A 72,089-nucleotide genomic window follows, 5' to 3' on the forward strand; every position below is an offset into this window, starting at 1 on the left:
AAGTACATCACAGAATATACTGTACAATGAATTGACTGTATATTTTGTGGGCGAAACACAGCAGCTCAGTGCGCATAGCAGTGTCCCACAAACAGTCGTGGTTTGAAGTGACCAATTCATTATTATTAATTTTTTTGAAGGAAATATTTCCCAGAATCCGCCAATTGGCTAACTACTGGGTTCCTATTTACTGCTAGGTAAACAGGCGTGTGGAGTAAGGAAACTTGCCCAACATTTTGCCCTGCCGGGAATTGAACCAAGATCTCTTGCTTACGAGGCGAGTGGTCTAACCACTGAGCTACCGGATTTCACAGGACATATGTTTAGAATTGCAAAGGGCAATGTCAGGATGGACGGCAGGAAGCTTTCTTTACTCAACAGGTAATTAACAATTGGAACAGGTTGCCAGGGAAGGTGGTTGAGACCAGACACTGGACTCATTTAAAAAGCAGGTGATGCATGTGATGGGAGGACAGTAGGATGAGTGTTCTGGAGGATGAGATCAGATGGGCTAAGTCATCCAAACCAATCTTATGATCTCTAACTGAAATTACACCTCGTGTCAGCCTGTAATACAACATTTAATATTGTGCAGAGTCGTGGAGAAGCCTTAGGTTGATCTTAATTTGGAAGCCGTTTTTTCACAGTTCTTAAAAAGATCTGGGTTGAAAATTAAGGTCGAATTTAAGAATTATCCACAAATATGAGTGCTATAGAGGACCTGCAGGCTAAGACTGGGTAAAATTCCGTGCCTCTTACATTTAACTTTCTCTACAATTCTTTCAGGGGAGAAAATACAGTAGAGTAACATTTAATTGTTTGTTTATGAGTTAACTACAACAATCCCCACAATTATTTTAATGAGGTGAAAATTTTGACGTTTTATGTTTTAATTGTCACATGGCAATTAGTTATTCTGGATGGGAGGATTATCACCCCTGCACTCCTCCCCCCCAACACTGCAGCACAATGGTTGGGCAGGAAGCCAACCTGTGGAATCATGAGTATCATCTTAACTCAAACAAATAGCAGAGTTAACCTGGCACTGCAACCCCAGTGACTGTAATGCCATATTTGAGCTAAGAGGTATAACAATCCCAATACATTTGTTTAGGAAGCCATCCATTAGATTGCAAAGTTCACCTCCAAATACAGTCATTAGGTTTACAGAAGAAATTGTGAAGTGTTTGAGATGTCCTCCCAGTGTGAAAGGTACTATATCAAATGCAAGAATAAAAATAAATAATAATCCTTGCATTTGGTACAGTACCTTACTACGTCGCTGAGATGTCTCAAAGTGATTCACAAGTGGATTGACTTTATATTTTGTAGGCTAAACGTGGCATCCAGCTTGCTCACAGCAATATATCACAAACAGCCATGGAGTGAGTGGTCAATTTTATTTGGAGGAATATTTGCCAGGATAACGGAAGAAACTCCCTTCTCTTCCTGAACAGTGCCAAGGGATCTTTAACATCCACTTCAACAGGCAGACAGGACCTCGGTTTAACATCTTATACAAAGTTGAATTATTGTTTATTATTATCGCTTAAAACTCACCAGTCTGATAAACATTAACATCACTTACTTGCTGAGCGTGGGCTGAATCTGCCCCACAATATAAATGGAGTGGGTTCTACAGCACTGGGAGCTCAATGTGCTTGCAGTAAGCTGTAATGTATAACGAGCATTAAACTGAAGATGTTGTTAAACCCAAATATTTAAAACAACTTCAAATACAAGATCATTTGATATTAAACACTTGTATTATTGTGGAGTCCTGTAGCTCAGTGCTAGAGCGCTCGCCTCATAAGCAAGAGACCTGGGTTCGATTCCTGGCAGGGGGAAATGTTGGTCAAGTTTCCTTACTCTACACGCCTGTGTTTACCAAGCAGAAAGTGGGAACCCGGTTGTTAGGCAATTGGTGGATCGCTTTTCCGGGGGTAATAATTCCTTAAAAAAAATGTTGGTCACTTCAATCCACGACTGTTTGTGGGATACTGCTGTGTGCAATTGGCTGCCGCATTTCACCCACAAAATATATAGTCAATTCACTGTACAGTATATTCTGTGAAGCACTTTGAGACGTCTCAAAGATGTGATAAGGCACTATATCAAATGCAAAGATTATTATTATTGCTGAAATCCTGTAGATGGCACTCAATAAGTGATTCAACATTCAATGAATGCAGTGTTATTGGATAATAAGCTACCTCAGGTATGTTTTAAGATAAATATTAATTTATGTTGATGAACTGTGTCTATTGTAACAATATTGTCATTGTTGCACGCGTCCCACTTAACCACTTAGTCAAGCGCGTTGGGATGCTACCCTGAGTGAAGGGTGCTATATAAATGCAAATCTTATTATAACATCACTAAAGACAGTTCTTACTTTACCATATAGTATATAATCAAAGTAATTTCTCTTGGTGTTTGACCAGTAATAATGATTCGATGGATTCATAATACAATGGATCAGCAACATTGGTCATGATAACATTCTCAACTGTCCTAACCCGCTGGAAAAGATTAGCTTGTTGTGTAAATGGATCACAGTGGAGAGATACTGAGATATGCAGTTGGAGAAATTCTCAGATTCAATCTGCAGTTTGTCTTGTCATTAGATTTATATTTACCTTGCGTTCCTATTAAATGATAATTAAATAAAACAATTAATTTCCAAGGATTTACAAAGATTTAAAAACAGTGTTCCGTGGAAACTGGCCGATGAAAACAGGTCACTCGGCCCAACCAGTCTGTGCCCATTTTTATACTCCACCTGAGTCTTTACCCATTCCTTACTCCGTTCCACACCCTTCTTTTCCCCTCTTCCTTATGTGAAGGTCCAGTTTCCACTAAGTAATGCTGCTTTTGATGTGCCATGGTCAGCATTGATGCCAGGTTAAAATGAAACTCATGAGGAAACACATCTGGATTTTATATCACAGGTGAGGTATAACCACAGTAAGTGAAGTTAGTCCACACCATTCACTAAATCGAGCTCATTCATTCAATTGCAGAGAGCTGTTCTGATTCTTTCTCCAGTATGAGTAAATTTGTCATTGTGTGCTTATAATAACTCTCGTAAAATGTTCTGTTTATAATATAACTAATATTTTACTGCAGTTATTCATGAGCTCAGAATGACAAATTTACCCAAACAAAAGAGCCAGTACACAGACAAGTTAACTGCACGTAGAAAAAGATAGCAGGATGACTCCAATATTTACTTACCTTGTTTATTTGTAAAATTATTCTAAATAAAATAAAAATTCAAATAGTAATTATGCAGATGTACAGGAGATTGACCTTGATATTGCTCTTAATATGGATGCCCATGAACCAGTGTTGGTTCACGGTTTTGACATTCGGCTGCTAGTTAGAATGATTACCCCCTCTTGTCTCCCAACCCCAGCTCGGGTGTCAAGCCAGGACTGTCAAGAGCCTTGGGACATTCTCCTGACATGAAAGGCATTATATAGATGTACATTTGGATTGTGTTCTATTATTAAAATTAACAAAAAAAGATTAATTTTTATAAACCTTTGATTCCAGAAATCAATTGAGCAACTGGTTTCTTGGACATTGACACTGAGATCAGTGTCTGAGACTCACAGGTAATTCCTATTTGATAACTGTAGAAATGTCTATGTGTAAACTACATGGTGTAACTAATAGACCCCATAGTGATACATTGCGAAGATCAGAACATTTCTTGACAAACAAAATCATATGTGTGCAGGACAAAGATTTGTGAATCAAGAAGAGAATCCCCCAAGCCTCACAGAGGCCTGGCTGTGATGCCCCCATGGGTGAATTGCCTACCGAGGGCTGATACCCACTGTCCGGCTCACACATAAAGAATGAACATTTGAGCGAGGGAGGGGAGTTCCACCAGCAGTATGGCGTTCATGGACAGAGCGTGTAGGTCAGTACTTTCAGGAGAAGAGAGGTGTAACAGTTCAAAGACAAAATAACAGAATCATCATCAAATTCAGAGACAGCAAAATTCATAGTAAAATGCTGTTCAAAATGTAATTTTGTAATATTTGGTACATTCACCACATGTTTCGGTTCAGGCTGAAAATATATTCTCATCTGAAAATTGCAACAGAGAAAGGTAGTATTACAGTTATAATATTATTGAACTAATTTTATTCTGCAGGAGAAACATTATACCCTTGTGAATGGGAACAGACACTTGGTCTCCTTCACTTACAGCTAACAAATTCCAGATGTATGATGGGTTCCATATGTCAACTGGTAAACTGAACCTAAATAAATGTGTCTAAGCTGAAAGGGCAGTTAATATTATCATCAGATATCAATTTTGTTAGAGATGCATAAACCTGCTGGTGCAAGAAGCTATGCAACCTATCCAGGATGTTTAACTTTATAGCACCCCTTGTCCTTTTGTGTTAATGGTGTAACTATCTCCTGTTGCAGGTTTTCACTAGCATAGATGGCGAAATCTGCTGGAACAAGTCCTAGTGTATTTTTACTGCACTTAAAAAAAAGTAATGCACAAAATAATTCAGAAACGTGAACATTCTACTTTATTGGATTCATCATCTCATAAATGTGTCAGCCTGGCTCGGTTGGTAACACTCTCACCTCTGATTCAGATGATGATGCTGACACTCCATTGCAACGCTGGGAGTGTGCTGCAAGGTTGGAGTTACCGTCCTTCGCATGAGACAAGAAAAACGAGGTTCCGTCTGCCTGTCCAGGTGGACGTTAAAGCTCTCATAGCACTTTTTGAAAAGAGAAGGAAGTTTATCCTGGTGTCCTGCCAACAATCCCCAATTAAAATTGCTCACCTTCGCCATGACTGCTTGTGGGATATTGCTGCACGCAAACCAGCTGCCACATTCGTCCACAAAGTACACAATCCCATCACTTTACAGTATCCTCTGAAGCTCTTTGAAACATCTCAATTGATGTGATAAGGGGCTATATCAAATGCAAGGATTATTATACATTAGAAATTGCTTTTAGCATTAAAGCTCTTTTTATAGGTAATGGGATCACATTCAGAAGTGGCAAGGACATGATGGAAACCATTGTAACAAATGCATTAAATTGTTTGCAGCTTTCTTCTTTGCGATTTACTTCATAGATGTTTGTAATGTGTGCAAGTATGCTACTGTGTTCACTAAAGTAAATCCTGTCAAGCACTTTGACATGCTGTTGACATGAAAGGCTATGTTAAAAGCCTGAGTACTATGGCAGCAAGTATACATAGTAAAAAGCAGAGCAATGATACTGCAAGATCACAAGATTGGTTTGGATAAAGAAGGCCCTTTGGCCCCATCTGATCTCATCCTTCCAAAACATACATCCTACCCACCCACTCAACTCCAACATAGCGTCAAGTTGTTTCTTAAATTAGTCAAATGCCCTTCCTAGCGATCTGTTCCATTTGTTAATTGCCCTCTGAGTATTGCCCGTGTCTGTGGAAAAAAACATAGCAGTGCAAGTGCGTCAATTTCTCATGGTCTTTGCAATCTTAAAATATAAGATCATGTAGAGTTTTGGAAAATTCCTAAATTCAGACTTTATTTGGAACCCACTTTTGTGGTGGTGCTAAACTAGCTTCCAGGTGGCTTCAGCAATTTTTATTTCTGATGGTAATAACTGTACATTTCAGCATCCTAACAATAATAGCAAGAAATATTTAGAAAGGTGCTAACAGGACAAACAACATAGGGGTTCATGATGCAATATTTGCAATGTGGAAATTGAGTAAAGTATTGGAGGGCCCCTGCCATGACCCACTTTGCCTAAGTAGGAGTGCAGATAACTGGGGCAAGACGTGTTTGTAAACCAAGCACAACATGATAAAAGGGTTACCTCGAAGTTCAAGCGATTGCAATTGATATAAGATCAGAAACTCTTCACGTAGCAACTAAAGCTGAATTTGAAGCCTCTTCGACCTAATTTGGTGAGGTGCCATTTGCCTGTTAAATTTAGATATCTAAGTCAATCTGAGATCCTTAAATGTAAAATTTCTTTGACGTTAACTGGTTCTGGTTCAGTCCCACTGTCTTATATTCCTGCTTTTTATTTATGTGAGTTGAAGACATAAGCATCCCAATGTTAATACTTGATTTTCCATTTCACAATTTGCTTTTGACTTATTGTGGTAACCTCCTTACTGCGGAGCAGTTCTGCTTTCTTCAGTCTCTGTACAATATCTCGTATTGTTTTTACATAGCACCCACTATTGTTAAAATAGCAAGGTATGTTCCATTGAAAACGCATGACAGACTTTGGGCTTCTTTCACTACAGTAAGGTTGGGAATGTTTGGCTCGCACTGAATTCTGCCAGGAGTAAATAGTAACCAGGCAGGATCAAAACACACTGCATTAACTTTTGCTGGTTCCTGTTTTACATGTGGAAACTTTGTAAATCTTTTGCACAGTAAATTTTGAAAACGCATATTTGTTTCACAGCAACTACACTAAGCTTATGTACTTAACTTCACTCTTAACTTCCTGCATTTATTGTTGCTCTGGTCAATTGTTATATTTATTTGCTACTCACAATTCTCTGTTCCATTTACTCACTTTTAATCTCACACTAGATCACAGAAGATTTTGAAACATGTCTTCGAATCCATTGCTGAGGTCATTTATATTTGTGTTCCCTTTATTTTCATTTTGTGTCAGCCTGGCTCAGTAGAGCTTTCGTCTCTGATTCAGAAGGTTGTGGGTCCATGGCCCAGGTTGGAATTTGAAACCCATATTGAAACGGGGTGTGCTTCACTTCGGAGATGCCTTCTTCCGCTGAGATGTTAAACCAAGGACATTAAAGATTCCATTTTTCGTTAAGGGAAGGGATTTTTTTAATCAGTTTCCTGGCCAACAATCCCCCAAATAAAATTGGTCACTCAGTTCATGGCTGTTTGTAGCACATTGTTGTATGCAAATCAGATGCTTGTTGCACCCACAAAATATACAGTCACTGCACTTTACAGTATATCCTGTGAAGCACTTTAAGATGACTCGGTGACTTGATAAGGCATTATATTAAATGCCAGCATTATTATTATTATTGCTGATTGGTATAAGATTTCATTCAGATAGTGCAGTCTATCTCTAGTTACTACCTTTCATATTTGAAGATAATCCTTATCCACACCTTACCCATTCTCTTTTTTTGTCTTTCAGACAGTTGGATTCTTCACTTATTTTCTCAACACTGTGTCCTACCCACATTATTCTCTTGTGCCTGACCTTATGTGCTGACCAGTAAATCTGAATTATACTGCATTTGTGCCCTGAGAACATCAGACACATTTTTCATTTCTCAACATTTGTGAACTATACCAGTAATAAATTTGTTCCAAAAAATACTTTATTTAAACATGTGGTGTAAATAAAATATGTCATGGCCAGCAGGGGAATGTAATAAATAACCCAGCCCATGAGATTGACTGGAACACCAGCCATGACTTCACCCTTCTTGAATTGTACAGGCAGCCTCTCTAATGTATATATTTATCATATCTCATTGACCAAATATGGAGAGGATATTTACTAAGAACAAAGAAGGTTCAGGGGTGACCTGATAGAGGTCTTAAGAGCAAAAGAATTTGCTAGGCGAAAGAAGACCAAGGTCCATCCAGTTTGCCTTCCCCCTTCCTGGAAGTCGCATGACACGTCGTGTCCCAAACTATATACTGTATCCTGAGATATTATTTCCTAACAAAAATCTATCTAATTTTTCCTACATGCTCCCGCTTGGTGACGTCATCCGCAGACATGGGGTCAATTTCCACATGTATGCGAATGACACTCAACTCTACCTATCTGCCTCCACCCTGAACTCCAGGACTACTGGCGTCCTGACTGACTGCCTGTCCGACATTGTCCTGGACGAGGGCCAACTTTCTCTAACTCAACATCAGCAAGACCGAGGCCCTCCTGATTGGCTCGCCAGCGCCTCCCCACCTCAGACGCTGGCAGCGTCAGCTTCCACGGCTGCACACTTAACCTCACTAAGTCAATCAGGAACCCGGGTGTCTTGTTTGACCCTGAATTGTCCTTTCTCCCCCACATCTACGCCATGACCGGCACTGCCTACCACCACCTCCACAACGTTGCCAGACTCCACCAGTGCCTCACCCCTCAGGCTGCCGAAACCTTCACACACGCATTTGTCACCTCAAGGCTTAATTACGGGAACTCCTCCTCATTGGCCTTCCCAACTCTTCCCTTCACAAGCTGCAGATCATCCAAAACTCTGCAGCTCATGTACTCTCCCGCACCAGGCTCCGTGACCCCATCACTCCCACCCTCGCCCGACTCCACTGGCTCCCCATCCCCCAAAGGATCGAGTTCAAGATCCTCGTCCTCACCTTTAAGGCCATCCATGGCCTTGCCCCCTCCTACCTCGCTGACCTGCTGACTCCCTACCAACCTGCCCGCTCCCTCCGTTCAGCGGCCTGCTCCATGTCTCCCGCCTGACCATCGGTGGCCGGGCTTTCAACTTCTCTGCCCCACGGTCAGGAACTCCATCCCACGGCCCCTTCGTATCGCTTTCTCCCTTGCCTCCTTCAAGACCGGTCTCAAGATCCTTCTCTTCGACCGTGTCTTTGGTCGCCCTCCCACCTCTCTGCCTTCCCTCACCCCTACACCACCCCTCCCCCATGCTAGGGTCCCGACATCTGACTGTTCAGCGCTTTGGGACGTCCTCCCGACATGAAAGGCGGTCTATAAATGTCATTTTGTTGTTGTTATTGTTCTTAACTGAATCAACACTTTCTGCTTCCACCATCTTCCTAGAGAGCCTGTTCCATACATTTATTACTCGCTCACTGAAGTAGTGTATCCGCAGATTTGTTCCGAATTTAGCCTCCTACATTCTCAAGTCTCTGGTTCTCCTGTTCTGGACCAGATAAAACAGCTTAGCAGGTCTTCATTATCTAGTTCCTTTAGAATCTTAAAGACCTTAATCGTATCGCCCCTCAACCTTCTCTTCTCCAGTGTGAACAGGCTCAGTTTACCCAATCACTCGTAGTCCAGCACTCAATCATTTTGGTTGCCCGCCTCTATCCTCTCAATCGCTGCAATATCTCTTTTATATTGCGGCAACCTTTACAATTCTCAGGGGTTTTAACAGAGTCAATAGGGAGAAATTATGTCCACTGTTTGGTGGGTCAGTCACCAGAGGACATCAATTTAAGATAGTTAGTAAATGACCAAGTGAGGAAACTAGGAGGATTTTTTTTCATGCACAGAGTAGTTGGGATATGGAATGCCTTTACTGGGAGTGATAGTTGAGGCAAAATTCGTATCACAAGGGAGCTAAAAAGGATTAAATGGGAATGAAAGGATTACTCTTAAAAGAGTACAGACACGATGAGCCAAATGGCTTTCTTCTGTGAATTTCTATGGTTCTAAGACAACATTTTGTTTTGGTGATGGAGGAGGATGTAAGAGAATTTTCTACTTTATATAATAAAGACAATAGATAGGGCATATTGTTAATATCTGTGCTGATGTGTGAGAAAATGTAAGATGTTCAAAGTATTAATCTGAGCAAAACTATTTTTTGTTTGTTTTTGTAATGCTTAAAACAGGCACATGATGGTTATGAGTAATAATAATAAGCCTTTGATAGAGCACCTTTCACTTCATTAAGATGTCTCAAAAGATTTACTGTGAAATAAAATGACTGTGTTTGTAGGCGAAAATGTGGCAGCCCAATGTCCCACAAACAGCCATGTAAAGCAGCAAAGTAATTTATTTCCTATATTTCCAGTAACTTACATATTACTTGCATCCTAGAAAATGTGTATGTAGGGCAAGACATTCTATCTGGTTCTAGACCTTGACTATTTTCTTAACATGTTGAACTGTGCAAATTTTGGCCAATTCTTAAATTCAGTCTTTACTTGGGAGTTGGTTTTCCATAACTCTTAAAAGAACCTGCAGAAAAAAAACTCAAAATGTGCATGCTATGAAATGGTAAGAAAATAGTCTAGTCTAGATGTGCAGAACTCGGTGGAATTTCTGGCCCATTGGCGGGAAATGTTCACACATAACCTGTGCATAACTTTGAAACATCTTGTATAAAAAAAGACACAAATGCATACACAAACACAAAGCAGAAATAAATGTCAATCATTCATTATACAAATCTAAACCATTAGTATTCCAAAACAAAATGAGATTAAAATCAAAACAGATTAAAATCATTCAAAGCTAATCAGAGGTATGCTCGGGAGCCTGTCAGATCTAAAATTTTAGTTGTACAACATATTCCCAGCAGATGTTTTCAACTTGATTACAAAAAAAGGAATAAATTGATCAATTCCAGTCATATTGGCTGTGCATTATACACACCATCAATCATGCATAGCAGCAGTGTTGTGAAAACAGAAGGTGACTCATCATTTCCTATGCACACTGCGTTGGATTGTCTGGCTCATAAATAAGGCTTTCTTTGAAAAAATTGTCATTATCTGTGCCCCAGAACACTGAAACAAACAACAACAACAATAACAAAATTACATTTATAGAGCACCTTTCACGTCAGGAGGATGTCCCAAGGCACTGACACATACAAATTAATTGGGATCCAGAAAAATGCTGATACTTTCTTATTACTTGATGTTCATAATTGTACTCCTATTCCACTACTGTTAGGCATTGACATTGTCCTGTAGCCATTGCGCTATTGTGGCCTTGTTGTTTTTTAACCAGTTGATATTTGTCTCTACAGTTTCAAGTGCCTGTTTACGGGGTACCTTTCCTGCTCCAGCATCCGGGTACTTGTAAAATAATTCGTTCATCTGGAAAGGGATAACAGTAGATATATTGGAGTAATGAGGCAAGCAAGGTTAAATAATGGTAATCTACCAACAAAAAAGTTTTGGAGGGAATTCTGGTGCATACCTGCCATAATTGGAGTTCAGTGTTATATGAAGTTGTTATTCTTGGAATTAGTCTTCCCAGGTTTCTATCATTGATGGTGAATCTGAAAATTAAACAGAATGTAATTTTAGTAACAACAATTTGCATTTATATAGTGCCTTTAATGTTGGGAGGCTATCTCGAAATGCTTCACACAACTGACTGGGAGCCTAAGATGGGGGTGAGGGGAGTTAAGGAGTTGGGGTGGGGGTGGGCAAGAGATGAAAGGTGGAAAGGGAGGGTACAAGGTGGAGGGGCTCTTGGTTGGAGTTATAGGGAGCAGGGAGAGAATGGGCTGAAAGCTCATTCACTAACAGTGGGGCGGGTCAGGCCAGGATATGAAGCAGGCCTGTGATCATTGAACAAATGGAGTGACCAGGATGATAGATGTCAGTTAAAGAAATACACCAGGATGCAATCAGGATATACCGATGATAGCCTTACCTGAAGACTTGACTGTAATTGGCTGCTTATAATTAAAAACAATACAAAGTTATCAGCCTGATCAGGGCCATAATTGTCACCTCATTTCCTATTAATAGCACTGAAAGATCATGTAACTTTCCTGACTATTGATTCCAGCAAATCCTTCATCCTACACTTCCAGATGTTTATATCCAGCAACACCATTGGGCCAGTCCCAGTTACATAGAGGAATAAAGATCCCACTGCTCTGCCCAAACAATCAGGTCCTTCGGATGAGATGTTAAACCGAGGTCCTGTCTGCCTGTTCAGGTGCACGTTAAAAAATCCCATGGCACGATTTGAAAAGAGAAGCAAGTTTCTCTCTCTCTCTGTCCTGGCCAATAAATCCCCCCAAATAAAAGTTAAAAATTAGTCACTCACTCCATGGCGGTGTGTGAGACACTGCCATGTGCAATTGGCTGCCGCGTTTCGCCCACAATATATACAGTCACTCCACTTTACAATATATTCTGTGAAGCGCTTTGGGAACATCTCAACAACGTGATAATATGATAAATCAAATGCGAGGATTATTATTATAACAATCAGGTGGGTCCAATTTCTATTTCGTAATGAGATTCTTTAATAGGGAATCAGTGTTACCAAATGGGGACTCATTCCAGTAACTGAAATTACAGCACACTGACGGCAGGAATTCTGCTTCAATGCAATATATTTATAGAGGAGAATTCATAAGGAACAACAGGAATTATAATCTGATTCCTGATTAAGGAAGATTTCTGTTTTGAAACAACAGAAATTAGACCCAAATATATTTTAGTTCCTTCACTGGAGTGATCATTTCAACATTATGAGGAATCCCATAGCTCAGTGGTTAGAGCACTCACCTCGCAAGCGAGAGGACTTGGGTTCAATTCCAGACAGGGCGAAATGTTGTTCCTTACTCAACATGCCTCTGTTTACCTAGCAGTAAGTAGGAACCTGGTTATTATTAATTGGTGGATCATTTTTCCGGGGGAAGTAATCCCTTCAAAAAACAATAAGGTTACTCAATCCACGATTGTTTGTGGGATACTTCTGTGTGCAATTGGCTGCCGCGTTTCACCCATAAAATATCCTATCAATTCACTTTACAGTATATTCTGAGACGTCTCAAAGACGTGATAAAGTGCTATATCAAATGCAAGGATTAGAATATATTATACACTTTACAGGACTTAACTCGGGAGTTTTGGTTAGTCTTGGTTTTCAAATACCATCTCTCCCTCCAACTTCCTTTGCTGTCAAAGTCTATCCAATTCCATACTACCTGTTTTCACTGCCTCCCTGAGCAAACTGTTCCACATGTTAACCCCCTTCTTCATAAAGTAGTTAAATCTAAATTGTCCATCCAACTTTCTCTTTTTTAGTTTAAGACAATGAACCCATTGTTATGGACCTCAGATTCGGGCTGACATTGATAGATGGTAAAACCATTTATATCTTTGTGAAATTACCTTTCCACCAAGTATTCCCAGTTCATTCGTGCCCAATCAAAGGCCATTGTTTTCCCGTACTTGTTGAGTGAAATGTAACGGAGAACAGTGAACACGTCTTGACTTTTAATGAGACTTTCATTCTTGATATAGTTTAAGTATCTGCATGACAGAAAAAAACATGAACATTTTAACAAGTAAAGCAAACAGAATTATTTTTTTCCCCAGTGAGTTATTCTCGATAAAGAAATTCATAATGTATTCTAGAAGCCTCATACATGTGATCAAAATTAATGGTATAAATATATTAACATATTGCTATTCCTTGTTTAAGGTATGTTGTTCAAATATGTGTCTCAAACAAACCCTCCTCTGCCAATTTCTAAAGCACGCAGATTTGGTTGAAACTGCTTGGATTTGTTATATTGAATTTCTGTTCTGTAGGCCTGTTATTTTCAACATGTGAGCAGATTTTCAGTGTGAGCAGCCACACAAGAGTATTGCTGTGGGTAAAACATGTTTCACATTTCTATGGATGTGATGTATGAATGAATGTGAGGCGGGGGAGTGGGGGCGGGAAGCGGGAGAAGTTATCAACTGAATTCAATCCTGTTCTGAACTGTTGTCCAGACACTGTACATTCCAACAGGGAATGGGAGTCTTGTCCAGTTTTACTTTCCTAGTTTGAGTGCACTGAAGTACTCTGAAGTACACAGAAGGCATGCCAGCCTGGCTCAGTGATAGCATGCTCGTTTCTGAATCACAAATTTGTTGGTTCGTAACAAATATACAATCATTCCACTGTAAATCCTGTGAAGCACTATGGGTCATCCTCCCGACAAAACACGCTATACCAATTATTATCATTATTAGATACAGCTCTCCTGTTTTCTGCCTGAAATCAGCTATCTCAGCATAGGCCAGACATCAAACCTGGGACTTACCCAGAACATGCCAATTAATAGAAGGCCATCAAGGAATCCTGATTACAATCTTTATTTGTAAAGCTAGGTACAGCCCTTGAATCAGTGCCAGTGCAGTATTTAATTCAAGTTTATTTATGAGTTGGAAGAAAAACCGTAAATAGAAGGTTGTGCAGTAGAGCAACAGAGAGGACAGTGATTCTCTATAAAGTATGCAATATTGTAACTACCTCCCCAACAGCTGGATATTCTCCACCGAAGCCAGGCCATACATTAGTTTGTCTTTCTCCTGAGCAAGTGGTGTCTCCTGGTAACGTTTAAACATATATTCCCATGAAGATACATTTCCTGAGGTCTGCATCCCATATCGGTACACAAGTAAACGTAAATTTGGTTCGACCCTGAAATGGAAACAGACATTCTACCATTACAGCAGCAACAATAATGTGCACTTACATAGCAGGTTGCACATTACACCATTCACCTACAAAATATGCAGTCAATACACTTTACAATAAATCATGTGACTCTCTTTGAGACATTCTCCTAACGTGGAAGGCCCTTTATCAAATGCAAGGATTATTATTAAGATATGATAAACATTTTTGCAAAGGCAATGGGGGAATCATTAATGTCAATGGTCTTTTCATTTTTAATTTACTCAAGTCTGGGTGACACTAATACAAAAGGTTGAATGGCTTGCTACTGTGTTGTAGATTTCTGTGGTTTCCTAACAGCTAGTGTTAACACTGAAGAAAATCTATTCACCTGGCCCCTGTTAACCATCTGTTAAACAATTGAGAGGCATTGCTTAGTGCTTCCTCATCTCCCATTTGACACGCAAGTCCCAAAACATCTGTCCTCAATAACCTAGGAACAAAACAAAAGTATATTTTTACAATGAGTTACATGAAGTAACAGAAGCCTCATATCATAATTGTCTGACAATGAAGAATTTAAAACCTCTCCAAGTGTTCCCCTTCATCTTTCCAGCCAAGACTATGGACGATAGGTTTAACCTGATTCTTCCAGTATTCCTACAATACAAGAGTTAATTCATACAATCAACAAAATGTTACAGCACAAATAGACACCATGTGGCCCATTGCATCTATGATGGTTCACCTCAATGTTGAGAAAAAAGTGCAAATACTTTGAACTTTGTTTTACCTGGAACATAGGGTAAAGAGTATTATCGTCCTTGAGCATGTTTTCAATATACAATGAGGATTTCACCGCTGTTACCCAGGGTAAATATTCAGTTTCATTCTTCAGATACTTGGTCAGATTTAAAGGCACAAAGTAGTTCAGGAGAGATGCTCTGTAACGGCAGTAAAAGTTAACGGAAGTACCATTTTGATAATGAAGGTGACCTATTTAGTCTAAGGAACAGCAAACATCCTTCAAAGGATGTTAAAGCCAACATTATTGGTTTGTGCAAGCTTTATACGGTTCCTACTCATAACAGTTATGCCTGCATCATACAGCCAATTAACATACATAAAATCATACTGAAGTATGTTAAATTAAAAGAAAATACATTCCATTTTCCTACATCCTTTCTCATTATACTATTGCCATAATTAGTATGTAAGTCAATTGTAGCTCCCCTGCCTCAGAACGATTACAACTGAACACAACATGAATAAGTCCTGGGACTATTCTGGTCTGCACATCTCATTACTACATCATGCTATGGATTTCACACTGAAACATTTGTGGAACTTGACCGAGAGGTATTATTAGGGTGCATTTTATTGATACTGGGCCTTCTATAACGACTACAATGAGACTCCCTCTGTACATATGGTTCATATTCACTAGAAAGTGTGGTTTGTCTGCCCTTTGCTCATATTGTATAGGACTTGTATAGTAGTAGAGAATAAAGATTGTCTTCCTATCAGTCTGGGGTGGATTTAAACCCAAGTCCTAGTGTGAAAGTACAATGTTCCAACACTATACCACAAGCCTTCCAACCTTTCCTCCCCCCAAATTGTCCACTAAATGCTTTCTAGTTTAAAAAGTAAAGCGTTGTGTTGCTCAGGCTTACCTTCCAAGTGAAAATCCGTCATCAATAAGTCCTGTCCGATCAGCGACTGAAAAGACCTAAACACATAAGGAGGTGTCAGTCAGTTGCAAATAGCTAGTGTTAAAATAAATGGTTATGGTTCCTGTTGCTTTAAACTCACTTTGAAACCTCAAGTGAAGAAAAGAAGATCTGTCCTACAATGACAACAACTTCACCAGTTACCCCTTTTACATAGAGTAACATTGTGAAGCCATTTTCGGAGACGGGAATAATTACAATGGTTTGTTACCATGTGACCCAATGGTTTGGGTCTGAAATGCTGTACACTGTCCAGCGCCTTGGGATGTCCTCCTGACGTGAAAGGCGCTATACAAATGTAATCTTGTTGCTGTTTTAAAGGAGCAACATGGGGAGAGGAGAAAGTTGACTGAGGGTGTAATCCAAAAGGTGGGTTTTCAGAAGGGTTTTAAAAACCTTGAGTGTAAGGTGACAAGATTTTGGGAAGGAGTTCCAGAGAGCAGGGAGATAGTGTTTGAAAGCTCAGCTGCTAAGGTAGCAGAGCTTAGAGTGTATAGCAGGCTTGAGTTTGTGATCTTACCTCATGCTTCTTTATGATCTGTTCTATGATTTTATCCCAGGTTGGTTCTTCATAGTTTGCCCTGTAGAACCCCACATGGTTTGTATTTATTTTCAGTAACCCATCAGTAGTTGAGTTATAAGGCAAATCAATACCTACATATAGAACACGTAAGAACATTTAATAGGGACACAATTCACACCGGCATGAGGTACACTGCATCGGTTCTTTTATGCTATACACCATTTATTATTTAATGTACAGTATTATAATATAATAATAATCCTTGCATTTAATATGAGACAGCTCAAAACGCTTCACAGAATATACATTATTGACTGTATATTTTGTGGGCAAAATGCGGCAGCCAAACAATCAATCGTGGACTGAGTGACCAAATTATTATTATTATAATGTTTTTCTTGAAGGAATTGATTACCCCCAGAAAACGATCCGCCAATCGACTAACAACCAGGTTCCTACTTACTGCTAGGTAAACAGAGACGTGTGGAATAAGGAAACTTGCCCAACGTTTCGCCCTGCCCGGGAATCAAAGCCAGGTCCTCTCTCTTGTGAGGCGAGTGCTCTAACCACTAAGCTACAGCACTTCAGTATACAATATTGTGAGACATAATTAAAATCCTAGAATGTTTTTTTAAATCTTACTACTTCCCTACCATAAAAGCTATTTTTCTGATCTGAGCACTCCCTAATATTGGGATTTATCAAGACAGTATTTAACAAGTGGAATGGTTAACTAGGTATCGTTGTTGATATCAGGATGCTGGACTCATTTATTAGTGCTGTGAAGAGAGGAGAGTAGGTAGGGTATTCTGGAAGGATAAGATCAAATGGGCCAAAGGCTACCCTGCATGGAATCATAGAATCACATAACACAGAAGGAGGCCATTCGGCCCATCGTATCTGTGCCTGCTCTTTGAAAAGAGCTACCTAAATCAATCCCACTCCCATACACTCTCCCCATAGCCCCGCAAGCTTGCTCTCCCCAGATAATTATCTACTTCTCTCTTAAAAGTTGTTATTGAATCGGCTTCCACCACCCTTTCAGGCAATGCATTCCAGATCCGAACAACTCGCTGTGTGAAAATATTACTCCTCACCTGTTTCTTTTAACAACTATTTTAAATCGGTGCCCTCAGTGGAAATAGTTTCTCCTTGTTCAGCCGATCGAATCCCTTCATAATTTTGAAAACTTCTAATAAGTCTGTAACTGGAGGGCGCTATGTAAGTGCAAGTTATTGTTGTTCTTCATTTGAACCCTCCCAGTGACCCTGGGTAATTTTATGAAAGGTGCAACCTGTGATGTGTTAATGATCACTCTAATATTTGGCCAGTTAATAACTAAAGGCAACGTTTCGTCTGTGGAAGTGACCTTACCCCACGTCATTCTGTCACATTGTCTGGGCCACAAGCCAGTTATAACACACACTGGATTTCTGGTTAGCAAGGGCAGGATTGGAGTGCTAGTAAACTAGCAGGATATCATCTTAACTCAATGAATAAATCAGAATTATAAGATCACAAGAATGATCTGGATGAAGAAGGCCCTCCAGCACATCCAGTCTCTACCACCTTTCCTGACTACTATACCAATTGTTGATAATGCACTCCGTAAAGAAAAACTTACTGGTATCTGTCCTGAAACTCCCCTTTACAACTATAAACCTATGTCCTCTACAATAGTCTGTTTCTTCTTTAAAAATGTTTGAATAAGTAGATTATGAAAAATAGCATTTCAAGAAAAAAATAAATAAAAACTGTCAATTTATAAAGCACCAATACAAATCTGTTACTAAATGCAAATGAGTCACACTTGATAATTTCATATCTTTGAAATCTCTCCACGATGTGATAAGGTGCTGTATCAAATTATATTATTATAAGGATTATTATTATAAACTTATGATTTCATGCATACCTGTTGGTTTTGTCAAATTGAGAAAATCTGTCCCATTCTTTCCTGTTAGTGTATACCACTGGAGAGGAATATTCCACAAATAGCTGTAATTGAAAGATTAGTATAAATAGTCAGTATGTTATGAGATTTGTCAGACTTCTTTGCAAATATTTAATGCAAAAAGAAAGATAATTTGGAACTTCATCATTTGTGATCTTGGGTAATCTTGAGAAATTTGCTGCCTCTGTTGTATTAATGATCACAAAATTGAACAATGTGGGCAGTCAATAACTAAAGGCAAGCTTAGCTCAGTTGGCAGCAATCTCGCCTCCGAGTTAGAAGCTTGTGGGTTTAACAACAAATTACATTTGTATAGTGCCTTTCACATCAGGAGGACACCCCTTTAAGCCCCATTTGTGACTTGGAACTCATGTTCCAATATAGTTCTGAGGATGTGTTGCATTGTTGGAGGAGCCATCCTTTGAATGAGCCGTTAAACTGAGGTCCTATCTGCCTGTTTGAGTGGACATTACAGATCCTGTTAGGGGGGATTCCTGTGCATAAATGGTCTGCCACGTTGGCCCACAAAATACACAGTCACTCCACTTAATGGTACATCCTATGAAGTGCTTTGAGACGGCCTCCTGATGTGAAAGGCACCGTACCAAGTACAAGGGGTGTCATCTATTAAGTGTAAAATATATAATATTTTATATATAATTTTTATTTATCTTTAAGTATTTTTGTTTAGCCTACCCTCCCTCCCGTCCACCCTTCCTGATCCCAACCAGCAGCTTGGGTATGGATCCCTGACTGTCAGGCGCCTTGGAACTTTCTCCTGACGTGAAAGGTGCTATACAAATGTAATGTTGTTGTCGTCTAACCTATATGATATAGGACTCTGTAATATCTATATTTATAGTGATAGAATCAGCACTCTCTCCCTGGAGGTATTTATATGAATTACTTCAAGCCCTTTGGGACATCCTCCCGACATGAAAGGCGCTCTACAGATGTAATTTTGTTGTTGTTGTTGCTGTTCAAATTAATTATATATTGGCTACAATATCTTACTTGAAAGGTGAAGGAGGTTCTTCTGGATTAGAGCTGGGGTCTAAAATGAAGCGTGATTGTATGATTGTTGATTCCTTTTGAACTTGCAGCACTGGATACCCCATTTGGTTAGTCCAGGTATCCATCACTTCTTTTACTTGTTTACCACTGACCTAGACGAGGAACGGAAACAAAAGACGTGTAAGGAGAGTAGATCGTCTGGGAAGCTCCCTCGCAGAACATTCATTATCAAAATGTAAAATGTCACCAATGCAAACAACAACTTGCATTTATTTAGCAACCTTCATGCGGGATCTTGGAGCGCTTGCAATAACTCAAAAATTTGGTCTTACCTCAGCTTGGGCTTTCCAGAAGTCATCTGTTTTGGCATTCTTAAATTGGTTATCCTTCAGATATTTCTGAAGATAGAATTAAATATTTCAATATGTTTTGCCTTAACAGTTCATACATAAACATATTTGTTGATAAGCTTACACTATTGTTTTCCTTCTACTTTCTTTGTCGTCTCATGACTATGAACCTGAACCTGAAGACAGGTGGGTAAACAGCTACCAGAATTCTGCCACCATCACTTCAAGGTGAACATCAGATATTCTCTCAATCCCTGCAGGGGATTATCTGGCATCACTTGTTGTCCTGAGTGTGCCTGAGATTGGGAGCTCACCATATGGAGAAAGCAAAGGAATTGACCATTGAATCGTACCACTTTGTAAAACCACATATTGGAGCTCTAGGAGTCCATGCTGCCATACTATCCTCCTTTACTATGAGCAGAGCAACCTCACCTGACATCCCCGCTGAAACAATTCTGGAGTCATCCAATCCCTCAGCATACGTAGAATTGATGCTCCCTGGATAAAAAAATGTGCTGTGAACACATCTATCTACAGCAATCCGCTTATTATAACAGACAGTATTATTGCACTTAATAAACACATGAACACTCAGGTCTACCTGGCAGGTCCCTAAGTTTGGTAAATACCACACAATGCTCTTTTCTTTTCAAATCATTCAATGTCTTCTTCCTTCCAAAATAGGTTTAGCTCTATGGCAGATCAAATATTAAAACGATTAGGAGTTGGTCCAATAAATACAAGTTACACTACAAAACAGTGTTGATTCAAACCAAAAAGGTAACTGAAAGAGAGATAGAGGGCAATACCACTTAACTGGAAAGAGTGCACTCACCCGGTGTTAGTTATTGAACAATCAATAACTAATAATAACTAATAATCCTTACATTTAATATAGCACCTTACATATCAGTACACTTCACAGGATTTATTATAAAGTGTAGTGACTGTATTTTGTATCAAGTTTTTTTTGTATCTGTTTTTTTTAAAAGTTAGTCATATATTAATAATCCTTGCCTTTGATGATAATAATCCTTGTATTATTATAGTGCCCGTCACATCAGGATGACGTCTTAAAATATGTCACAGGATTTACTGTAAAGTGTAATGGCTGTATATTTTGTAGGTGAATGCAGCATCCAATTTGCACATAGCACAAACAGCCAGGAGGGGAACAACCAATTTTATCTGGGGTCTGTTGGCCAGGACAACAGGAGAAACTCCCTTCTCTTCACTAAGAGAGCCAATATAGCCAATCTGACACCTAACACAATAAATGCTAAACAAAGTTGCAAATTCTACCCCTCTCTGAAATATCCTCTTCACAACTATTTTCTGTGGTTCACAAATATAACACCATAGAGAAGGTGTAATGTTAACTCAATCATAATTAGTAAAACCAGTTCTTACCTTGCTATATGAGATGCCATCAAACACAGAAGTAATTTCCGCTGGTGTTGACACATTAACAATTATTGGATGGGAAGATAACAAAGCGTCATCAACCATGACGGACAAGACATCATCTATAAGAATCTGATCCAGCTGTAAACAAAACCACCAGAGGTTTCACTGAGAATTGAGGGACAGAGAGTTAGAACAATTTTCTATCTCTGGGATTTAGTCTTTAATTCTACCCAGTCTGATTCTTTGTTAGGCGTATGGGGACTATGAGGAATAAGCTTTAGCATTCTTAACCCAGTTCCTGGTGAGCTTGGGGTCAACAGTGCCAATTTAACAACAATTTAGCACAATTTGCCAATCTAATTTGAAGAGAGGACACTGTTGACAGCTTTTGTCCAAACCAGCTCCATCCATTCCTCAGTGTTGAACTTGCTCACCTTAACAAACAGAAAAATCTACAAACAACTTCAAGTTGCAAAGAGAAACTTCTTCCAGTTACCATGAGTACATAATGCCAACCCATGGGAACGCCACTCCGACACAATGTACTTCTGGAGCAGAGTTTCCACAGATCAATATTACATATTTCCAAGTTCCTCTTTGAGACTGAGAATCAATATTAAGCAACCCTACCAGAAATGGCTGCAATTTAGTTCCAATGTTCTTGTTAAGTGCTTTTCAGGAAGAGTTCTCAAGTCAATTTCAGTAGGCACCTTGTTAGCTATTTCATGCTATTGGCTCTCATTCCATTATTCCTGCTTCCTCCCTTGCTGCTTTGCACACCATTTGCGGCTCTCTTTCAATTTACAGACAAGACCATGAGCCATACATATGTCTGTAATTGCCATTAATACAGATGCTTAATTGACCAGCAAGAAAAGCAGTCAAAGTGGAGTGAGCATTGCAATAACAAGATCCCAGAGATAGTCCATTCAAACAGCTTGGTTTAGCTGCACACCACACATTCAGTTAATTTTTGCTGGATTATCTTTTAACAAATTGTTCACACCCACAATAAATTAAAGTAATCCCTGTCATTTATCTTTAAGGGATTTCATTCTGTCAATCTTTCTCCTCTTTGGAAGACATATTGGTAATTCAACTGACATACAGTTTGACAGGCATCACTGGCCCTCTGGTATGTCACCTAAATGATCGTTACCCGTGAGCTTTGACAGTGAATGCTAGGAGTCTAGTTGACCACAGAATCCATTAAAGCCAAGCTCAGCCCTGTTCTCATTCAATATCTGTACACACGCACACCTCCAGAGATCTGTGGATATCTCTGAGTAGTGTAACTGAAGGGTGCTGAGACCTTGTCACTTTGCACACCATTTGCTGCCCTCTTTCGACTCATGGACAAGACCATGTGCCATACTTGTCTGTGAGTGCCATTAATTCAATTATTTAACTGTAGCATCCAACTGCTGCCCCGACTGAGATTCTCCAACTCAGGACATACCAGAATAGCATCTTTTCACTTTGTATGTGCCAGTGCTAATTTTATCCACCAGACCATCGGATGATCTATTTTGATATTCTGTTTGGTGTATTTTCTATTTTGATATTTTATTTGGTGTATTTTCGTTTTCCTAAAAACTTTTCGCACTTAAAAGAAGTGGAGAGGAAGATCTGAACAGTATGAAATACAGGAGTTAACTTACCATTTCCCATTCAGATTCAGCTGCATTTACACCAATGTATTCAAAGAAACTGGCGAATCCCTCGTTCAGCCATAAATCATCCCACCAATTCATGGTCACAATGTTTCCAAACCACTAAAAGTATAAACAGACATTTAATTGTATTGGTTGCTCTGTGGTAGAATTCTTGCTTGCCAAGCACATACAAGCACATGTATGTGATTCTATGAAAAGGAAAAATATAAAAGAATATTTGGGGATAATAATAGTAATCTTTGGATTTGGTATTACGCTATTCACATCATAGTGGTAAGTTCTTTTAACAACTGCAGTAAACCAAAAGTTAAAACTGATTTCAATAATTTGGCATTGTGGAGTCCTGTAGCTCAGTGGTTAGAGCACTCGCCTTGCAAACGAGACACCTGGGTTCAATTCCAGGCAGGGCGAAACCTTGGGCAAGTTTCCTTACTCCACACGCCTAATAATAATCCCTCCAAAACAAAACAATAATAAATTGGTCATTTTCAATTCATGACTGATGTGCGCAATTGGCTGCCGCGTTTCGCCCACAAATATACAGTCAATTCATTTTACAGCATAGTCTATGAGACGTTTTGAGACGTCTAGAAGACGTGAAAAGCGCAATATCAAATGCAGGATTATTATTATTATATGGAAAATTCTCCAAAATGCCTCATAAATAGAATAAATATAGCACTTTGTCACATCATCAAAATGTTTCAAAGTGTGTCACAGGTTCTTAATGTGAAAGCACATTCTGAGCAGCCCACAAATAATATCCGCAAAGGAATTTTTTATGACCAAAAATTCCTTCTGAAGCAGATCTCATTGGGAGTTTCTGTCTGAAGCATCTTTGGTGAGACATCAGTGAAACTCATGTTTTGATGAGCACTTTTCAGCCCCATTATTACTGCCCCAGCAATTGGCCTGTCATGTAACTTGGAAGCTGAGTATTCCTGTGATTTAATCTTTTGTGCTGTTACTATACCTGGTGAACAAGTTCATGAGCAACAACTGAAGCCACACGCTGCTTATTAGTGGAAGAAGATTCTGCGGGATCATATAGCAGGTTGGTTTCCCTGTAGGTGATCAGTCCCCAGTTTTCCATTGCACCAGTACCAAAGTCTGGTATGGCAATCATATCTGTAATGCAGAGAACATCATAAAAAATATCAAGAAATCGGAGTTCAGATGGCAGAACTGTGTTCATTATGATCATCCTACAATTTATGAAAGATATAACATTTACTGTAATACCATTCAGGGAGGATTAGGCACTGTCATAAACAAACTCTCACACTAGCACGGATCAATAACTTCAATCCTGTTAGAAAGCAATAGTTTGGGTCCATAAAATTAGACATTGATTAATAATAGTAATAATCTTTGCATTTAGTATAGTGCTTTATCATGCAATAACAACAACAAAATTACATTTATAGAGCGCCTTTCACGTCGCGAGGACGTCCCAAAGCACTGAACAGTCAGGTGTCAGGGCCCGAGCATGGGGGAGGGATGGTGTACAGGTGAGGGAAGGCAGAGAGGTGGGAAGGAGACCAAAGGTTCAGTCGAAGAGAAGGGACTTGAGACCGGCCTTGAAGGAGATAAGGGAGGAAGTGAGGCGAAGGGACCGTGGGATGGAGTTCCAGAGTGTGGGGGCAGAGAGGCTGAAAGCACGGGCACCGATGGTAGGGTGGGTCAGGCGGGAGACCTGGAGCAGGCCGGAGCCCAATAAACGGAGAGAGCGGGCAGGTTGGTAGGGAGTCAGCAGGTCAGAGAGATAGGAAGGATGCAGGAAGGATGTATCAAAGAGCTTCACATTATGTACATTTGCGCACATATGTGGGAAGCTGGCCAGTCAGTGTATCACACTGTTGATACAGTGCGGGTTGACAACCTACCCTCATTATAACAAATCACATTATATCAGGGTCTGATGAGATGTTAAACCGTACACGTAATGTTAAAGATCTCTTCACACTATTCAAAACAAGAAGAGAATTTCTCCCCGCTATGTTGCCAATAATGCCCAGATAGAATTGGTTACTCGCTTCACTGTGGGAAACCATACAATGTAATATATTGGACATCCAAAAGGCATTTGACAAAGCACCACATGAAAGACTCATTCACAAACTGTGGTCACTCAGTTTCAAGGGCAAAACATGGACATGGATTCAGAATTGACTAAAACGGAAAGAAGCAGAGGCATTTGTTATGGGAGCTCGTTCAAAATGGGAAGAGATGCGGATGATCTGTAGCCTATGGAGGGAGGAGTTGGGGAGGCTGACAAGCAAGGAGTTTGAATGGTCAAGCCTCAATGTTATGAATGCATGCATGAGGGTTTCAGCAACCTGCGGTGTGAGATAGTGGCGGAGTCAGGCGATGTTGCAAAGGTAGATGAAGGCAGAGCGGGTCATGGCACAGATGTGGGGTAGAAAGGATAGTTGAGGGTCAAACAAGACACCAAGGTTCCAGACTGGCTTAGCAAGGTGGAGTGTACATCCATGGATGGTGATGCTGTCAGCGCCTGAGTTGTGGAGGCGCTGACAGGAGCCAATTCAGAAGAACTCGGTTTCGTCGACGTTCAACTGAAGAAAGTTAGCTCTCATCCAGGACTTGATGTCTGACAAACATTCTGTCAGGGCATCAATGGTCCTGGAGTCAAGGGTGGAGGCAGAGATATAGAGTTTGGTGTCATCCGCATACATATGCAAGTTGACCCCATGTCTGCAGATGATGTCACCAAGAGGGAGCATATAGATGTTGAAGAGGAGGGGACCAAGGACAAAGCCCTGAGGAACACTGCACGAGACAGTGCGGGGCTGGAGGAGATACCGTTTGTGGAGGTGAGTGGAGGCGGTGTGAGAGGTACAATCTGAACCAAATGATCCAAATGAATTACCCTGGTATTCCAAGCAGCAAGGACTGAAATGCAACAATTGTGGTGAATGCGGGTGTCAACAGTAAAAATGCTGGCAGATGCAGGACATTTCCATCTTGTCAAAGTACTAGGAGGGGTCAGATTCACTCCCTAACCTGTGAATAACTGACAAAGGGTCAGATCATGCCGTTGAGGTTATGTGTTGCATAAAATGCCGCCGGTGTTAATCATCACGTCACATACCGCAGTTTTCACGCCATAATTGTATTAAGACAAGTCAATGAATGGCAAACAACATACCTAATTTGGGAAGGGAATAATTTATGGCGAAATACTCCTCAAAGAAGTCAAATATGATTTTTGTAACATTCGCTGCATACACTGCCGTGTGTTTCTGTTGAGGTTGGACGTAAATTCTCAGCTAAGAAATGCAAGATAAAGAGAAAAGTAAGGTAAGTTAAGGTAGACAACATTATCGAATTCATTTTACTCTGTATGTAAAAGCATTGTAGAATTATATCCTTTTTTGGTGGTTCCTTTAGTTTGCAACAGTTAAATCCCAAGTGAATGCGGAACTCCATGATTGTTTTTTTGTTATGAAAATTGTGCTCATCGGGGATGTGGAACAACTTCCTATTTTGGCAACCAGTAACAATCTCAAAGAATCCCAGGTCAGGTACAGCATTACTGTATGAAAGTAGCTCCCTCTACCCAGCAATGTGCATTGGCTCCAAATTCAGTGGAGTACCCATTCCCTCAATACACTGCACTCGGGTATACAAGCCAGTGTAAGACCTATTTTGAGAGAAATTATCAATTTAGTGTTGGATTATGGCAGTTTGTGCTATGAGCCTCATTCAATTAAAAGCTGGGCTGAGACTGTCATTTCACATTGGAGCATCCAATCCCATTAGTGTGACCTGGATTCAAATCTAGAAGCCCAAAAAGGAAGAGCCTAATCCACTGTGCTGACCTGTTACCCTTCAAGTTCCATCTGTTTCAGTGTAGGTATGGCTATAATGCCTCTGATGGTCTCCACATCCCTTCTCTCTCTTTCCCCCCACCCCCCCTTTCCCCCCCATCTGTTTCTCCCCCCCATCTGTGTCATCACCCCACCCCCGTCTGTCGTCGTCGTCCCCCACTCTCCATCTGTCCCCTGTCCCCCCGTCTATCCCCCGCCCCCTCGACTGTGTGTCCCCCGCATCTGTCCCCCATCTGTGTCATCCTCCAATCCCCCCCACCGGTCTGTTGTCCCCCTCCCGTCTGTCGTCCCCTTCCCCCCGTCTGTTGTCCCCCCATCCCCTCCCTCCACCGCCTGTCCCTCCCTGTCTTCCTTATTTAATAAATATATATTTAAAAATATACAATCAATATAATTTACAGTATATCCTGTGAAGTGCTTTGAGATGTCTCAATAACATGATAAGGCGCTATATCAAATGCAAGGAATAATATTATCATTATTTAGTTACATTATAGATGCATATTAAGGACCATTGCCCATGATATTCATTCTTTGTTTTCTATGCCTACAGATATAACACTAAGAACAGTATGTGTCGCTCATGGAGTGTGCAAACAATACCATACAATATACATTGATGCAGTAAAACTCACATAAAGTCATATCAGTCAGGACCACAATATTTAATATGACTTACGCAAAGTCCCAATTGCAGACACGCTGTATAAATCATATAAAGTCCAATTTAATCAATAATCTACACTGCGCATACTTAATTCAAAGCAGCCAGTCCTTTGTCACTGCCAGCCGGTAAGTAAAGATAATAATAATAAACCTTGCATTTGATATAGCATCTTATCACGTCATTGAGACATCTCAAAGGGCTTTACAGAAAATACTGTAAAGTGAATAGACTTTGTGGGCGAAACTCGGCAGTCAATTGCGCACAGCAGTGTCCCACAAACAGTCATGAGGATGTTATGTCGGGAAGACATCCCAAAGCACTTAAGCTCAGAATGGGTCATTTGATATTGGAACATACATAACACATTGGTCCAGCAATCTTCAACGGCTTACTGATACTGTTGATATTTTCAAAGAACTTACAGGGATTCCTCGTTTTGAATTGCTTTCTATAAAGTCAAACTGATGAACAGCAAAACAGACTAAGTAGGTGCTCATTGGTACAGATTTTTGAAATATCGTTTTTTTCTGTCCATTGCCCAAGTCTTCAGTATGCTGAAAGGCAAAATGAAATTTTATTACAAGTACGACCCATAGCTCTCTTTGGAACTCATTTCAGAAATGATCCAATGTAAAACTAAGCTAAATTTGTATCCTAGTTCAGCTCTTGTTCTTTGCTGAGTGAAGTAAGTGACAGTGGGGTGCTATGATAGACTTTAGCACCAGTGGGCTAGGGAAAGGAAGAATCAGTCATTGGTGAATAGCCCTTAAGTGTTCACTCTGTGAATTCACGGATGAACAATGAGTACTTGGGTGAAGTATAGTAGGACAAGCAAAAGCATATGGAACTCCATCCAGTAGGTTTCAGCACTCTCAACAGAGAAAGAGTTCCTCAAAAACAAAACTGAGCTTCTCACCATTTACGATTCTAAAGGCATATTAATTTTAAAGGTATATTAATTTTATTTTTTTCAATGTTCACCTCTGGTGGCATGTTTGAAAGAACGTTATACAGCTCGCTGTATATTAACGAGATGGTGTATGTTGCCTTCTTATTGGGTTCATCAAAACAGGGGAAAGATTTCCGTGCATCAGTTGGTTCGTGATCCGTAGCTGCAATGAACCTGTTAGGAAACGAAAAGATCAATATAGGTATTTCACAATAATGAGAAAAATGAAACACGACTACTGTATAAATATGGTCAGTAATTCAAAAAGCATTTCTGATGTGACCGACATCATTGCTCCTAGATACAGTAATAGGAAGGCAGCACCAAATGGAATGCCAAATCTTCCTCCTTGGGGAATTTCTAATAATCTGTTCTGTGAAAAAAATTGGTCAGTCGGGAGCCTGAAACAAATGAAAACCCATCACCGTGCTTAAGAGCGGCTAAACCAAACTGAGAATTCCATGCATACCACATACACATGGGAATTCCACAGATAGATTGTTGGAATGATATGCACACTCTCTTCCTGGAGGGATGCATCCTGTTTACCTAATTCCAGAAAGTATTGGGCGCAGGTTGGCAAGAGCCAAGGCTTGGGTACCCCCAAAGTGTGCTCTGGGGTAATCCTGGAGTCTAACTAGCTAAAACCACATAGCTTGCCATTGATATCACATCTGGCAAGCTTTCCTGCTGCGCATCGAGCTAGAACCACCCTACCCATTAGGGCTTTGGCTTGCAGGATTAACAGGAGCTGAGTGGGATGACTCCCTGCCCCAGTGACTAGTCTACCCTTCCAGGTCCTGCCAATGTGCCAGACTGGCTGTGCTACCATCAACAGTGCTCTGCAATACTGCAGATCCACCTGGCTCAGAAACCAGGCCCCTGAGACCACCACAAACCGCCACTCAATTCTGACATTCCGTTGTCAAGCAAGTCACCTTGAAGCCAGCTTAGCTCCCCTCCCAGGAGGATCATCCTGCCCATGCTATGATCCGTTCTACCTTCGCCACCTCCACAACATCGCACTGGCTCAACCACTGCCTCTCCTCTTAGGCCACTAAGACTCTCATCCACACATCTGTCACATCTAGGCTTGACTATGCCAACTCCCTGCTTGTTGACCTTCCCAACTCTTCCTTCCACAGTTGCAGATCATTCAGAACTCTGCAGATTGTGTCCTTTCCCGCACAAGGCTCTGTGACCCTATCATCCCCACCCTCACCCAGCTCCACTGGCTCCCCATCCCCCAGAGGATAGAGTTCAAAATCTTTGGCCTCGCATACAAAGCTCTCCAGAGCCTTGGTCTGTCCTACCTCTGACATGCTAATATTATATCGAACTATCCTCTCCCTCCGCTGACCTGCTCCACATCCCCCGTCCAGCCTGGACCACCTTAACATCAGCGGTCAGGCCTTCAGCCTCTCTGCCCCTAACCCTCGCTTTGCTCCCTCCCTTGTCTGCTTCAAGGCACGTCTCAAGACCTTCCTCATGGGTTTTCCCTTCACAGCTTTTTATGGGATACTGCTGTGTGCTAATTTGATGCCATATTTAACTACAAAATTCACAGTCATTGCACTTCACAGTAAATCCTGTGAAGTGCTTTGAGACAATGTGATAAGGCATATGATATCAAATGTAAGAATTATGTCCACTAGATAATGTAAATACAGGTTCACTTATGGTCTGTATAAGGCGAGAATGATTCAAGTCCAATAAACAAAATTATTTCCAAAAGGCTAAATATGTTTCAACAGTATTAAAATTAGGTAAATTAAGAAAAAGTCAAGTAAATTATTGTCAACGTATTTTACTGTGTTTAAATAACTTTATTTGAACTTATCTTCCAAGAAATGCCTATAATATTACCTCCCAATTTCCACATTATATCATAGATAGTTACTTTATTACCAAGGATTGAAAGAAAAATCTTTTGAAAGTTACTCAAATGATAATTGAATTGCACATTAGATTTAGATACATTGTGTAAACATAACTCCAGCCCAGCAAGATCAAATTGACATTTAAACTATTATGAGAAAATAGCTAACCTCATAATAATGGTCAATAACACACTTGCATTCATTGCACAGTGAATCAAAAAGGCCAGTGAAAAATATCATTGTGTAGAAAACTAGTCATGCAACCTCAGCCTGATTATGATGTATATGTACACAGGGACAAACATCATTCTTAAATTCAATCAACAATAGCCTTTGATTATAGCAATATTTATTTATAGTCCCTTCTGAACCTTTGTCAGTCTATAGGGTATTTGAGTTTGACGTTGGATTACACAAACTCCATTAGAATGAACACCTGTTCAAAGCAAATGGGCACCATTATAATGAATTTCAACCCCAATATTTGGAAGTGTGTTGCAGTGTATTATTTTAGTGCTCCCAGCAAATCTGAATGTCACCAAACACTTCCCAGATGCAAATGCTATCACCAGGTGCAAAACGTGGAAAATAAAGAAAGGGAAGGATGGAGACTGGCTGTTGGGAATAGTTTACAGTTTAATAAAGTAGGAAAATGAAATCCTGACTTAAACACAGAAACATTTGGATAAATAACTATGCCCTGACTAGCTCACTGAGTATTCTGTTTAATACTGTGAAGCTAATCATATTCATTCATAAGTGAGGGAGAGGAGAATAAAGGGGTATTCGTGAGGGGAATAGAAGGGATTGAGCATTGCATGGAGTAGTTGGGCTGAATGGCTTATATCTGTGCTATATTACTCTATGTAACGCAATGTAACTCAGCATTTAATTCTATGTTTTAGATTTGAAGCTTATCCACCACAACCAGTATCATAGTCATTATCTGGGTTCTTCAAACTCTCATTGTAAAACTTTCTCCATAATAGTATCAGCAGGTTGGCAGGAGCAAAGGCTTGCCCCCAGAGTGTGTGTTGGGGTACTGCTGGAGTCTAACCAGCTAAAATCGCATAGCTTGCCATTCATATTGCTGTCCGGCAAGCCTTCCTGCTACCTGTCCAGCGAGGTACACCCTACCCATTAGAGCTTTGGTTTGTAGGGTTAACAAGAGCTGAGTGGGATCCCTGCCCCCAGTCTGCCCTTGCAGGTCCTGCCGATGAGCCGAGCTGGCTTTGCTGTCATCAGCAGTGCCCTGGATTACTGTGGACCCACCTGGCTCAGGAACTGGTCTACTGAGACTGCTACTAAGGCCTGGCTCGATTCTGATATTCCATGGCCAGGCATGTCACCTTGGATCCAGTTTAGCTCAAATGGGACTTGCTTACCTCTCCCACCCACCAACTCCCCACCCCAAGGTGGATAGTCACCATTTGGTTGTTTGACATCCGGCAAGCACATAATAAAACCAAAATTATTAACCATAATAAATAATAATTATGAGACATAATAACATCACAATAGTTAACACACTTTAGTGCCCATTTACTAATACAGAATATATTTATAAATATTTCCACATATCAGTTTGATCAAGGCTATTAAAGCTGATAAGAAAAATGATGAGGCTTTGCATACACTCATGCCACACTGATAATAGTATGTTGTAAGTAAATATCAGAATAATGCTATTAATATAGCATTAGGGTAGCCACCACTTCAGGGTAGAGTGATTCAGAGCATGGCTACTGCTTAATGACATTAAAAGATGTAGTCTCTGTAAGTTCTTGCTTATTTTAAATGAGTAATTCTGAACCGAATTCCAGGCTCAATGCTTCAAGACTCTGCCCCGCAAGAAGGGTTGTTGTTGTTGGCATTTATACTGTAGCATTGCAAATCTACCTGCTACCGAAACTATTCCTGAAGGTGGTCTCAGCATCTAGCCATGGGCCATAAAAAGTACAGTAGAAGTGTGCATAACATTGGAAAAGTTGGGGTGAAAACTGCCCTCTGGTTTGTTAATTATTGCTGGTGATCATTATCACATCATAAACCATTCTGACCTGTTAATGTCCGACCACAAATTTTACCCCCCCTCCCCCACAACTCCTTCACAATGGCTAGGCTGAAAGAACAACCCGGTCCCACTGACTGATGTGCTCGTCTGGAGATCTGAATTGCAAGATAAAGGCTCAACTCCTGATTTTATCTTATTGTTGAGTTGAACAAATTATTTCACAAGTTATTGTTCCAATGCCGTGTGCCAACCAAATATTAACAGGAGAATTTTTTGTATAATATAATTATCACCACTGATAATTATCACATCACCTGTTGCGATTTTCATCCCAGTGTTTCCATGTCGACAGCTTGCTTCTGTAATGTGCTTAAAGTGCCAAAATGAATGAACGTTTGCTGGTTTTACAATAAATGCTGCACTCATGACACAGAAACATCTATAAGTCTTGGGGTGGTTGAGCCTTCAGCCTCTCTGCCCCCACCCTTTGGAACTCATCTCACAGTGCCTTCGCCTTGCTCCATCTCTTGCCTCCTTCAAGGCACATCTCAAGATCCTCCTCTTCAACGTCACCTTTGGCCACCCTCCAACTCCCAACCCTCCCTGTCCTGCCAGCCCTCCACCCCTCCTGATCCCAACCCTCTGCTCGGATACACACCACTGACTGTACAGCGCCTTGGGACATCCTCCCAAGGTGAAAGGCGCTATACAAATGTAATTAGTTGTTGTTGCAATGGTCACAGGTCACTGCATGCTTGGCATTAGACCAATGCAAGATTTTGCATTGCACAGCACCCTCACCCTCAGACTATGTGTCTCTCAGATCAGGTTATGTAAGTGAAACTATTTCCACGATACACTTGTAAATGAGAAGTCTCTTAGTTGAGACTTGGTGACAGTAATTTCCATGGGAGGTGCTTTGTGGAGAATGCCAACGAGCTGGAATTGGATCTTACACTATTTCCAGTGTGACCAGCTACTCTCATGTGTGAGATAGTGTCAACAAGAATATTTATCATCAAACAAAACTGTTACAGGACAGAATGTGCTTTCTTATTAAGGTTTGCAAAAAATTCTGATGATCACCAAAATTAGTGTAAGATAATATAGGATCATGAACTAATATATTTAAATTTTAATGTAATAAAATGCAGTTATCGGATCTGCATACTGAGTCTAACCACAGGCAGCATATGCCAAAGTTCAACTTACAGTATTATGTTTAAGATGCAGTCAGATTCCTAATGTTGAAAAGAAATTTCACAGACATATGGGGCACTGTACAGAACTGTGTTTATATATACAAGTTCACATCTATGGAACTCTGCTTTCCCTAAGTGAGCTGTGGGCCAGGCAGTATAGTACAGGCTCATCTGCTGTTCACACCACTCTTAGGAATGGTTCAGGTCACACCCATGCTCTCAATTACATATAAGAAACACAGTGTTGTATCTACACCCAGCTATTGAGCTCTCACTTCTAAATGTGTCAAGCGCACCATGTATAAAAATGACACCAGACCCTCAATATTTATGGCCTGAAGGCACTCGCTCCTGTTAGCCTGCAGCACCACCTGGTGTTTATTCATGGCTGACTCATGCTCAGACTATACATGGCCATTGATTTCAAGAAAATAATGAGCATGTGTCCAATCCATAAATTCCACAGTTTAATAAGAAGTAAAAGCTTGTCTGGACTTTAGACACTATGTGTAGTTCTTCCATCACTCGCGGTCAGGATACTAATGTAAATAAACATTGCTGCTTTCTGATCTGTTTTATGCTCAAAATCATTCTAGCCTCATCTCAGCAGCAGACTCCTAACACCTTAATACATTCTCACAAAGCGCACAAAAAAAGCCGTGCTGCCTATTCATTCTTAAACTGAAGGCACATCCTCCTCTCCATCAGTCATTTTTTTTAGAAAGAATACTCTTCTTGAAGTCCTCCTAGTTTGGAGAAGAGCCAGGCACAAACCAAATAAGGTTATTTTTCCCTCATCAGCCCATGGAAAGTTCTATTACAAAAGTCCAGTACAAAATGTTGATAAATACATCAACAAAGATCATGACTTTGAACTCACATTGTCTAGGCCAGGGTGGTCCAAGCTTTTGGCTGCTGAGGGCCAGATGCTGGATTTAAGAAACGTTCGCAGGCTGTATAAGCAATATTTTTGTGTTTCCCTTCCAAAAACATAACATTTACACAGTGCTTTTTTCATGTCAGAAGGGTGTCTCAAAACTCTTGGCATTGCCGGTTGGGCATTCGAGCTGGAGGTGGGAGCCGATGGAGTTGGGGTGGGGAAAAGTTGGTAAGGAGATACGCTTGCCTTCCTCTCAGCTCAAGAGGGACTACCTGACAGACTGCAGCAATGGGTGGCATTATTTCCCATTCCCTGCACATTGAGCTGCTGTAATGAGAGGACGATCCGCGAGGGAGGGAACAGGTGATCCAAAGTTGGAAATGGTTTGCGGGCTGGATGAAATCATCCCCCGGGCTGGATGTGGCACATGAGTCGCCAGTTGGACCACCCTAGTCTTGGCTAACATTCCAATGCAGTGCTGGAGAAGTGCTACATGTTGGAGGTGCTGTCTTTCGGAAAATAAGTCAAACTAAGGTCCAGTCTGTGCTTGTTCAGATGGACATTCAGTTCTACAGCACCATTCAAAAAGAGAAGGGAGTTTTTCCCGGTGTCCTGGGGAACAATCCCCCAAACAAAATTGATCATTCACTCCATGATTGTTTGTGGGACATTGTGTGGAAATTGTTTGCTGAATTCACCTACAAATACGCAGCTCACTTTACTTCTGAGTATATCCTGTGAAGCACTTTAAAACATTCTTCCAATATGAAAGGCACTATGTCAAATGTAAGGGATGTAATTATTTATGATATGGGCTGCATGGCAAAGGTCAGTAAATTTACCTACATCGGGGAGAATAATCCTCAAAGAGTCCATTGGAAATCTGTAACCTTTGGAAGTTTAGGAAGAGAGTAGCAGGAACTCTCCAGTAGATAAAATGTGTGTGTGTGTAGTGGTGGGGGGTTCGGGGGGAAGAAAGAAGAATGTCCATAATGCAAACAGAATTGATGATCCAACTATTCTTATCTTCTACCAGGGTTTCCAGTGATCTTATTTCACATCCAGTTTCAGCAAGTTGGCATTTTTGATAAATCACCTCCCATGGGATTAAGTCTGAGCAAACCAAAGTTTCACATTTAAAACAGTCTTATGGAAACAGTATCACTTATAGAATCTGAGCTGGGAAACATCAAACACACACAGAAGATATTTTCTTCCACATGATATACAACACAATTTATATAGATAGCACCTCTCATTTTGGGAGGACATCTCAAAATACTTAACAATTTTAATCGGCACCCAAGATGGGGTGGGAGCCGAGGAGGTTGGAGAGGGGCAAGATGACCAAAAAGTCATCGAAGAGGTATGTTTTGAGATGTGCCTTGAAGGGGCAAGGGAGGAGCAATTCAGAGGGACTCTGGGATGGAGGCATAATTGGGAAGGTAAAACCAAAAGAAATAAAATGAGAAATGATCATGTTGCAACATAATTCTGATTGTAAACATAATAATGACTCAAATTTGATATAACACCTTATCAAGTCGTTGAGAACATTGCAAAGCACTTCACAGAATATATTGTAAAGTGGAATGACACAGAATATATTGGAACTGTGTATTTTGACTGGAGGATGTAATTCTTGATCTAAACCCTCTGCAGTTTCAGTACTATAGTGACAAAAGCAATGAAGGATCCTATCGTTGCTTCTGAAGCATAAGCTGTGATCCTCTCAGAGGGAAAACTATAAATGAAATCTAAAACCTTGACTTCATTGATCGAACATAAACATTTATTATTCAGTGTGAAAATCCAGAATTCTGAAAATATTGTACCCAGTTAAATTCAGAGTAACCCAAATTCTAACAAGAACATTCCTGTAACCTGTATCAATCCGTCATAGTTCCGTGAAACAAGCAAAAAATCAAATGCTGTACACACCAGTCTTTGTGCAAGTTGTGTGACACAATACTTTTACTGGTCACCAAGCTGAGGCAGACAAACTAGGAAGGGATTGCACAAAGAGGCAAATATTTGCACCAAGCAAGGACAGTATGTTGCAGGCATTTACAGTTCAATGACACCAGCCAAAGCAGAATGCACAATAAGTATACACAATAAGCATACTGCCTTCTAGCAAATGATTAGTTTGTAGATGCCATCCTTTGTGGAAATTAACATTGCCAGAATATGTGTTTATTTGTTCAAAATATAATCAGGAAATAAACCTGAAAGAGAAAACGTTTTGGAAAATGTAAAAAGTAACTTTTAAAAATTGTGCCAACTTTTATTAAAAAACTAACATGTAGATTCATTTATTCATGTGCTTATGTATATCCTACATAACATACATTATTTCAAAATTTCTATACATTTTGGCAATCATCAATTGTTCCACCATTGTCAAATTAGTAACAAGTGACTATTCTCCTTGAGGGAGGTAAGTGGGGATCTTCTTGGAGCTGAACTGGCTCCAAGGTGACATGTTTGGCAACAGAATATCAGAATTGAGCCCACTCTCTGTGGCAGTCTTGGTAGTCCAGTTCCTAAACCAGACAGGGCCACAGTACTCAAGGGTACTGTTGATGAGAGCCTAGCCAGCCTGGTTCATCGACAGGATTTGAAAGAACGGACCAGTCCCTGGGACCAGTCCCACTCTGCTCCCACGAACCCTGTAAACAAAAGCCCTAATGGATAGTGTGGTCCTCGCTGCACAAGCAGCAAGGAAGCTTGCCAGACAGTGCTTTCAATGTCAAGCTGACACTCCAATGCAATTCAGGGTGTGTTCTGCATTATTGAAGGAGCTGTTCTTCGTATGAGATTTTAAACCGAGGCCTCTACGTCTGTTCATGTGGACATTAAAAATACATATGGCACTATTTGAAAAGAGAATAACAATAACCTGCATTTATATAGCACCCTTCATGCCAGACAGCATGCCAAAGTGCTTAAAAAGTATTTTCTGGGGATCCTGATCAATTATCCCTCAAATAAAATTCATCATTCACTCCAAGGCTGTTTGTGGAACATTGCTGTGTACAAAATTGGCTGTTGTATTCATCGACTAAACACATACACTTTCCACTTTACAACATCCTGTATCCTGTGAAGCGTTTTGGAATACACTCCTGAGGCTATACCAAATGCAAGGATTTTTATTATTATATATTTATGCTAATAGCAAAGCACAATTTGTTAATAGCAGCTTAATGGTTAGACCACTCGCTTCGCAAGCGAGGACCTGGGTTTGATTCCCAGCAGGGCGAAACCTTGGGCAAGTTTTCTTACTCCACACACCTGATAATTATCCCTCAAGAAAAAAAATAATTTGGTCACTCAATCCACGACTGTTTGTGGGACACTGCTGTGAGCAATTGTCTGCCGTGTTGTGTCCACAAAATATACAGTCAATTCACTTTACAGTATATTCTGTGAAGCACTTTGAGACGTCTTGGAAGATGTGAAAAGCGCTACATCAAATGCAAGGATTATTATTATTATAAGTTTAAAAGTTGGTTTAGATTTGGAGAGTCATAACTCAAGTCATGCTGTAACCATTGACGTTGATTCATTTCCGAAATCACTTCATGGAATAATTTAGGGGAATGACGCTCAACATCAAATCCACACCATCAGGCAGCTTTATACTACACTTTTAGTGTCAATTTGATGTTGAGTGCCCACTTATCAACTCTGGATAAGTAATGTTAAAAATGGCAATCATGTTAGATCACCGGGAACCAAATTGTCATCACTGGGATCCAAAACACATCATTCACAACCAGGATTCATTGGTATCTCCAGCTGCTGATGGCGAACTGCTAATTTCAAGACAGCAAAGTCCGAGAATAGTTGTGAGGGAGATTATTGTTTGCTCTGGATCTTTAAGATTCAGTGGTTAAGCTACAGTGGCTTAGTGGTTCATGCAAGCGAAAGGATCTGGATTCGATTCCCGGGCAGGACAAAACGTTGGGCAAGTATCTTAACCCCACATACCTTGGTTTATCTAGCAGTAAGTAGGAACCCGGTTGATGGATTGCTTTTCCCGGGGTAATAATCCCTTCAAAAAAAATAATTCGGTGACTCAACCCACAACTGTTTGTGAGGGACTGCTGTGCGCAATTGGCTGCCGCGTTTCACCCGTATAATATTCAGTCAATTCACTTTTCAGTGTATTCTGTGAAGCATTTTGAGACGTCTCAAAGACGTGATAAGACGCTGAATCAAAAATCAAGGATTATTATTATTATTTGCTGAGAAAATTGAAGGCTTTGTGGCAGCTCCTTGACCTGAAATTCACAATTATTTTTATATCTTTATATCAACCTCTCTGCTCCCTCCGCTCAGCAGGCACCGACCTGCTCCACATTCTCCACCCGGCCCACCCCACCGGTCTCTGCCCCCATCCTTTGGAATTCCATCCCACATTCCCTTTGCCTCGCTCCCGCCCTTGCCTCCTTCAAGGCACATCTCAAGACCCTTCTCTTCGACCACGCCTTCGGCCACCCTCTCTCTGATCCCAACTCCCGGCTCTGGTCCAAATCCCCGACTGTCCAGCATCTTGGGACTTCCTCGCAATGTGAAGGGCGCTCTACAAATGTACTTTTGTATTGTATGGCATAATAATAATACTTGCATTTGTCATAGTGCCTTATCACGTCATTGAGCGGTCTCGAAGCTCTTTACAGGACATACTGTAAAGGAAATTGAAAATGTAGCGCGTGGCGAAACCGGGCAGCCAGTTGCACACAGCAGTGTCCCACGAACAGCCGTGGAGTGGGAGATCAATATTATTTTTGTGTTACTGTTGCCAAAGGTCACCCGGAGAGAGAGAAACTCCCTTCTCTTTTCCAATAGTGCCATGGGATCTTTGGTGCCCATTCCAGTCATAAATATAACCTCAATCAAGAGGGAGGGAGGGAGGGAGGGAGGGGATAGTTGCCATTATCATGAACCCCAATACCTTGAATTGAATCAGAGGCGTTAACATGAACCCCAATACCTTGAATTGAATCAGAGGCGTTAACATGAACCCCAATACCTTGAATTGAATCAGAGGCGTTAACCCTTCAATCTCCAGTAACCCCCCCCCAAAAAAAAAAATCTTACAAAAACCCACTGCGCTGCTCTGGAGCAAAGTAAGAATAGGCGATCTGTGTGGGTGTGAAAAGCGAGTGAGAACAGCTCAGAGAGAGGGAGAGAGAGGGAGAGAGAGAGAGGAGAGACAGACAGACACACAGACACACAGACATCCTGAAGGATGTGAACAGTAAAACCCTCCAGTCACCGCACTCTGGATGCAAACCCGAATCTGCAGCCGGACCCCCCCCCCTCCACCACACACACACACACACACACACACGAGAGAGAGAGAGAGAGAGGGAGAGAGCATAGGCGATGATGATGATGATGATGATGAACATTATTATTATTATCATTATTCTCACTATCATTGCAGAAGAGCAAAACACCGCACTCACTTCGTCACCCCGTTCTCCACGTAGGTGGTCCTGTAAAAGCCGACCAGGGAGCCCAGCAGAGTGCCCCGGAACCGGAGGGTGAGGGAGTACCCCTCCGCGGGCTCGAGCTCCCGCTCCAGCTCCACCACCACGTACTCGTGCGCTCGGTACTGGAAGCAGCGGCGGACGGGCAGCGGGTCCGAGCCCCGGCGGACCCGGGGCCGGGAGGTGATGTTGGCGGCCCTGCTGTGCAGCCACAGGTACCGGGTGGGTTGGGTCACGTTGAGGTGAACGACGCTGGTCCCGGCGTACGACCCCCCCTCCAGGTCGGGCTGCAGCTCCAGGTCGTAGTGCAGCGGGTGGATGTGGTCCGGGAGGCGAAAGTCGCTCCAGGGTCCGTCGGCGTCCAGCGCAGGCGGGCACTCGCCGGGCGGGGGCGGGGGCGCCGAGGGGTCGGGCTGGCCTGGGCTGGGGCCGGGGGGGCCGGGGCCGGGGGTCGTGCCCTGAGGGGTCGGGGGGTCCGCGCAGGCAGCCCCGGGTTTGGTCAGTCCCACTCCCAGCCCGACCGCCAGCCCCACGGCCACAGCCGCGCCGCACACCAGCAGCACCACCTTCCACCTCAGCCCCGGCCGCTTGGGGATCTCGTCGTAGTCCATGTCCAGCATGTTCCTGCACTGGCACTGCACTGCACTGGCACTGGCACTGCACTGGCACTGGCAGCTGGGGGTGTTGGGGGTGTTGGGGTTGGGGGGTTTAATCAGCAACAGCCTCGGCTCTGCTCTGCTCGGCTCTGCTCGGTCTCGGGTCAGATACAAATCGAGTAACGTGTCGGTCAGCAGTATTTGCAGCTGATGGGTTCCTCTCCCATCCGCAGGGGCTGAAGTGCACTCGGTTTCCTCCCCGGATCGGGAATGCAACAACGCAAATCCGATCCGTTCTGGGCTCCTTTTTTTTGTTTTGCTAACCCCAACCCCCAAACCCCCCCCCCCACACCCACACACACACACCACACCCCATCCCCACACCCACACCCCCCCCACACCCACACACACACCACACCCCATCCCCACACACACACACACCCCCCCCCCCCACCCACACACACCACACACACACACACCACACCACCCACACACACACACACACACACCCCCCCCCACCCACACACACACCACACCCCATCCCCACACACACACCCCCACACCCACACACACACACACACCACACCCCATCCCCACACACACACCCCATCCCCCCCCCCACCCACACACACACACACACCACACCCCATCCCCACACACCCCCCACACACACACCACACCCCATCCCCACACCCCCCCCACACACCCACACACACACCACACCCCATCCCCACACCCCCCCCACACACACCCACACACACACCACACCCCATCCCCACACCCCCCCCACACACACCCACACACACACCACACCCCATCCCCACACACACCCAAAAAAAAGCATCGTTATTGACTTCCAGCACAAATTGATGGCTCAGTATCGAACTTCATCTTTGATGTATTGTTATTATTATTGATGCTCAATAATTTCCGGAACTTTCGTGTTTTTTTCTAAAACTTTGAAAAACAGACATCTGCAGAACTGAGTAAAATCGCGTTTAATCGGTGAATTATTTCCCCACCCTTTCCCTTTACGATTGGTCCTTGCGATTGCTGATACTTTTTCTTTCTCCTTTGCACGACTTACTTCAAAACCGGATCCATGTCCAGTTGAGGTCGAGGACATAAATCAGCCAGAAAACATATATTTATGAACTCAGAAACTAAGAGGTTTTTTTTTTGCACCAAGTCCTTCCGACATAGAGGCGCCTTCCGACATTTGCCTTCATAAATCTAGAAGTGGCTAATTCATCACCAACTAGACTTTCTTTTGGGTACATACATTAACCCTAAGTGAAATATTGTTTTCCCTGATCTCAGAATCTTGCTGTTTGGCCAACTATCCTAAATGAGTCACTGTTTCATGTCCCAATTACACTTCTGTTGGCATTTTTTCGCCAACTTAATACAGTCAATCCACTTTACAGTGTAACCTGTGAACCGATGTGAGACATCTCAATGATATAAGATGCTATATCAAATGCAAAGATTATTATTATTTTCTTTGTCTCTCACCGATGCTCCATGTAACTCTGCTATTTGTTGCATCATCCACCATTCAGAAGTACAACTGACTCAAAACTCCGCTGTCTGCATCCCCACCCACCCCAAACTCCGCATCCCCATCACTCCAGTCCTTGCCAGGCTCCATTGGCTTCCTGTCGCAGAACTGATTGATTTTAAGATCCTCACACTCACCTGCAAATCACTTAATCTCCTATCACCTCCCAACCTCTTCAACCTGCTCACTCTCCACTCCACCCAGCTCCTTCGTTCGGCTGTCTTGGTCTTCTGAGTGTCCTCCTACCTTTCCACTCCATCACCGGCCATGCTGCCTTCAACCACTCCATCCCAAGCTTCTGGAAGTCCCCGCCTCAGGCCCTCTGCCTTGACCCTTCTTCCCCATCTTCGAATCTCACCTGAAGACTTTCATCTTTGATCGTACCTATGATCACTTACCTTTCTAACTCGGCATCAAACTCCACCATTGTTCAGCACTCCGAGATGCCACCCTATGTGAAGGGCATGATATAAATGCGAGTTATTGTCGTTAATTTGGAGTCAGTTTTCCCTCAGTTGCTAACATGGAAATGGTCCTAAGGCTAAGAGCATGAGAAACTTCAGGCCACAGATTTCTATCACAGAAAGAACTGATTGTCTCCACAGTTGTTTGCTAAGCAGAGAACTATAACAGGCAGTCCAAAGCCAGGAGCAGAATTGCAACCATAAATTTTAAGTATTAATGTGTGAAGCTCTGTTTCATTTTGGAGCATTGAACAGTAAAACCACACTTGTACTGTTTAACCATTTGCCACTTCCTCCAATGATGTACATGTAGAAAGTTTGAAACAGTGTTCTTTAATGTTGTGGAAGAATTTGTCAAGTGACCAATTCTTTAATAGCATTAAAAAGATCAGAATTCCATTTATTGTATGGCTCAAGATTGTCAATGGACCATGGGGAGCAAGCCCGAGCGGAGGCAGCAAACAGGCTGATATGGGATAATGAGGTCAGAGAGGTAGGGGGAGCAAGACCGTGGATGGCCTTGAAGGTAAGGAAAAGGGTTTTGTACTTGATTCTCTGAGGAATGGGGATCCAGTGAAGCTATGCAAGAACAGGGATGATAGGTTCCTGGAGCCTGGTGCGGGAGAGGACATGAGCTGCAGAGTTCTGAATAATTTGCAGCTTGTGGAGGGAAGAGTTGGGAAGTCCAGTGAGCAGGCAGTTGGCGTAGTCAAGCCGAGATTTAATGCAGTGAGAGGCAGTGGTGAATGTGGGCATTGCGGCAGAGGTGTGGAAAGGCGGAATGGGTCACGGCACAAATGTGGAGTTTGAAGGATAGCTGAGGGTCGAAAAGGAGACCGAGGTTTCGGATTGGCTCGGTGAGGTGAAGAAAGCAGCCATGAATGGTGATAGTGCCAGAGGCTGAGGCTCTGCCTGGAGCCAAGCAGGAGGGCCTCTGTCTTGCCAACATTACTTGTCCAGGACTTGATGGCAGACAGACAATTAGCCAGGACATTAACGGTCATGGAGTCGAGGGTGGAGGCGGAGAGATAGAGTTGGGTGTCATCCGCATACATGTGGAAATTGACCCCATGGCTGCGGATGACATTGCCGAGGGGGAGCATGTATAGATTGAAGAGGAGGGGACCGAGGACAGAGCCATGATGGCCACCATACATGACAATGTGGAGGCTGTAGGAGAAGCCATGGGTGGCCACGAAGTACAGATGGTGGGATAGGTAGGATTGGAGCCAGGCAAGAACAGAACCATTGAGGTGGAGATGAGAGGAGAGGCGGTGGAGAAGTATAGAGTAGTCAATGGTATCGAAAGCAGCCGAGAGGTGAAGAAAGACAAGGAGTCAGAGAGAGCCCTGGTCTCAGGTGGACAGAATGTCATTTGTCACTTTGACCAGGGCTGTCTCTGCGCTGTGAGCAGCACGAGATCCAGATTGGAGGGGTTCATGGTGGGAATGCAGGGAGAGGAAAGCGAAGTTGGGAAGCGATGACTCATTCTTTGACCTTTGATCGAGAAGGAAGGTTAGAAATGGGGCAGTAGTTGGAGAGCAGAGATGGGTGAACGGAAGGCTTTTTAAGGATAGGGGGATGGCAGCTGTCTTTAGGGGGATGGGTACAGTGCCAGTGGACAGGGAGAGGTTAACAAGGTCTGTTAGGAGGCCAAGGAGGTGGAGCTGAGACATGAGGAGAGGGGTAGGGATGGGGTCAAAGGAGCAGGTGGTGGGTTTCATTTGGGAAATAATGGAGGTGAGGGCCGAGGGGGAGACAGGGTCCAAAATATAGAGGGAGGCATGGGTGGGGGCTTGAAGAGGAGCGGGAGGTGGGAACAGGGTGCCGGTAGAGGGGCTAGAGGTGGCAGAGCAGATCACCTCAACTTTGGAGTCGAGGAAATGCATCATCTCCTCGCATTTGGTGTTGGAGTAGAGGATGGCAGAAGGAGTTGGTTTATGGTAGAAGAGAAGAGTTTGGGGTTGTCCTTAGCTTCCAAGATGATTTTTGAATAACAGGATGATTTAGCTGAGGCGAGGGCAGCGTGGTAGGTCTTGGTGCAGTCCTCGCTTTCCTCTCCCAGCATTCCCACCATGAACCCCTCCAATCTGGATCTCGTGCTGCTCACAGCACAGAGACAACCCTGGTCAAAGTGACAAATGACATTCTGTCCATCTGCGACCAGGGCTCTGTCTGACTCCTTGTCTTTCTTCACCTCTCGGCCACTTTCGACACCATTGATGCCCACCCCCCACTCCTTGCCCAGCCAACCTCCAATCTGGTATCGAAAGCGGCCGAGAGGTGTCCTCCATGTGAAAGATGCTATATCAAATGCACCGCTTATTATATTATTATTTCATTATTTGTTGAGAATTTCATCTGAATATCACGTCAATACATTTCCAGATTAATGCATAGTTGTTATCCTTTTCTCTGTCTTGCTCAAAGGCAGCTCTGAGGAATTCTCCAAAACACAGCAGTTAAAAGTGATGCAACACAAGTAAGTATGTATTCCCAATTCCACAAATAGTGAGCCTCTGACTTCAATTTAACTGCAGAAAATGTATTCAAACACTTCCCACAGGAGGGGAAAGGACGTCTAAAAGGCCAATATTCTTTTAAAGCTATTACTCCTATAGTTTTAATAAAGTCCACTGATCTTCTTTTGAGATTCTACAATAAGTCTTTCTCCTAATAAATTTTCTTCCCTGAGCAGCAGAGGAGAGTAAACAGCATTGAAAGCCAACCTTGGCAACATCTTCTGGCCAAACAGTTCATAATGGATCCAGAAAATCAGGCAGCACATATCCCGAGGGACAGTTAAAATACTGGGTTTCATTACAATATTAATATTGTTCTTATGTTATGTCATAAATTTAAAAAGGTGTTATTTGGATTTGGAAAATGCTGCAACGCTCATTAAAAAATGTGTTTACCCTGAACAAAGCAATATTAAATTTAAATATGTAACCACTCTGCAGTCTAAGAAATATTAATCCATCAATGGTTACTTTTTTTTTACAATTATATTGGAGGCAAGCGTCAGAAAGAGAACGATTAGGTTGAGGTTCATAAGAAAGAAAAATCCCCACAACTCTAATGGTTTGATGGCTGGAGTTGAAGCTTACTCTGCTGAAGCCCTCTGCCTCCTTGTCCTCCTAGATCTCTCTGCCGTGTTCGACACAGTTGACCAAGCCACCTCCACTCCCTCATCCACCTTAGTGGGACTGCACTCGCATGGTTCAAGTTCTACTTAACCAACCCCCTCCAATTCATCTTGGCAAATGATTTCTCCTCCCATCCCCGCCTGGTCACCTGCGGGGTACCCCAGGGCTCCATCCTTGACCCCCTTCTTTTCCTCATCCATGATGCATGGAGTCCTGTAGCTCAATGGTTAGACCACTCGCCTTGCAAGCGAGAGACTTGGGTTTGATTCCCGGCAGGGCAAAACTTTGGGCAAGTTTCCTTACTCCACATGCCTGATAATAATCCTTCAAAAAAAAAATAACAAAATTGGTCACTTCAATCCACGACTGTTTGTGGGACACTGCTGTGCGCAATTGGCTGGTATGTTTCACCCACAAGTATACAGTCAATTCACTTTACAGTGCATTCTGTGAAGCGCTTTGAGACATCTAGAAGACGTGAAAAGCACTATATCAAATGCAAGGATTGTTATTATTATTATATGTTCATTTGTAAAGTGCCTGTGCGATGCTCCCCACAGTCAAATAATCCGCCGGGTCCCACAGTGATTGATGACCTAGGCACGTTATTGGTAGATGGCGTTTGCGAGTGTAAACGTACTCCAGGATGTTTCAGCACTTTTAGGGATAAGAGAAAAAAATTGAAGGAGGAAAAAAAACCATCCTTATTCAGAATAAAAGCAGCAAGAACTCATAAACAAATAAGACCCCCTAGTGATTTTTACTCTGAGAAAAGAAAGATCTGATGGCAGTGTAATAACTTTCCCGTCCTAATTCTTGAAGACTTGCAGGGACTCGCTCCCGTGCTGGTTAGATGTGCACTCTGCTCTCGAGGCCACTCAACGAGATGACTAATCAGTTTCTACACGGCTTCCCATGTCGATAAGAATCATCCTTATTGCTCCTCAACAGCACAAACTGTCTCCCTCTCAACTGCAATTACAAGTAATCTGATGGACTTTGTTTTTTATATGATTAGGTTACTTAAGTTCATATCAATGCTGTCCATTATCTCAGTTCTTCATACCAGGTTAATATAAGATACAGGATCACAAAGATTATAATGCTTTGCTTACGAGCGAATCTTTTACTGATGTAGACAGAACTGTGTGTAGATAAGACCTTAGAATTACCAAAATCTCATTTGCACATAGCTGATTGTTCATTCTGAAAACAGATATTGTTTGGAATAAGAATCTAATACAAGATCACAAAATTGGTTTGGATGAAGCAGACATTTCAGCCTATTTGATCTCATCCTCATTGTATATGTTTCAATCTACATGCCTTGTTTGCTCAAATAATGCACGGATATATGCATTCTGCCACACATCCTTAGAAAATCAGCGCTTCAATCATGGATGCAAAGTAATCATGTGCCTTTGACTCAATATCCAAAAATGTATATGAAAGCAAAACTCTGGATTGGTCTCCATTACAATAACCATTTGCGGAAAGTAACACAAATATTTTGTAAAGTTCCAATCAACTTTCACTGTGGTCCAAATTTTTTTTTGTAAATTTTTTTTTCTCTTATTTGTTTGATCATTTGTACCATGTGTGGCCAAGGGATGAAATGAGTAACCTGCATCCGAGTATCAATCAGTGCCAGTCTGAAACTGGGTGCTGAGGGCTGATTTTCAGAAGTAGCCTCAGAAAGGATCCTTGCTTTTTCCATTTCCTGTGGGTAATTCTACAATTTACTCATTATTAAGGTCAAAATCAGTAACTGCTCTTAGTGGTTCTGGATTCACCTCCATTTTCCCTCCTTTCTTGTAAGGAAGAGCCTGATCTCCACCTATTGCCATCTAGAGAGTACAGCTATAGTCAATAACTCAGCACATGGAACACAGGAAGCGAGCACAAGTCCAACTGATTTGTGATGCACCTGACTTTTAGTGATGTCCTTCCATTTAGAATTGTATTTCTGCTGATTTGATGTGGAATTATTGTATAATAATTTTCCTTGCATTTGCTTACATTGGGTGTCGGCCTAGCTTGGCTGGTATCACTCTCACCTCTGATTCTGAAGGTTGGGGATTCAAGCCCCATGTAAGATCTTTGAACTCACATAGTCTAGGCTGACATTACAATGCTCTGCTGGGGTGCACTGTATTGTTGAAGGAGTTGCCTTCAGATGAGATGTTAAACCGAGGTCCACTTTTACATCTCCAGTCTGGGTGCACTGAAATCCTCTGAAGTGTTTGTTAACCCGACACTCTCACCTCTTGAGTCAGAAAGCGAAGGTTCAAGCCCCACTTTGCGACTTGGAATCACATAGTCTAAGCTGACATTCTAATGCTGTGCTGGGGGTGTGTTGCATTATCAGAGGTGCCATCCTTTAGATAAGAGGGTTAAACCTAGTTTGTCTGTTCAGGCGGACATTAAAGATCCCATTGCACCATTCAAAAAGAGAAGGGAATTTCACCCAGTGTCAAGGCCAATAATCCCCTAAATAAAATCGGTCACACATTTCAGGGCTCTATGTGCAAATTGGCTGTCATTTTGGCCTGCAACATAGTCACTACACTTTGCAGTAAATCCTGTGAAGCACTTTGAGACATCCTTCTGATGTGGAAGGTGCAATATTAAATGTAAAGATTATGATGTGATCTCCGTATTCAACTTTTCTAATGTTTTGTTTGACAGCCTTTCCAGCTCTACCCTCCACATATTCAGACCATCTAGAACTCCACAGTCCACATCCTCTCCTGAACCAGGCTCCCTAACTCCCAGCAACTTTAAAATTGTTGCCTTTATCTTCACATGGCTCCATGGCCTGTGACCTTATTCCTTTGGCTATTCTCTCCTGGCCATCAACTTTCCCCATCATCCACCTTTCCCTTCCTCTGGATCTCTCTTTCCAAAACCATCTGCCTGTTCCCCACCTCGGTTTTCAAAACCTGCCTAGAAACCAGTTACTTTGACTTTGGGCTTTTAGCCACCTACCTCTCCTATCTCCTTCCTATGTCAAGCTTCCTCTTAGTTTTTGTAAAGAGCTTTGAGACGTTCTCCCTTGAAAGGTATATATAGATACCAAATGTTGTCGTTGTTGAAAGGTTAAAAGAACATCATCAGGAGCAAAAGTCTGCCTGATTTTCCCTTTAGTAGCCTGAAGCCAACTGTACTGCCTAATTTTGTTGCCAGACTACAATAAGCTAACTCAGCGATGAGATAGGACATCGAACAGGACTGCACAGTTTCAGGCTCATCAGTAGATGTAATGAATGACCGAGCCAAAGAAGGAAGGTGTTTAAACAGCTCCCAATCCACCTGTTCTGCCAAATTGAGATAAAATGTAAAAACTGCTGGCTCATCTTGACCTTTATATTGACAGCAGTGTCATGGACTTGCAGGCCAACTTTCTAAAAATAATAAAGGTGCTCCTTCCTCTTGCTGCCCATCTCTTTTCTTGGGGATTTCATTGGTGGAGACGGCATTTGGCTGTGATAACACTGATGGATCCTCTACAAATAACTAAGGACGTTATTCTCGAGCACTGTTAATATTGTGATATTTTTAGAATATTAGCAAATGCTGATTTAAAGTTATTAATTAAAAAAAACTTTGCCAAATTGATGTTTTTAGTCAATTTTCTTTTAAAATAAGGTATAGTTATCAAATTGTGAAACCAAGTGAAAACATAAAGTAGCTGAGGAGACGATTTGAGAGTGCTCAAGCCATCACTTTATACGTAGGGCAGAATAGCTTAGAAGCAGCTGTCTCCATTCTTCAGATTTCATGTCATTGGTGGGTAATTTATCACCAGTAACTGTGCCCACAGGAGCTCCGCACATAATAATAATAATCCTTGCTTTTGATATAGTGCCTTATCACGTCTTCAAGACGTCTCAAAGCGGTTCACAAAATATACTGGAAAGTGAACTGACTGTACATTTTGTGGGTGAAACGCAGCAGCCAATTGCGCACAGCAGTGTCTCACAAACAGTCGTCAATTGAGTGACCAGTTTTTTTAAGGCATTATTACCCCCGGAAAAGCGATCCACCAATCGACTAACAACCGGGTTCCTACTTACTGCTAGGTAAACAGAGGAGTGTGGAGTAAGGAAACTTGCCCAACATTCTGTCATGCCCGGAATCAAACCCAAGTCCTCTCGCTTGGGAGGCAAGTGCTCTAACCACTAAGCTACAGGACTCCATAGAAAGAATTTGTATCTTCTCAGTGAGTTGGCTTGATTGGAAAGTTTTGTTCTCATGAACCGGAATTCAACTTGAAGAGCACTAAAAGATTTAGTGTCTCCAGTGCTGACAATCTACAGGTGCCTTTAGATTCTCTGCTTTGCCAGGACTTGAATCCCTTGTCCTGGACTGCAGGAAGGTGCAGGGGTGATGGTCCACATCTCACTATACTTGTGATATTCTGGGTTTCTGTAGGTCAGGTTAGTCATTCGGTGTATTTTTATAGCAGTTATGAAATCTTTCATTAAATATTGCACTATGATATGATAATCTATATCCAATGACTGTATGGGGAATCATGCTTATCAGAAACCTTGTTACAAACTATAGTACCATTTCAGATAACTTATTTTCTGTCTCATCAGTTTCACAACTATCCTAAAAATAGTTTAGGTGCTTTTCTCAGAGGTAAGTTTTCAAATTAGCGATGTTCAGAACATTAATGTTAATATAGTTTTTCATTGAAACAAGAACACTGTATAATGAAATACACTTGTGTTAACACATATCCTGTGAAGTGCTTTGAGACCACTTGATGATGTGATAAGGCACTATATCAAATGTAAGGATTAGGAAAATTATGATTCACTTGGCCTTGAATGTTTAAAGGACTTTAACTATCTTTCTTAAGGATTGCTGATATCGGAATAATTTTGCTTCCTGCAGGAAAATAACAATGATGGTCTAAAAGACCTTTGTGCCAATTGCATAGTATAAGCAGTAAGCATTTGTCAATCATTATATCACAGGGAGATTTAGATGAAAATTAATTAATCTTACACCTCATAAATATCCTTTGTACGCTCTCACTGCAGCATCAAGTTGTTTCTAAGATGAATCCTAGGTCCTTGCCCAAATCACCCATTCCGGTAACTCATTCCTGCCATTATCCTCTGTATAAAGAAATACTTATTAGTGTCAGTTCTAAAATTGCCTTTCAGTCTTGAACCTGTGACTCTTATCCTAGTGCTCTTTCGTTTTTGGCAGATGGGTGTCTGACACATGTGGAAACCTATCACTGTGCTTAAGAGTATCCAAACCAAACTGAAAGTTCCACATATTTATATCATTGAGAAAGTGGATTGACTGTATGTTTTGTGCGTGAATGTGGCAGCCAATTAACCCACAGCAGTATTCCACAAACAGCCTTAGAGTGAATGACCAATTTTATTTGGGGGTTTACAGAACTTTGGTTTAACGTCTCTTCCAAAGGACAGCACCTCCAACAGTGCAATACATCCACAGAACTGTATTGGAGTGTCATCTTAGACTACATGCGTTCTAAGTGCTCATGTGGGCCTTGAACCCACAACCTCTGACTCAGAGGCGAGAGCGTTACCAACTGAGCCTTGACACATGCAGTCATGTGCATAGCAGGTGAACAGGAATAAAGAGGCCAGATTCAGGCACTTTAATAGTCAGGTAATCGTCTTCAGAAATTTGTAAATCATTAATGTCAAGATAAGCGCTTTTTCAAATAATTTAACCTTTCTGTTAGAAACCATACTTACTGAAGCACACACACACACACACATGCAAACGTGTCTGCACATATACACACACAAACATATTTATACATACACAGTGACAGTAACAGATAATGAAGAGAATAGGTTAAAAAAATGAAGACAGAGTCTCAAAACAGGCAAATATCAACTTATATAATAAAAACACTATGAAAAAGCAGTCTATCCTGCAATATAAATAAAACGTGAAGTAATCCACATTGTACCATATCCAATATCCTGTTCACAGCACATTATGTGCTGGTCAAAGTATTGTCTCTTTGTCAGTAGGTACTGAATATATGTAGTCATGACACTTGGCAGTAATCTTTTAATACACATGATCTATATTGTCTTGCCCCTTTAGAATCATAAAGACAGCAATCATGTTGCCTTTAAATCTTCTCCAGATGAACAAGCCCAATTTACTTAGTCACTCCTCATAGTCCAGTCCGTCCATTCCCTCAATCATTTTGCTTGCCCTCCTCTGTACCTTCTCGATTTCTGCAATATCCTTTTTGTACTGCGGTGATCAGAACTGTATACGGTACTCCAAGAATGGACTCAACAATGACTTATACAGTGACAGGAATACCCCATTATTTTGGCTAGCCATTTATCTTTTGATACATCCCAGCATCTGGTTTGCTTTACTCACTGCCACAGAGCATTGTGGGAGGGTTTCAATTTATTGTCAATCGGATAATTATTATTATTATTAAATACTGCTTAAAATTCCAAATATTTGTAGAAATCTCTTCTGAAAGCTATTATCAACTTTGCTTCAGGCAAGATTTTTAGCAAGTAAATTTTCTGCTAATTTGCTTTGACATAAAATTGGATAGTCTTACTTAAAAGCGCACAATAGTTCCTATTGTCAGCCTGGCTCACTTGCTTGTACTCTCGCCTCTGAGTCAAAAGATTGTGAGTTCAAGCCCCACATTTGGGACTTGAAATTCATCATGCAGTATAAGCTGCCACTCCAATATAGTGCTGGAAGTGTGCTGTATTGTTGGAGATGCTCTCCTTTGGATCAAACATTAAACTAAGGCTCTGTCTGACTGTTCAGATGGTATTACGTAGCTAAGTGAAGTCCTGCAGCTTAGTAGTTAGAGCACTCCCCCCACAATTGAGAGGACCTGGGTTTGAGTAACTGGCAGGGTGAAACTTTAGGCAAGTTTCCAGTAGGAACCCAGTTGTTAATCGATTGGCAGATCACTTTTCCAGGGGTTAAGAGCAACGGGACGCTAGCCAGGTTGTTGGTAATAATTCCGTGAAAAAAAAAGAAACACTATGAAAAAGCATTCTATCCTGTAATATAAATAAAACGTGAAGTAATCCACATTGTACCATATCCAGTATCCTGTTCACAGCACATTATGTGCTGGTCAAAGTATTGTCTCTTTGTCAGTAGGTACTGAATATATGTAGTCATGACACTTGGCAGTAATCTTTTAATACACATGCATTTTACTGAGAAGAGAGAAAGGTAATGTACAGTATACCAGTATATATCAATAAGATGTGCTATTCATGGTTTCCTGAAGGTGAAATCACTTATGAATATATTAATAATGATCCTTGCATTTGATATAGCACCTTATCATGTAATTGACAAGTCCTAAAGTGCTTCACAGAATACAACAACAACAACAAGATTACATTTGTATAGCGCCTTTCATGTAGGGAGGACATCCCAAGATGCTGAATATATTAATTCTGTCATTTTTAGTAAATGTTAAGCATTGTCAGTTTGTTACTTTCTAATAGAAACACACTTTTAATGGTAATTTCATTGAAACAAACCTTTCTAATATATTTAGAAATGTGCAGAAGCGTTTAGGACACAGGGGATATGTAATAAGATAGCCCGGTTGTTGGTAATAATTTCTTAAAAAAATGTAGTCACTCAATCCATGACTGTTTGTGTCCAATTGGCTGCTGCATTTCACCCATAAAATATAGAGTGAATTCACTTTACAGTATATTCTGTGAAACACTTTGAGACGTCTCAAAGATGTGATAAAGCACAATGTCAAATGCAAGGATTAATATTATGATTAAAGTTATTGTTATTAGTGAAAGTTTGAATTTACAGTTCTGAAAGACAAAAATGTGGTGACCTCATTTATAATTGTCTTCCTGCTTTCAGAATAAATGAGCTGAACATGTGTAAGACACCATTTTATCATTAATGGTAACACACTATGCAGTACAAATTATGAAACTTCAACAGGTACAAACAGATAATCTTGCTTTAATTCTGCTTTTACCTCTTCTTAGCAGCAATTCCTCCTGCTCTATTTTTAAAAAGGAGTCAGTCATCAGAGTTCCAACTGTTCCGTGCAAAGTGTGTACCATTTGTGCCAAAATAGTTTCTGGCTCATGCCAAGCTCATTTGGTCCTAATGCATTGTAAATGAGGTAACCACATTTGTGTTTCACTACTGAAAGAACACAGTTTGGCATTAATCCAGATTGTTTGTTGGTACTTATTTCCTTTGCAAAGGTTGAATAACTCCAGCTTGTTAGCACTCATTAAAGGAACTGTCCTCCCTGAGGTTTCATTTGTCATAGAAGAATTGTTAGAAAATATAAATATTCTAGCACAAATAATCTATAAACATTGCTCAATTAACTAAAGGAATCTGGATTGATAGTCACATTACCTAGGTTCCAAGGCTGCTGGAATTTGCCATGTTATATTTATTCATTACAAAACTGAGGGATGAGCATTCAAACTGAACATCAACACACACCCACTGTATGTCTCCCAGTGTCTCTCATTCCCTTCATGTTCCCTGGAATATGCATTCTTCTCCTCGCAATCAACTGAAACCAGACAATGGTGAAGTGTTTCCATCAGAATCCACATCAGTAAGTTAAATATTGAGAAATATTGTTGGATGTTTCAACTGCATTGGCATACAACAACTTGCACTTATATGGCACATTTCAAATAAGATAAAGCCTTGAAACATTTCACAGGAGCCTCAGAAAGGTTGGGAATAGGAAGTAGGGAGAAGGTGACCAAAGGAGCAATCATATGGGTAGATTTTTAGAAGCTGAGCAGCGCCAGTGGAAGAGGGGATAAAGCTGTAGCTTACAGACCAGGGTCTCGCTGGTTCAAACCCAGAGTTTGCTGATCTCAGCCAGGCTGCACAGGGAAGTTAATTTGTCCCTGGCATTTCCAGGGTTAGGAAAGGGAATAACAGCAAGGTTTCCTGTTCCTGGTCTCTACCATGTGTGGCAGAACATGCTCGGCTGTGATGCTCACTCTAGCTGAATGCCCTACACTCACTGCACTCACTGTCAAGACTCAAATGTGAGAATGGCTATTTGTGTTGGATACTGGAGGGCAAACAGTGCTGGTGGAACCACACGTCAGGAAGAGGCCAGGAACAAAGGGGGAAGAAATATTGCACAGAAGAAAATTAGAAAAGTAAATAGAAACATTAAAGTTTTTTAGGGAAAGTCTTTTAGAAGTATTCTGAAAGCAGCAAGAGAGAGAGAGGGCAAAATGATTTTGAGAATGAGTTCTAAAGATTGGGGCAAAATGACTTAAAGCTCACCTACTGATGGTGGAAGAAAGGATTGGCAAACTTGAAACAAGCCTGAGTTAACAGAGCAGAAAGAGTAGACAGAAGTATGTGGAAAGTTAAGTGTGATAGATTTACATGATTTACATAGATTGTACAGTAAATAAATAGGCCATTCAGCCTAACCAGTCCGTGCTGGTGTTTGTATTCCACATGAGTCAAGTTTCAGTTTTGATAATCTTCAGTTGAAGAAAGTTAAAGCTCACCCAGAACTTAATGTCTGTCAATGTCTGTCAAGAGTCCTGTAGTTCAGTGGTTAGAGCACTCGCCTTGCAAGCGAGACACCTGGGTTCAATTCCAGGCAGGGCGAAACCTTGGACAAGTTTCCTTACTCCATACGCCTAATAATAATCCCTCCAAAACAAAACAATAATAAATTGGTCATTTTCAATCCACGACTGTTTGTGGGACACTGCTGTGCGCAATTGGCTGCCGCGTTTTGCCCACAATTATATGGTCAATTCACTTTACAGTCTTTTCTGTGAAGGGCTTTGAGACATCGAGAAGACGTGAAAAGCGCTATATCAAATGCAAGAATTATTATTATTATAAGACAGCAGTGGAGTCTGCTGTCCATATTACCAAGTCATAACACACAGATGAAGAAAAGTTGGAAACCAAAAATAGAGCCATGAACAGTACTGCAAGTGGAGAAGAAGGCAGCAGTGAAAACATAGTAAAAACTGTGGAACGCGTAAGAGTGTAACCAGGAAAGTGTGGAGCCAAGGAGGAGAAACATTGGAAAAGGCTTGAGCATTGACATTGTGGAAGGCTGCAGAGAGATCAAGGAGCACAAGGAGAAAAAGGAAGAGACAGTAAGCTTGGTGTGGCGCAGCTAGATTTGATGGTGGTCCATTAAGCTAGATTTGAGCCACGTGTGCTCCGACAAACAAGCATTTGACTCCTATCTTATCTCCACCATTCCCCCATCACTGCATCAAGCTGCTTTTTAAATGACTGCAGTGTCCTGGTTTCAATGACATACCTGGCTCTGTTCCAGTCATTGATTACTCTTTAGATCAAGAAAATCTTCCCTGAAATGGTTATTTTGAGCATACCAAATTCAAATAATAAATAAGATAAATTTTGAAAGTCTGAGAGGAGCAGCCCCATTATCCAACCAATTGTTCTTTACACAGAGGAACTTTCCCCTCTTTTTCAAGATTATTTTTATGCTATTGCAATAGGAGCTTTGGTAAACCATTGAGGTTAAACTTTAGCTGATAGAATTATTATTAGCAATTTTATTGACAAACTTGTGCTGCTTTTAGGCTTGCAGATTCTGCACTTTGCACCCAACGGGTGAAACTTGTCAGATAATGGCTTATCTAATAATTGTATGAACAGTACACTGGATGCCTGACCCACATATTTATGTGTTTACTCTATTGCAGCTTGCTGTAAGGTCACATGCGAAACATTAACCTAGCTTTCTCTTTCAGATATTAGTTTATCTACTGAGGACTGATTACATTTTTTTCTATCCCATAAAGGATCTATCTAGTCTTTAATCTCCAATGCAAAGCCAATATTGATAAATGCCTTGGGATAGTCTCCTAAAGTGCAAGATACTATATAAATGTAAATTTGCATTGTACTGTACATTATAATCTACTGCTGGCATCACTGATCATATCTTCGGGCCTCACCTGCTGCCTACATTCTGTTTTTTACCCTTTCTTACTTTCTCTCATATTCCTTTTTGTTTAGTCAATTGTCTTTCAATTAACTTCCAATCTTCACTACCCTTTATTGCCTTCTGTCTTTTAAAATCTTACAGTGTTCCTTTTAGGCTACTTTGATTTTATTTGTGCTATCTTTTTCTTGTTCCCTATTGTACTATATTACAACAACAACTCACATTTATATAGTGCCTTTCACGTGGGGTAGCGTCCCAGAGCACTTGAAGTGTTAAGTTTTGTTGTTGTTCCATCAGATTTCATATTTACAATCTTTATTCTTTTCATTTGAATTGTTGGCCAAAAAATCAGTTGTACGTCTTCGAACCATTTGCCAGCTATCTTTGATTTAACAGGTGAGGTGTTTTGCACCTGCATTTATACAATGTAAAATGTTTCATACGATGAGGACATCTTAAAGCACTTAATACATATAATATTATATATGCCTTGATATTATACTGTTATTTATTAATTTCCGAAAAGTAAAATAACTTTGACTGAATGCCTTCTTCCAGACCTTAGAAGAAACATCTGTCATCCAGCCTTGTTATTTATTTATATATCAGACATCAGGTCCTGGATGAGAGCTAACTTTCTACAGTTGAACGTGAACAAGACTGAGGCTCTCCTGATTGGCTTCCTTCAGCTCCTCCACATCTCAGGCATCACCATCCATGGATGCACAACCCACCTCACTGAGCCAGTCCAGAACCTTGGCATCGTATTTGACCCACTCTGCCTTCCCCCATCTCTGCAACATCGCCTGTCTCCACCACTGTCTCACCCCTCAGGCTGCTGAAACCCTCATCCACGCATTCTTTACATCTAGGCTCGATTACGCCAACTCCCTGCTGGTCAGTCTTCCCAACTCTTCCCTCCACAAGCTGCAGATCATCCAGAACTCTGCAGCTCGTGTTCTGTGAGTACATCACCCCAACCTTCGCCCAGCTCCACTGGCTTCCCATCCCCTAGAGGATAATGTTCAAAATCCTCGTCTTTGCCTTCAAGGCTCTCCACGACCTTGCCCCGCCCTACCTCTGAGACCTCCTGACCCCCATATTAGACTGTCTTCTCCCTCTGCCCAGCAGGCTGTGGCCTGCTCCACATCCACTGCCTGGCCTGTCCCATCATTGGCAGTTGGGCCTTCAGCCTTCTGACCCCACCATATCGATCTCTATCCACAGTCCCTTTGCCTCACTCTCTCCCTTACCTCCTTCAAGGCCCATCTCAAAACCCTACGCTTTGACTGAGCCTTCGGCCAGCCTAGTACCCTCCCTGCCCTCCACCCTCCCCGATCCCGACCCCCAGCTCGGGCCCAAATCTCTGAATGTCCAGTGCCTTGGGATGTCCTCCTGACGTGAAAGGCACTATAAAATGTAATTTTGTATTGTATTGTAACTATATACATTTTTTGACCCTATCAGGCCCACCTCAGTTGCAAATGCTCCACAGGTGTGCAAAAAGAACCTAAATGAATATCTGGAATACAGCAGCAACCTGAGAAATGAGAGATCCATGCTCCTTAAAATGCAGTTCGAATGTTGCGATGTCTGCATGACAGATGTTTCTACCAAGTTCTGAAAGAGGGCATTCGGTCACAGTAGTTTTACTTCAAGGAATTATATCCATCCAATAGTATTTTAAGTTAAACTAAGTTTACTTGTGCATCAATTATTTTATGTGTTTGTAAATTGTTTAAGATAATAGCTACAGGTTTGGTGATGCTACAATATTCAGCTTCTCTATATATAACTGACCCACAGTGGTGAACATACTTAAGGTCTTGTTGCAATGCATTGGGGAGAAGAGGCAAACTGTAAACCTGCAATTCATAATCCACGCATGAAGTACAATGACGGAAAAACTATAAGTTTACACAACGTATTTTGAACATAACATTTCATTGGGAAAACTGTAGCAGATAAATGCAGGAAGACGTTAAGAATAACAACAACAACAAAATTACATTTATAGAGCCTCTTTCACGTCGGGCGGACGTCCCAAGGCGCTGGACAGTCAGGGGTCAGGACCTGAGCATGGAGGAGGGGTGGGGTAGGGGTGAGGGAAGGCAGAGAGGTGAGAGGGCGACTGAAGGTACGATCGAAGAGGAGGGTCTTGAGACTGGCCTTGAAGGAGGCAAGGGAGGAAGCGAGGCAAAGGGACTGTGGGATGGAGTTCCAGAGTGTGGGCGGGAGACATGGAGCAGGCCGCAGCCCGCTGAACGGATGGGAGCGGGCAGGTTGGTAGGGAGTCAGCAGGTCAGCGAGATAGGAGGGGGCAAGGCCATGGATGACTTTGAAAGTGAGGACAAGGATCTTGAATTCGATCCTCTGAGGGACGGGGAGCCAGTGGAGTGGAGAAGAAACTGTTGTGTTTTGCATGGCAATTCAAATTCAGCTGAATAATTTTGGCATTTTGGATTAAGTACCTTTGAAGTTGCCTTTTTTAATGTGGTCTATTCTTCATTTATAACAGGAAAGAATGGGAGGCCTGGACATATAGGTAGGGTTACTTGTACAGTCTTATTTAATCTAGAGTGTTCCAATATTAATACTTTTTAATACAATACCATCATAACATCTTACAATTTCACAGAATAATAAGAATCCTTACATTTAAAGTATCACCTTTCATTGCCGTTAGATCTCAAAGCACTTCACAGGAATTACTCTAAAGTGAAGGAGCTGTGCATTTTGCAGATGAACAATGAGGTCTGAATTATAACGAAACATAATGATTCTGAATTTCAAGCAGTTGGAAGAGTAACATGAGAACACTGCTGCAACGTAGACTACTTCCAGAGGAAAGTTCCTATGGATCAATGTGATATGCTTCTATTTACCAGGAGTCACTATTTGCAACTCAGAATCATTCCAGGTAGGAATCATCACAATACATTTCCCAATGGTTCACATAAGTTAGCAATCACAGCGACTAATCTCACCATAGATAGGCCTGACTAAATTATTCATTTAGCATCAGTTGAAGTATTATGTCCAGTTTTGGGCACCTCACTATAGGACTGATATTGACTTGCAACAAAGATTCGCTGGAATGATTCCAGAGATGAGAAATTTTACTTATGAGAAAGACTAGAGAAATATTGTTTAATTGTATTGCAGAATTAATAATAATCCTGTATTCTCTGTTCAGATTTACTTAACTTTTATCATTGTGGTAGTTTTATCACCTGGTAATTAGCAGATCAAACAAGACATGTTAATAGCAACAAATTGCAATGATTCTCTAAACAACATTAAACGGAATGGAATTAATGTATCTTGCACTGATTTCAGTTTTGCTTTGCTCTGTTAGTACAGCTATATGTACTTTTTCTTTAATAAAGTGGTACTATACACTGTATGATTGCTACATAAACAGGTTACAAATCTATTGGTTTGGATGATTTGACTTTACTAAACCATGTGAGGTCAATATTTTACTAATATTACTATAATATTACTGCACTCCTCTTATTCCACTTGAAAAACAGAATTCAAAATGGAACCTCTCTCCTCCGTTGCTTTGGATTGTCCTGGTTAATTCATGCCTCCTTTCCATTGTTTGAACTGACAAAATATTTCAAAACTCATTGTACGTATATAATATTTTTCTCACAAAAGAAAAACACATTGAATCAAGAATAAAGGCTTTAGCCATCTTGCAAACTAAAAATAAAATGTCGGCAGTTTGAATTCTGGTCTGTTGGTGACTGGTGCTGTAAACAAACTTATTCTATAGCAAAGCACACTATAACAGAGTCTGGCTGCAGGTCCAGTGGTCACAGCAGCACAGACCCATTGGGTTCCTTCTATGCTGCAAACCTTCAGAATCTTATGTAACCTTCTGTGGTTCTGTGAGGAATAATTAATAACTCTTAACTCTGCTGAAAGTGCAATTATTCTTTAATTCACTTTAATTTGTTGGTTGTTTGGACTCTGCTTTAATTAGATATCTACCTTGATAGGTTATTTGTCACTGAATACTCTGTCATTGCCTCAATTTGTCAATGGGTCATTAATTTATTTTCCTAGAGAGTAGCTTGAATGCCACTCAATCACTTTGAAATATGTTTAAAATCACACGACTTTATGAAAAGAATTACTTTTGTTCTTAGTATTTCCCTCCCTTCCTCTGAGATGTTCAGGCAAGTAAAAACTAAAATCCTTTTATTTGATATAGTGCCTTATCAGATTGTCAAAAAAAGTTTCACACACATCTACACACATTCACAGTATTGCTGAGTAAGGTGAAAACTAACTAATAAGGTCAGCAAATGTACTGAGGAATTTTGTCCAGATTGGTGAGTTTGTTCTAACTAAAAAGATTGTATGTATTATTGTGCTGTAGAAAGCATTATAAGTTTGAAGTAAAAGAGCTGCAAAAAAATTGATCAATTTGGCGAGATGACCACATAAATTGGGTAACCTTAAGGTGAGATAGTATAAGAACAGGAGGTAACAATCCGGTGATGAAATGAATAAGGAGCACTGCACAGTTGGAGGGGCTGTCCTTTGCATGAGATGTTAAATTTTGGCCCTGTTGCCTGACCTCAGTTGGACATTAAAGATCCTGGTGATTCTATCCAAAAAGAAAAGGGGGTTTTACTCTGATGTCCTGAATTACAGTACAATGCTCCAGATTAGAATACTGTTTGTGGGACCTTGTATTTTTACAGTAGCTTATATATTTTGAAAAAAATGGTTAGACTAATTATTGTCAAATACAATGATGGTATTTCATCTCTATGGGAAAATAAAACATTTCTTCTAATTCTGTGGATCATCCAATTCTGTGAACTCGCTTGCCTTTGACCTAGTCGCCATGTGAATGCTAGCATTTCAGTGACCATTCAGGGAATACTGGCTAAATACAACTTTAAAAAAAATTTCAGCTCTCAATAAGGAATCTTGCTAGAATTCCCATTGACCCTCTGAAACACTGCTTCAGAAATAGATAGTATCAGGGAACAATTCAGAATGTTTATGTAACACACTTCTGATTACCAGAAGGAGTCCCCATTTCCTTATTAAGGAACAATTACACCAAATCTGTCCTGCTTGACGCCATCCAATACATCAGAAGTACCACAAATTAGATGCCTGTGTTTCAATAATAGAAATGTTGGATAAAAAAAAGGTTAGATTGCCCTCTGGTGGTATAATAATAATAATAATAATAATAATCCTTGCATTTGATATAGCACTTTTCACGTCTTCTAGATATGCAAAGTGCTTCACGGAATATACTGTGAAGTGAATTGACTGTATACTTTGTGGGCGAAACGCGGCAGCCAATTGCACACAGCAGCGTCCCACAAACAGTCGTGGATTGAGTGACCAATTTTATTATTGTATTTTGTTCTTGAGGGATTATTATCAGGCATGTGGAGTAAGGAAACTTGCCCAAGGTTTTGCTCTGCTGGGAATCGAACCCAGCTTGCGAGGTGAGTGCTCTAATCACTGAGGAGTCGCTGAATGAGAAATCAAGATTGTTGATACTGTGTCCCGTTGATTTCAGTTACATTCTGCTCTTTGACACACCAGTTCCAATTCAGCGCTAAAAATGTGCACAAATCATATTTCAGGAGCACTGATTCCAATCTCCACTCTGATGCATCAGCTGCCGTAAAAATCCAGATTATGTAATACCTGATTTTAACAAAAAAAACTCATATAATAACAATTCTTGCATTTGATTATAATAATAATCCTTACATTATTGTAGCATTCTTCACATCAGGATGTCTCAAAGCGCTTCACAAGATTTACTGTAAAGTGTAGTGACTGTATGCTTTTGTGGGCAAATGCTGAAGGCAAGTTTGCACCCAGTAATGTCCCATAAACAGCCATGAAGTGAATAACCATTTTATTTGGGGGATTGTTGGCCAGGACTCCAGGAGAAACTCACTTCTTTTTTTGAATAGTGCCATGAGATCCACCTGAACATGTAAACAGATGGGACCTCAGTCCCATTCAAAGTGGAGCACAAAAGGCAAAATACTGCAGATGCTGGAAATCTTTCTTCAGAAAGTATTACACCTCTGGTATTCCTGTGCTCCACTTGTGCCGAAGTGTCAGCCTAAATTATCAGTTTAAAGTGCCATTGTGGAGCTTGAACCCACAAACTTCGGACTCAGAGCCCAGAGTAATACCAAATGAGACAGGCTATACTATTTTTCGATAGTATATAATTAGTGGCTATTAGTTACTAGCTTTATAACACTTTCCTCTCTTCTCTATTTTGCGTGTTTTTGGTTGTCTGTAAATTGTATTTCATAAAGTTTCACTGATACCTGCGTCTTTGCTTGCTATATTGGCTGCTGCAATCCTACAAAATACCCAGTCAAGACATTTTTAGTAAATTCTGTGAAGCACTTTGAGCTTTCTTCTCAACAGGTAAAGGCACTATATTAAATACAAGTTCTATTGCACTTATAGAGTCTCTGCACTCAAGAAGAAACTAAACCAAACATGCAACATAACTGGTTTACCCCTTAGAGCTGCACTACTAGAAATGATGCCGTGATATATCCCAGGGTACCAACAAGCCTTACTTGTGTCTGAGCTTTCAATCAAGAGCTCAGAGATTGACAAACCTATGCCACCTTCAACCAAATTATGCTGAAGTATCTGCCTAGACCCGTGATGGCCAATTTGCGATCCACATGACTATCCCACGCATGCGTAATGCAACCCGCGGTTGGCCATCAGTTGTTATAGAGTTGAGCCCAAAGTTTCAATGTGTGACTTGAACCCACAACTTTACAACTCAGAGGTAAGAATGCTACTACGGAGCGAATCCGACACTTGAATTCCAGTCGCACAGTTAAAAGGTTGATCAGCCAGCTTCAGTAAAGACAACAACTATATAAGTAACTAGTATCCAGCATCTGTCGGAAAAGATGGATTTGAGTTTATTGGGAATTATGACTTATTTTTAGAGCGTTTTATTGAATGTTTTTAACAATGAGATAGACTGATGCAATTTCTGTCATTTCTATTTCTATTTTTTAATCTGTTAAGTGATTTGTATCTAATTTTTAAACCAGATTAGTGCTAACATGCTCATTTCTGTAGCATGAATTCACAAAAAGAGTATTTTTTGTCAAATGAGCAGATTTTTAATCCATCATCTCTTCATTCCAAATATTCATAAGTACTGATCCCATAAACCATTTATCAGATCAAATCACTTTGATTACCTCACTGTCTAAGACAGTGTAAATACTCTTTTTATACACTGACTCGAATGCTAAATTTTGAAGCAAAACTAAATCTTTCCGATACTGTACACCTAACATATTAGGAATGGAACATTCATTTCATATTATACTTTTAAAATTTGTGTAAGTCTCCATTTCTTCTCTTGGGAAATAACTACTAATAGCTATTATTAGGTTGAACACAAAGTTGAAAGCATTCACACATTCTGGTGGAAGCAAAATCCTGGCAGAATTCCAAACACACTGGGACGTCAACCCTTAACTAAGCTCCTGTGATGGACATTTTATGCTGCTTTGATCTCTTGTGTCTGACACCATTCTTTGGCCCTGGCAATTGGCAGGTGGCTGTAGCTGGCGATTGTGAGAGATCCACACATGGCCTAGAGCCTTGGATCTTCAGAACTGGCTCAACAGTCGACAGTGTTGGCAGATGCAACCTGAATAAAAGAGGCCTGCAGCTCAGTCGTCAGCACATTGTCAAGTGGGATTTGATATTAAGAACATAAGAATTAGGAGCAGGAGTAGGCCATTCGGCCCCTCGAGCCTGCCCCGCCATTTGATAAGATCATGGCTGATCTTCTGACCTAACTCTAATTACCTGCCCTATCCCCATATCCCCTAAACCCTCTATTTTTAAAAAATCTATCAGTCTCAGCCTGAAAATGTTCAAGAACAGAGCATCTACAGCCTTCTGGGGTAGTGAATTCAATAAATTCACTACCCTCTGAGTGAAGAAATGTTTCCTCAACTCTGTTCTAAAAGGCTGACCCTTAATTTTAAGACTGTGACCCCTGGTTATAGATTCTCCTACCAAGGGAAACAATCCCACAGTGTTTACTTTATCCAACCCTTTAAGAATCTTATACGTTTCAATAAGATCTCCCCTAATTCTTCTGTACTCTAGAGAATACAGCTCTAGTTTATTCAGCCTATCCTCATAAGTCAGTCCCCTCATCCCAGGAACCAACCTAGTGACTCTACGCTGCACCCGCGCTAAGGCAAGTATATCCTTTTTTAAATAAGGAGACCAAAACTGCACACAATACTCTAGGTGCAATCTCACCAAGGCCTTATACAGTTGCAGCAAGACTTCCCTACTCTTGTACTCTAAACCTTTTGCAATGAACGCTAACATGCCGTTCGCCTTCTTAGTTGCTTGCTGCACCTGCAAACTAACTTTTTGAGACTGGTGTACAAGGACACCCAAATCCCTCTGAACGCTAACACTATCTAACCTCTCTCCTCTAGAAAATAATCTGTTTTTCTATTTTTGCTACCTAGGTGAATAACTTCACACTTCCCCACATTAAATTCCATCTGCCACCTACTCGTCCATTCCCCTGGCCTATCTATATCCCGTTGCAATCTTCTTGCATCATCCTCAGAGCTTACTCTCCCACCTAGTTTAGTATCATCAATGAATTTAGATACGTTACGTTCAATGTCCTCGTCTAGATCATTGAAGTAAATTGTAAATAGCTGAGGCCCAAGCACTGATCCTTGTGGCACTCCACTAGTCACATCCTGCCAATTCGAGAATGACCCGTTTATCCCTACTCTTTGTTTTCTACCCGTTAGCCACTCTTCAATCCATGCGAATATGTTCCCATTAATCCCGTGGGCCTTAACCTTGTGCAATAGCCTTTTGTGTGGCACTTTGCCAAATGCCTTCTTAAAATCTAAATATCTACTGGTTCCCCCCCCCATTTAACCTGCTAGATACATCTTCAAAAAACTCTAAAAGATTAGTTAAGCGTGACTTCCCTTTTGTAAAGCCATGTTGACTCTGCCTAATCTTGTTATGGTCTTCCAGGAATCCCATAAAGACATCCTTAATTAAGGACTCAAGAATTTTCCCTACCACTGATGTCAGACTAACTGGTCTATACTTCCCCATCTTTTCTATCCCACCCTTCTTAAATAGTTGTGTTATGTTTGCCATCTTCCAATCAATGGGAACCATTCCAGAATCCAGAGAATTTTGGAAGATCAAAGACAAGCCATCCACTATCTCAGTAGCCACCTCTTTTAAAACCCTAGGATGTAGGCCATCAGGTCCAGGGGATTTATCAGTTTTAAGACTTGACAATTTACCTAAAACCATTTCTTTACTAATATTAATTTTTCCAAGTTGTTCGCTAACATTGTCTTCTTTGTTCCCCTCTATTCTTGGTAGGTTTTCAGTGTCTTCTAAGGTGAAGACAGTAGCAAAGTACTTGTTTAATGACTCTGCTATGTCTTTGTCCCCTATTGTAATTCCCCCCGTCTCTGTCTCTAATGGACCCACATTTACCTTTGACAGCCTCTTCCTCTTTATATATTTGTAAAAACTCTTGCAGTCTGTCTTTATGTTCCTTGCTAGTTTGCCCTCATATTCCACTTTTTCCCTCTTAATCACTTTTTTGGTTCTCCTTTGTTGATCCCTAAAGTTCTCCCAATCCTCGGGTTTACTACTCATCTTAGCTGTTTTATGGGCTTCTTCCTTTAACTTTATACTTTCCCTAACTTCTCTAGTTGAGCCACCTTTCCCGTGGCATTCTTATTCCTCAAAGGAATACGTGCTCGCTGGGAATTTTGCACTATCTCCTTAAACGTCTGCCATTGCTGATCTACTGTCAAATCCTGAAGTCTAATTTCCCATTTTATTTTAGCTAAATCCTCTCTCATATCAACAAAGTTGGCTCTACTTAAATTTAAGATCTTTGCTTCGGACTTAACTACTTCTCTCTCTAACTTAATGCTAAATTCCATCATATTATGATCACTTTGTCCTAGAGGAGCCTTAATTTCCAGTTTGCTGATCTGCATGCGTGGGATAGGAAGTTTGTTGCGGGAGAGAATGTGGGTGGCGGGGTTTTGAATGAGCTGAATTTTGTGAATAGTAGAAGAGGGGAGACCAGCGAGGAGAGTATCAGTGTAGTCCAGCCGAGAGGTGACAAAGGCATGGACAAGGGTTTCGGCCTTTGGGTTGAGGTATTGTAAGGAGACGGGCAATGTGGCGGAGGTGGAAGAAAGCAGTGCTGGTCAGGGACCGGATGTGGGGGAGGAAGGATAACTGAGGATCGAACCTGATGCCTAAATTGTCCATGCGTACAGAGAGTTTTAATGACAGGTCGGGTAGATTGAGGAGGTCGCAACCTTGGGATAGAAGACGTCGGCGGGAGCCAAAGAATATGGTTTCCATCTTGTTGACGTTTAACTGCAGGAAATTTGCACTCATCCAGCCCTTGATGTCCAACAGACAAGCTGACAGAACATCAGGGGACTGGGGTTCATAGCTGTAGGTGGAAAAGTAGATTTGAGTGTCATCTGCATACATGTGAAAATTAACCCCGTGTCTGCGGATGACATCACCGAGAGGGAGCATATAGTTAGGAAGAGAAGGAGGCCAAGGATGGATCCTTGGGGTACCCCGCAGGTGACCGGGTGGAAGCGAAAAGAAAAGCCATTTGCAGAAATGTAGTGCTGGTGGTTTGTAAGGTAGGACTCGAACCAAGCGAGTGAGGTCCCACTGAGGTGGATGACAGAGGAAAGGCGGTGGAGGAGGATGGCGTGATTGACTGTGTCAAACGCAGCGGAGAGGTCCAGGAGGACAAGGTGGCAGAGGGAGCCCTGGCCACAGATAGAGAGGATATCGTTTGTGACTTTTACGAATGCTGTCTCTATATTGTGGGCAGGGCGGAAACTGGAGTGGAGGTGTTCGAGTTGCTCTTTCAATACAGACTGAATTGCACTCTGTGTATGATTCACTCCAGTTTGTTTGGCAGCTTGAGTCTGGATTATGACTCTCCACCTTTCAAATTGGAATGATCCCGCACATATTGACATATCCTTGTAAATACTCTTAAACCATCTTCATCGAGGACTGAGTGGGGGAAGGATTTTTATTATTTAATTTTGTCTCCTTGGTTAACTAACAGTTCCATGGCCAGTTAGATATCAGTCTGATTTATAGTGTTGTCCTGCAGGCAGATGAGATCTGCCTCTTCCACCTTCATTAGTGATAGACTGTGGTGATGAGATTTACCCCAAGGTTTCTGGATATTGAAGTCCAAGTGTGAAGAACCGCAGCACTGTTTATTCCAGAGATCCTTTGATATGTATGTTGTAAATGGGAATAGTTTCACCCAGCCACTGAAGACAAAACAAGTAAATAAACAAATAAAATCTGCAAAATAGTCCATGTTCAGGACAATTGTATTTTTAATATGTATACTGTAAAATAAGTCATGTTGGAAATGAAAGAAGCTTAAAAATAAATAGCAATCTGTTCACCAACATTGAAATCCCGTTATAAAAACAATCAGTATGTAATAGAATGACATAATGTCCAAACTTTTTTTCAGAGTAAAATCTAGAACAATTTTTCTATATCTACTTTCTGACTGTTGGTAAAAATTGATTGTCTGGCCTTCACCCTTTCTTCCCCAATCCTTTGGAACTCCATCCCACATTCCCTTCACCTCGCTCTCTCCCTTGCCTCCTTCAAGGCAAGGTCTCAAGACCCTCCTCTTCAACCACACCTCGGCCACCCTCCTACCCTACACCCTCTACCCCACATCCCTCTCCCCACACCACTCAGGTCCAAATCACTGATTGTCCAGGGCCTTTGGACATCCTCCCGATGTGAAAGACGCTAAACAAATGTCATTTTGTATTGTATTGTTGTAAGGGCTAAAACAAATGTGAGGGCTAATATTATTATTAAAATAGTAACAGAATATTATTATTAATATCATAGTTGTTGTTGCAGATAAGAATGATCAGCAGTAGGTTGCCAGGGTAATACATCAACCAATTTTTTCCCCAGCGTTGGGCTTGAACTTATTTCCTGGTGAACGGTGATATATACGATCCATAACATTATTAAACAAAGCATGTACTTTACCTGTAAAGAAAAGTAATACTACATTAGGGCCAAATCATGATTTATTTTTAATATAATAACAAAACGGTGGAAACAACTGTAATATGTGGCAAAGAAAATCTGATTTATTATTTACAGTGTAAAAGTGTAATCAATCTGCCGGGTGTTTCCATTTCAGTTTCCACATCCACAAAGGTGAGCCGAGGTGTAATGTCACTGCTCCTATCTTGCGCTTGCAGAATGAGGGCACTTGCTGGAATTTTATTTTTCTCCTGTGTACTTGCAGGCCCTTCAGTGTGCAGGATTCTTTTACTCCTTGCTGTTCTACTTGCAGGACAATGTTGTGCGCAATTGACTGCTGCATTTTGCCCACAAAATATATAGTCACTATACTTTACAGAATATCCTGTAAAGGGCTTTGAGATGCCTAGAAGACGTCATACGGCACTGTATCAAATGCAAGGATTATTATTATTATTCTGCTTATGCTATTCAGTCCACAGAGCTAGACATTGCTCTTACAGTCAATTCACTTTACAGTGTGTTCTGTGAAGCGCTTTGGGACGTCCTCCAGATGTGAAAAGCGCTATATCAAATGCAAGGATTATTATTATTATTATTATTTTGACACAGCAGCAGCAGTCACTGTGGCATTAGTGGTAGATGGTATATTACCTCCACAAACTGCCACTTGGTGGCGTCTGCACCACTATTCGACTTTCACCAGCTGAGGGCATGTGTTCACTAGTGTTAGCAACGAGAAGAATAATCTAAACAGTATAAGAAATCCCTCTTTAATGAAAGTCTGCAAATATTTGGAGATAGAATCAAATCAAATCCATATTGTTCCAAAAGGTCATCTGCAGTCTCCACTATAGATGCAAAGAGTTTGAGAGGAGCACTAATCAGGTAGCCTCAGGCGTCTGTAGTGGAATCCCTCCTGATTCTCATATATATTAATGACCAGGATTTTCAGACCCATTGTAAGATAGTTAAGTTTGCAGATAACACTAAATTGTGGGGAACTGTGGAATCAACGGAGGCAGCAAAGGTCCAACAAGGAAAACTTGATAGGGTCTGCACATGGCTAATAACTGGCAAATGAACCTTAGTACTGATAAATGCAAGGTATTACATATACGATCCAAGAATAGAAAAACACAAATACTGCATGAATGGGATTGAACTTGCCAAGGGGGAAGCTGAAAGAGATCTAGGTGTATTAATTGTCTCCTCACTCATTATGTCAAAACAATGTGAGGCAGCAATAAACAAGGCAAACAGGATGCTAGGCTATATTGCTAAATTCTTTGAGTTTGGATCTGTGATGGTTCTCACCCCAAATTGTATACCCGCATTATGACAAAGTGCCTGGTGTACTTGGTGGCCTCTGTATCAGTTCCTTCTCTGTATCATGCAAGTTCCCTCTCTGAGTGAAACCCCACTAATGAGAATTTACACATTACAACAGGTAATCCCAATGCTTTATTGCGCAACAAAGGGATGCTTTCATCAGTGTCCTTTGCACTACTAGACAGCTAACTTCAGCAATAACCTGCTTGTTTTTCCTCCTTCCCTCCTTGATTTTTACAGAGAATCGAGAAGCACTGTAGAAAATAGTCAACGGTATTTTATTGGTCCTTAAACCTTATGCCTAACTTACACTACCCAGAAACATATAAGTGTCGCAGCATTAAGAAATAGAAAAAACCCTGACACTAGCTTTACCAAAAGGTAATTAACTAAGAAAAACAATCTTGATCTGAAGGCGAAGCTCTCAGGTCAGGCACATACCACACAAGGCCAAAAGCAACACTCTCCTTTTATATTGTCCTAACTCTTCTCCTTTCTGATGTACCACATTGATACTTTTCCCCACCATTTTCAATCTCTTCCCCTTTCAATGTATCAATAGATTCCCCCTCCAGGATCCACATGATCCTTTCCTATCTTTTTGTTTCAGTGACTCACCCAGGTGTCAGACTTCGTGTCGTCAAGGCTGTCCTCACCACTTTAAATTATATTTTGGTCCCTAGACCATAAATGCACTGGAAGCAAAAGCAAAAGCATCCCACGCTGCACAAAATCTCAATATATACAGAGTATCTAGATTAATAAACCCAACAGAGGTAGAGCGTTAATCTAAACAAGGTGACCATGACAGATCCCAATGTGAATATCAGGCTGTAAAGTGCTCTGGTCAGACCACACCTTGAATATTTTATACAATTCTAGTCATCGCACCATAACTGTTTGTGTCTACTCAGGCTTGAGAGGTGATGCAGAGGAGAGCAATGAGGATAGTGCCAACTGTTAAAGCAATAAGGTGTGAGCAATGACTAGACAAGTTAGGACTCTTCAGTCTTGAGAGAAGATGACTCAGAGGAGCCCTGAAATGTAAGATGTAAAACATAAGGCAAGTTTCCTTATTCCACACGCCTGATAATAATCCCTCAGGAAGAAAAAACAATAATAATTTAGTCACTAAATCCACGACTGTTTGTGGGACGCTGCTGTGCGCAATTGGCTGCCGTGCTTCACCCACAAAATATACAGTCAATTCACTTTACAGTATATTCTGTGAAGCGCTTTGCGATGTCTAGCAGACATGAAAAGTGCTATATCAACTGCAAGGATTATTATTATTATGTACAAAATTTTAAATGGGATTGAAAAAGTAAAAACCCAGATCAGTATTTTAGGATGCATCATCAGTGTAGAACAAGAGGATATGTGTTTAGAGTTGTAAAGGGCAATTTCAGAACAGATACCAGGAATATTTTCTTTATGCAGTGGGCAATCAATGACGTCAACAGGTTGCCACGAAAGCTGGTATAGGCCAGGAGACTGGACTCATTAAAAACACTGCTTGTTGCAGTGATGTGGGGTGACGGTAGGGTGCACGTACTCGAGGGATGAGATCTTCTTCATCAACCAAACTTGTGATCTTGTGACAAGAAAGGTTGTTATGTCTTGAATGGATTTTGATAATAAGCTCTTCCTTTCATGCATCTACTCATGCAAGGAATATATAATGTCATCACATTTATTCCAGATCAACCATGACTTAAATAATTGTTTTACAGGTGGGAAGCCACTCCTGAATAAGGAAACATTCTCTAGGCTTAATTTTTTTCCCCTCTAATTCCTCTATCTTAATTCAAGAAACGGACATCAAGAATAAAGCAATCTCCGAAAAAGGTTTTGGGCTTGTAATCATGCCATACATGCTCCAAGGAAAAAAACACAGTGGAGTCCTGTAATGTATTGGTTAGAGCACTTGGCTTTCAAGCAAGAGGACCAAGGTTTGATTCCCAGGCAGAGCGAAACCTTAGGCAAGTCACTTCACATGCCTCTGTTTACCTAGCAGTAAGTAGGAACCCAGTTGTTAGGTTGGTGGATCATTTTCTGGGGTTAATAATCCCTCAAAAAAAGAAATAATAATAATTTGGTCACTCAATCCACGACTGTT

At 41.2% G+C, this 72,089-nt stretch overlaps 1 protein-coding gene across 1 annotated transcript; it reads right to left on the minus strand.

The window, feature by feature from the left end:
• Positions 1–9,736: 9,736 nt before the first annotated feature.
• On the minus strand, positions 9,737–40,366 carry LOC103180911 (glutamyl aminopeptidase). The gene is made up of 20 exons (XM_042339950.1): positions 39,708–40,366; positions 28,284–28,425; positions 27,725–27,856; positions 25,954–26,074; positions 23,758–23,912; positions 22,770–22,883; positions 21,112–21,246; positions 20,134–20,199; positions 19,681–19,746; positions 19,349–19,500; positions 18,296–18,378; positions 16,378–16,511; positions 15,801–15,856; positions 14,921–15,071; positions 14,714–14,787; positions 14,519–14,620; positions 13,981–14,151; positions 12,849–12,989; positions 10,909–10,990; positions 9,737–10,805 (listed from the first exon to the last, which is right to left on the minus strand). The coding sequence occupies exons 1-20, from the start codon at positions 40,349–40,351 to the stop codon at positions 10,656–10,658; spliced, it is 2,871 nt and encodes a 956-aa protein (XP_042195884.1). The 5' UTR covers positions 40,352–40,366; the 3' UTR covers positions 9,737–10,655.
• Between the last annotated feature and the right edge of the window lie 31,723 nt (positions 40,367–72,089).

Source organism: Callorhinchus milii, unplaced genomic scaffold (assembly GCF_018977255.1).
Source record: "Callorhinchus milii isolate IMCB2004 unplaced genomic scaffold, IMCB_Cmil_1.0 Scaffold1, whole genome shotgun sequence".
Classification (NCBI taxonomy): Eukaryota; Metazoa; Chordata; class Chondrichthyes; order Chimaeriformes; family Callorhinchidae; genus Callorhinchus; species Callorhinchus milii.

Coding starts and splice junctions, on each gene's coding strand:
- LOC103180911 (XM_042339950.1), bottom strand. CDS start 40,351: ATGCTGGACATGGACTACGACGAGATCCCCAAGCGGCCGGGGCTGAGG. Junction 19,747..20,133: donor TGTTTCAGCGGGGATGTCAG/GTGAGGTTGCTC, acceptor TTCTATCTTCAG/AAATATCTGAAGGATAACCA. Junction 15,072..15,800: donor GACGGATTTTCACTTGGAAG/GTAAGCCTGAGC, acceptor CTGCCGTTACAG/AGCATCTCTCCTGAACTACT.